Source organism: Phyllostomus discolor, chromosome 11 (assembly GCF_004126475.2).
Source record: "Phyllostomus discolor isolate MPI-MPIP mPhyDis1 chromosome 11, mPhyDis1.pri.v3, whole genome shotgun sequence".
Taxonomy (NCBI): Eukaryota; Metazoa; Chordata; class Mammalia; order Chiroptera; family Phyllostomidae; genus Phyllostomus; species Phyllostomus discolor.
Window position 1 is genome coordinate 40,794,992 of NC_040913.2, and position 72,089 is coordinate 40,867,080.

The window sequence follows — 72,089 nt, forward strand, 5'->3', positions numbered from 1 at the left end:
CAGGGAGGCTGCAGCCCCACACCTGGTGCTGACCAAGTCTGCCACAGGGTTCTTGGGAGAGAGCTGGGTCAGCCGCTTCCTCCCTGGCCAAACAAGGATGGAGCAGCATCAGGAGCAACCTAGTTGCTTGAAGTCACACAGAGGGGAATAAGGACTAACTGGCAAACACACAGGGGCTGGGAACACCCACACATAGCCCTGGAAAGAGTGTGCTCTTTGAGCCATGCGACCAAGGGCACCTGGCCATGCACCCACACCTGCAACCCGGGGAGAGTGTACTTTGTGGAAGACCCAGAGCCCATACCCATAAACCCGAAGAGAGTGCATGCTCCGCAGGAGGCTCGGAGCTCACACCCTTAAACCCTGGGAGGGCGTGTGCTTAGAAGGGCTCTGATAACACATCCAGGTCCCTGCGTCCCTGAGGAGAGGCACCAGGCTAGCTCTGGGGAAAATGCTCAGCTGGCCCCAGGGAGGGTACTCTGGAGGCTGAGTCAGTGCTAAATAGGAAGGGAGAAAAGCAATACCAATGGCCCCTTAGTCTGCTGCCAGCAAGCAAGACCAGAAAAACCAGTTTGGCCAGTTTGAAACCAGCAAGAGGATTTTTGTTTGTTTGTTTTTTGTATTGTTTGTTTGTTTGATTTTTTTGTTTTTTTAGGTAATTTTTTATTTTTTAATTCTTATTATTTTTATACCTCTCAATTCCTTTTGCTTCTCCTTCCTTTGCTCTAGTTTTATTCCTTCTTCCTTTCTTTCCAAATTTATTTCTTCTTCCTTACTTCTTCTGCTTGCTTTTTTTCCTTTTTCTTTTTTCTTTTTAAACACCCACAAGTGAGACAAAAAACCCTGGAACTGTGAAAAGACTAGAGTTGGACCCAAAGAGGGGGCATCCCAACAGCTGAGACAGTGAGACAAATTTCACTTTGCTGTTACAGAGAACCTGCAAGTTATTGCATATTTGCATCATGTTTTCATTATTCTTACATTTTTTGTTCTAATAGTATTTTTGTATTCCTCTTCTTTCTGCATAGTCTTCTTTGCCTGGCTGGTTATATTGTGTCATTTGACAGATTTCTCTTGTTATCTCTTTCATAGTGTATTGCTAATTTACTGTCCTTCACTTCACTTACGTTCCATTAGCACACTACTCAAGGTCAAATACTCCCTATTCTTGTTATTTAGATCTCATGGATTCTGTTGTATGATTGTTGCTCTAATATTATTGTTAATAATAGCTGTTCCATACAATTGTAAATACTATACAACACCCCTCCCAGATCTTAGCCCACTTCACAATTTCCTGAACTCTATTACTATAGTGGTCAACTCTATTCTCTCACACACTACACCTATTTATATCCTTTACACTCACGTTGCCTCAGACTCTGATGTCCCACAACCTCACTGCTTTCTAGATCCAACTCACAATCCTTCCCTCCCCAACAAGAGTCTTATCTTCTTTCCACCCTTTCTAAAATGTGGCTAGTTGGGTGGAACGTCATGGTTAACATTTTACATAGCCAAAGGATCTCCTATCTCTTTTCTATCAGCTGCTACTGTAAATATCATAGAATACTCTCTTGCTGTCTTAAACAATTTTGCCTTACCCCTCCAACTGATCACAAAAAAAAGAGTAGGTAGAAGCTGTGAACACCAGGATACCCGAAGGAGACTGCACTACTGAATCTCACAATCATTATACCACAGAAGTTCACACCATAAACCCAGGGAGCCAGAACAGATCAATTCAAGAAGCTGAGGCTAACAAGAAGAGCCTCATGAACAATGGGAAGACAAAGAAACAATCCCCAAATGAAAGGAAAGGAAGAGGCTTCAGAAAGAATGTTCAATGACATAGAGGCAACTCAACTATCAGATATTGAGTTCAAAGCAATGGTTATCAGGAAGCTCAATGAGCTCATAGTGAATTACCAGAAGCTACAGGGAAACTACAATGAACTCACTACAAACTATATCAATATGAAAAAAGAAATAGAAACTATCAACAAGTGCCAAGAGGAAATGAAGAACACAATATCTGAAATGAAGAACACAGTAGAAGGAATCAAAAGCAAGATCCATGAAGCAGAAGATTGGACCAGTGAGCTAGAGGACAAAGCAGAAAAAAAATACCCAGAAAGAGTAAGAAAAGGAAAAGGGGCTCAGAAAGAATGAAGAGGGATTAAGAGAAATGAAAGACAATATGAAATGTAATAATATCTGTATAATAGGGATACTAGAAGAAGAAGAAGAACAAGGGATAGAAAACCTATTTGAAAAAGTTATGATGAAAAACTTCCTTAGTTTGATGAGAGAAAATGTCACACAAATCCAGGAACCACAAAGAGTTCCAATCAAGGGGAACCCAAAGAGGCCCACCTCAAGACACATCATAATTAAAATGGCAAAATTTCAAGACAAACAGAGAATCTTAAAGTCAGCAAAGGAGAAACAAGAAGTAACATGCAAGGGAGCCCTGATAAAGTTGGCAGCTAACTTCTCAATGGAAATGCTCCAAGCCAGAAGACAATGGAAAGAAATATTACAACTAATGAGAACCAAAGGCATGCAACAAAGGCTACACTACCCAGCAATGCTTTCAATCAAGACAGAAGGCCAAATAAGGAGATTCCCAGACAAAAGAAGTCTAAAAAAATATACCTCCACTAAACCAGCTCCACAAGAGATGCTAAAAGGACTGCTTAAAAAAAAAGGAAGGAAAAGAGAGAGAGAGAGGAACACAGGCATGAAAATGGCAAGGAATAAGTACCTATCAATAATAAACTTAAATGTAAATGGAATAAATACTCCAATCAAAAGACTTAGAATAGCTGAATGAATAAGAAAGCATGACCCACACATATGCTGCCTACAAGAGACCCACCTCAGGACAAAAGATCTATGCAGACTGAAAGTGAAGGCATGGAAACAAATTTACCAGGCAAATGGACAAGAAAAAAAAGCCAGGGTAGCAATACTCATATCAGACAAAATAGACTTCAAAAAAAGGGGGGTCATAAAGAGAGACCCAGAAGGTCACTTCATAATACTCAAGGAAAGAATCCACCAAGAAGACACAAACATTGTAAACATATGTACACAATACAGGAGCACCCAAATACATAAAGAAAATCTTAGAGGACTTCAGGAAAGATATTGACAGCAACACACTTATAATAGGGGATTTTAACACCCCACTGTCAAAAATGGACAGATCTCCCAAACAAAATATCAACACAGATATTGTGGCATTGAACAATGCCCTAGATAAAATGGACTCAACAGATATATAGAAAGCCCTTCATCCCAAAGAAGATAAATATACATTCTTTACAAATGCACATGGAACATTTGCAAAGATAGATCACATGATAGGACACAAAACAAGCCTCAACAAATTCAAGAAAATTGAAATAAAATCAAGCATTTTCTCTGACCACAAGAAACTGAAACTAGAAACCAACCTCAAGGGAAAAAACCCAAAACACTCAAAACCATGGAGATTAAATAGCAGGCTATTAAACAATGAATGGGTCAAGAATGAAATTATGGAAGAAATCAAAAGGTTTCTGGAAACAAATGAAAATGAACTCACAACAACCCAAAACTATGGGACACAGCCAAGGCAGTCCTGAGAGGGAAGTTCATAGCGATACAGGCCCACATAAAAAAGTTAGAAACATTTCAAACAAACAACCTAACCCTATGTCTACAAGAACTCGAAGAACAACAACAAAGACAGCCAAGAGCAAGCAGAAGGAAGGAAATAACCAAGATCAGAGCAGAATTAAATAACATAAAGACTAAAAGCACAATTCTAGGGATCAATGAATCCAGGAGCTGCTTCTTTGAAAAGATAAACAAAATCAACAAGCCTTTAAGAGGCTCATCAAGAAAAAAAGAAAGAGGACCCAAATAAACACAATCAGAAATGAAAGAGGAGAGATTACAACTGATACCATGGAAATACAAAGATTTGTAAGAAATTACTATGAAGAACTGTATGCTGAGAAATTTGAAAACCTAGGCGAAATGGACAAATTTCCAGAAAAATATAATCTTCTAAAACTCAATGAAGAAGAAGCAGACAGCCTGGACAGACCAATAATAGCAGATAAAATTGAAGCAGTAATCAAAAAACTCCCAACTCACAAAAGCCCTGCATCAGATGGCTTCACAGGAGAATTCTATAAAGCATTTAAGGAAGAGCTAACTGCTATCCTTCATAGACTATTCAAAAAAATCCAAAATGATGGAAGATTCCCATACTCTTATTGTGAAGCCAGCATCGTCCTAATCCCAAAACCAGATAAAGACACAACAAAGAATGACAACTTCAGGCCTATATCACTGATCAACATAGACATTAAAATCCTCAACAAAATACTGGCAAACCGCATCCAACAATATATTAAACAGATCATACTCCATGACCAATTGGGATTCATCCCAAAGATGCAAGGATGGTGCAATATTCACAAATCAGTAAATGTAATACATCACATAAACAAAAGCAAAGACAAAAGTCACATGATCATATCAATAGATGCAGAAAAAGCATTTGATAAGGTACAGCACCCATTTATGATAAATACACTCAGCAAAGTGGGAAAAGAGGGAGCATTCCTCAACATGACACAGGCCATATATGACAGATCTACAGCCAATATCATACACAATGGGAAAAAACTAAAATCTTTTCACTAAGATCAAGAATAAGACAAGGATATTCACTTTCCCCACTTCTATTAAATATAGTATTGGAAGTTTTAGCCACAGTGATCAGGCAAGAAAAGGAAATAGAAGACATCCAAATCAGAAAGGAGGAAACAACACTGTCATTGTTTGCAGATGACATGATAGTGTACATAGAAAATCCTATAGACTCAGCCAAAAATCTGTTTGAACTAATAAATGAATTTAGAAAAAAACAGCAGGATACAAACTCAATATCCAGAAATCAAAGGTATTTTTGTATGCCAGCAATGAAACAACAGAAGCAGAAATCAAGAAAAAAATCCCATTCAATTTAGCAAAAAGAAAGATAAAATACCTAGGAAAAAACCTAACCAAAGACGTAAAATCCCTGTATTCAGAAAACCACATAACACTGAAGAAAGAAATCAAGGAAGACATAAACAAATGGAAACATATACCATGTTCATGGATCAGAAGAATTAACATCATCAAAATGTCCACACTACCCAAACAGATTCAATGCAATTCCTCTTAAAGTACCAATGACGTTTTTCACAGACATAGAACAAACACTTCATAAATTTATGTGGAACCATAAATGACCCCAAATACCTGCTGCAATTTTGAGAAAAAAAGAGCAAAATAGGAGGGATCACAATATCTGATACCAAAATGTATTACAAGGCCACTGTAATCAAAACTGCCTGGTACTGGCATAAAAACAGGCACATGGACCAATGGAACAGAACAGAGAGCCCAGAAATAAACCCGAGTCTCTATGGTCAATTAATATTTGACAAAGGGGGCAGCAACATAAAGTGGAGTAAAAATAGCCTCTTCAACAAATGGTGTTGGGAGAACTGGATAGCTACAAGCAAAAAAATGAAGCTTGAGCACCAACTTATACCATGCACATAAATAAATTCAAAGTGTGTAAAATATTTAAATATAAACTGTGACACCATTAAAGTCCTAGAGGAAAACATCGGCGGGAAAATCTCAGATATTTCATGCAGCAACATTTTTACTGATATGCTCTAGGTAGGGGACATAAAGGAAAGAATAAACAAAAGTAATCTCATCAGAATAAAAAGCTTCTGCATGGCTAAAGAAAACAGTATTAAAATTAAAAGAGAACCAACCATATGGGAAAAAATATTTGCCAATGACATCTCAGACAAGGGTTTAATCTCCAAAATATATAAAGAACTTACACAACTCCACTCTAGGAAGGCAAGCAACCCAATTAAAAAATGGGCAAAGGACTTGAACAGACACTTCTCCAAGGAGGATATACAGAGGATCCAGAGACACATGAAAACATGCTCAATAGCGCTAGCTATCAGGGACATGAAAATTAAAACCACAATGAGATACCCCTTCACACTGGTCAGAATGGCCATCATAAACAAAGCAACAAACAACAAGTGTTGGAAGAGGTTGTGGAGAAAAGGGAACCTCAGTGCACTGTTGGTGGGATTGCAGACTGTTACAACCATTACGGAAAACACTATGGAATTTTCTCAGAAAACGAAAAATGAACTGCCTTTTGACCCAGCAATTCCACTGCTAGAATGATATCCTAAGAACCCTAAAACACCAGTTCAAAAGAACCTATGCACCCCAATGTTCATAGCAGCACAATTTACAATAGCCGAGTGCTAAAAGCAACTTAGATGCCCACCAGTAAATGAAAGGATCAAAAGACTATGGTACATTTACACAATGGAATTCTATGCAGCAGAAAGAAAGAACAAGCTCCTACCCTTTGCAAAAGCATGGATGGAACTGGAAAGCATTATGCTAAGTGCAATAAGCCAGCCCATGAAAGACAAATACCATACGATCTCACCTTTAACAGGAACCTAAACAACAAAACAAACAAACAAGCAAAATGTAACAAAGACACTGAAATAGAGAACAGACTGACAGTGACCACAGGGGAGAGGAGAGGGAATTTCAGAGGAAAGGGGGAAGGGTTTACAGGAATAAATATAAAGGACACATGGACAAAAACTAGGGGAGTGGAAATGTAAGGGAGGTGGGGAGGGATAGGTGGGTGGATTGGGATGGGAATAAAAGACAGAAAACTGTACTTGAAGAACAATTAAGATAAAATAAAAAATGTTCACATGTATGTAAGCAAAATATAGAGTGCCATGATACTATAGCAATTGTGAGTCAAACATTAATAAGCACACATTCACTTAAACTCTTTATGTAATTTCAACTTTTATAGGTCAAAATGGTCAAAGAGCAATTTTACAGGATTTTACAGTTTCTATCAAGACAGTTTTAAGACAATATTGCATCCAGGGTCAATGAAGATCCCCACAAAATAAATACATTTTTCATTTTATAATCCTTCACTTGAGCACAGCTAAGAATTCTCAAAATAATTTACTAGACAATTGTTAATATCTACAGAAATGAATGGCTACTGCAAGACATACAAACTAAATTGACTGGAAGTCCAAAAATCATTCACATATGACTTTCAAATGTTTCCCCTAAAGTACAAGGATAATGCCTTAGTCAATGACATCAACAAAAGCCTCGGCCGCCTATTCCGTTAAACCATATCAGTAACTCAAAAGCAGGGTGTGCAGAATGCAGACTCCTCAACTCCTTGAGAACACTTCAACAATTTTGTCATGCCAATAATTTAAGCAGAGAAAACTTTAGCAAAGTCTCAGTCTGAGAGCAAGGGAAACCTTTCTTGGCCTGTAGAAAACCAATACCTTCACTGACAGAAACTATGAGTGGTAAGTAGCAACAACAACAGAAACAACAAAGTAAAACTCCCTGAAGAAGCAGGTGCTTAGATCAGCGATTTTCATTGTGTGTGCCACGAGAATTTTTAAAACAGGCAATACCTTAGTATTTCGTCAGAGGCACTGACCTCTTTTCCCTTACTTTGTCAAATTAAAAAAATGACAACAGCTAACACAACAATAGCATGATCCAGTGCTCATGAATCAAAATTATACTTATTTTTTAGTGTGCTGCAAAATTATAGTAATTGGTTTATGCATGCCATGAAATGAAAGAGGTTGAAAATCTTTGCCTTAGATGGTTAAATCTGAGTAACACTAGCAGGGGTATTCAAACTTTGGGCATCTCTGGACCAAACTGGAAGAAGAGTTGTCACCTTCACACATTAAATATACAAACACTCCTTCACTGATTGTGTAAATAAAACTGTAGAATGACACTTCAAATGAATATAAAATACACAAACACTAACAAAAACTGATGAGCAAAAAAAAGGTTTTAAGTAAATTTACGATTTTGGGTTGGGCCATATTCATAGCCATCCCGGGCCACATCAGCCACCAGCCCTTGGGTTGGACACCCCTGCACCCTCAAGTGTTTCCTGGCACTCTTAGAGAAACTAGAAATCAGTGCCAATGCTCAAGTGGGGAATTGCAGAGAGTGTGATGGGATTTCTGACTGGCACAGAAGTTGGCACATAACCGTCCTGTTTCTGACACACCTCTTTGAGCAAGGAACAAGGAATCTGAGGCTTGGCTTGGGCTTGCATCCTGGGAGCTGACAGTGGGTGAAAGTAAATTGAGATGATCTCGAGGAGGGCAACCTGGACTGCCTGTCATTCTCTGCCACCACAAGGCATCAAAACTACCATTTCTGTCAGTCCTCCATGTCAGGAGACAGAAGCCAGTCCCTTAGGCACAGCCCCCTCCCCCAAAACTGGAAGAATACACATATATTTTTCTCTTCCCTTTTTCTCCTGAGGAAGGAAATGCAAATTGTGCTCTCCCTCTTGATACTAGTGAATTGTGCTGGCTTTGGGGATGGACAGATGTAATTAAAATGAACCAGCTTTTCTTACCCATTTCAATGTGGTTATTCCTGGCCTTGAGATTTCCCGGGGTACTACGACTTCCTAACTAGTTTCTGAAGTTTACATAAAACCTTTTTGGATTATCTCTACCTGTTAAATTGTTACCTTTTAGGGGCAACAGGTTCAAGGCTACCAGTTTTGCCATCCTGTTGATGTTGCTTTCCTATTTTCAGTGGTTTTTAGCATATTCTTTTACATGTTCCTAAATTATTTATTATTTGACTTTTTGTGGACTATTACTGCTGTTTGTTATTTCAGCTGAATCTTATTTAGTGTATAGAATCATATGCCATATGATAACATTTTAGTCATCTGTAAACCACATGTATAATGGTGGTACCATAAAATTATATGCACTGAAAAATTCCTATTGTCTACTTATATTGTAGCTGTTGTAGTAGCATAGCACAAGGCATTATTCACATGTTTGTGGTCATACTGATATACACTGTTTATAAAGTCTACCACAATGCACAGAAATGTCCTAAGCCTTCACATTCACTCACCACTCACTCACTCACTCGGAGTAATTCCCAGTCTTGCAAGCTCCATTCATGGAAAATGCCTTCTACAGCTGTAGCATTTTTGAATCTTTTATACGGTATTTTTCCTGTACTTTTTCTATGTTTAGGCACATAAACACTTATCATTAAGTTACAATTGCCTACAGTACTCACTATAGTAACACATTAAGGGTTGTAGCCTAGGAACAATATACTATACCGTATAGCCTAGGTGTGCAGCGGACTATACCGTCTAGGTCTGTGTAAGTACACTTTATGTTGTTCACACATTGATGAAATCGCCTAATGATACATTTCTCATAATGCATTCTCATCATTAAGTGATGAGTGACTGTGTTTTTGTGATTTGGTATTGTGAGCTTGACATCTCTGATTTAGAATGCTGTGCAGCCTCAGTTGCGATACTCTGCATTCAGAGCTACTATGCATGCTTCAATTAGTCCCCAAAGTAATACTGCTAGCTAAAGGCCAATCTTATGATAATACCCTATATATTAGTTTCTTGGATCATGCAAGTAATGTAAATTTAAATCTCTATATGATATAAAATACATTCCCATAGTTGCAGATTTTTAGGGAAACATTCCAGCTTTGTATATTTACTCAGAACAAAGAAAGAACTGGCAAACCTTATGATCATCATCCTGAGTTGGTTGTTCACTTTTATTTTTTTAATTTTTTAATTTTTATTTTTTAACTACAGTGCACTCTCAATATTATTATGTGTTGGGTTTCTTTTTCATTTTAATCATTGTTCAAGTACAGTTTTCTCCCTTTTACTCCCAGTCCAGCCCACCCACCCAACCCTCCCCTCTTCCCTCCCATTACCACCCTCCCCCTAGTTTTTGTCCATAAGTCCTTTAAATTTGTTCCTGTAAACCCTTCCTACTGTCCCCTGAAATTCCCTCTTCTCTCCCCTGTGGTCACTGTCATGTGTATTTCAAGCTATAATCCTGAAGGGGAAATATTATTTTCATTTGTTCAAAGATTTCTTCTTAACCAAAGCAAATGTATATCTTATGTCATAATTTTCCCCCTACTACTTTGGAAGTTATATACTCCATTTCTAATTTACCAAAACATAAAATTAATCAGAATCATTATCTTTCTCCTAAACAATGTAAGGCACTTAGAACAATTTCACATTAATCATTTTTCTCTTAATTTATGATTATAATTTTCTTATTTTCATATATGCTTCTCAAATTTCACATTTTATTTTTCTATCTTATAATTAATTCTTGTCTAGTGATACATTTACTACTTTCTTTGCTTATAACTTTCACTCGCACTTGCAATCATTTCCTTTTCGTCAAAAATAGATACATGAGAATTTCCTGCAAGGTAGGTTTGTTGGTGACAAAGTGTCTCATGTTTATTTATCTAAAATTATCTTTTGTATCTTTCCATTTTGAAATATATTTTAACTATGTATGCAATTTTAGGTGAGTAGATATTTGACCTGAACTTACTGAAAATATCTTATCTTCTGGTTTTGTTATTATTGAGAATTCACTTTTCAGTAAAATTTCACTCCTTCAAACATTACCTGTTTTATTCTCCCTTTTGTATTTGGAATTTTTCTGGTTCGTTATAATTGGTCTAGATATGAGTTTCAGACCCTATTTAGAATATAAAGATAGAAATCCTTCATAATTTCTGAACAATACTTAACCATTTTTCTTAACTTATTTTTAACTTTTTAAAGTTATTTCTGCTATGTTGTGATTAACTTTTTCACTATCTCTTCATCAGTTTTAAAACTGCTTTAAAATTGTTTGATATATTTTGTTTTTATTTCTAGGATTTCTGTGTTGTTGCTGTTCAAATATTTTGGTCATTTAATAATCCCTTCATACTATTATGTGCAACCTATTTTTAAATATTTTTATCATTGCTATGGTCTGGGTGGTTGTATCCCCTCCCCCTAAATTCATATGTTGAAATCCTATACCCCAAAGTGATGGTAATAGGAGGTGAGGCTTTTGGAAGGTGATTATGTCATAAGGGTAGAAACTTCAAGAATGGAATTCATGTTCTTAAAAAGAGACTCCACAGGGCACCCTAACCCCTTCCACCTGTTACTGTATAGCAGGAAGGCACTATCTATGAACCAGAAAGTGGGCTATGAACTAGAGATCAGCATTATGGTGCCTTTATCTTGGACATGCCACATACTATGGATTTGGGTTGCAAATCCATTTGAAGTCCAGTTTTTAGATACGCACTTTAAAGGAGATTTCTTTCATTAGCACCTAGTTAGCACCAAGATTCAAGACAGGCATCTTTTCTTTAGTGAAGTCCCATAGGTAATTTTTGCTAATCACCCATACACTGGTAGAATAATCTTCAGACTGTTCTCTGACAATTTTCATAACACGAGGCAAATAACCTCAAGGCCTAAGCCAACTTCACTGCTCTCTTTACTCTGAGAAATCTGGTAGTATGTAGTTTTTGGCCAGGATGCATCATATTCTTGTTAGCTCATATGTGTTCTAACATATTTAATAAGAGGGGAGATCAGATTACAAAATCTACCAAACTAAGAAAAAAATGGCACTTTTTATCTTTCTAACACGTTTTTATAGAGCATGAAGTCCTTCAAAAGGTCCAGCTTTAAGCAGGGTGGCCTCAGTTCCAACTTCAAACCTCTGAGCTTCACACCTTTTCCCCTGGCATGATGTGGGCATTAAAGCCTCCACACACATATCATCAGTGCCCTCAACCATTCTCAACCTCCTCACTCAAACAGGACATGTGTGGGGTTTAGTTTCTTCTTTGTCTTTGTTCTCTGGACATTTTAATTCATTTATTTGAAGTGAAGTATGCATTTAAAGAAACACTGTGGTATTTTATAAATATTCTTATAGCATTCCCCAAAATTTTTAAAGATTTTATTTATTTACTTTTAGAGAGAGGGAAAAGGAGGGGAAAGGGAGGGAGAGAAACAACAATGCAAGAGAGAAACATCAGTTGGTTGTTCCTCTTATGTGCCCCAACTGGGGACCAAACCCACAACAGAGGCATGTGCCCTGACCAGGAATCGAACCAGTAATCTTTCATTTCGTGGGATGATGTCCAACCAACTGAGCTACATTGGTCAGGGTGCATCCCTAATCTTTTAAGCAGATGTATAATATGGTTATATATTCCCCCATAATGTTCCTTAAAATTTTGACCACCTGTTTACTGAGAGTAAATGGATTAAAAAACTAGAATTACTTTTGCTAATTTAAAAAGATTCAATTATATGGCTTATTTCAACTGACTTTTACCGGAGTATTTTATATCATATATAATTTATATTCCCTTGAAAATTGAATATGGTATCTTGCACATTTTAATAGTAACTTTATGGGATTTTTTTTTCAGTTTATAATCATCTTGTCATGGTTAGGGAAAATGTTGCTTGGTTTTAGAACCAAAAATGTTCTACTCCTACCCCACATACAGTACTGCCATAAACTCTGGCAGTGTCAGACTCCACAGGTTCAAGGGCTCAGACCGCACATCTCCCCTCATTTCAGATGCCAACCACAGCCTTGGGGGCTTCCCACAATTCTTCTTTTTTTAAAGATTTTATTTATTTATTTTTAGAGAGGGAAGGGAGGGAGATAGAGATAGAGATAGAGAGAGAGAGAGAAAGAGAGAGAGAGAGAGAAACATCAATGTGTGGTTGCTGGGGGTCATGGCCTGCAACCCAGACATGTACCCTGACTGGGAATTGAAGCTGCAACACTTTGATTCGCAGCCCGCGCTCAATCCACTGAGCTACGCCAGCCAGGGCTTCACAATTCTTCTTGATCAGTTATAACTTCAGGATTTCCCAGGACAATCTCAGCTTCAATAATTTATTAGGATGACTCACAGAATTCAGGAAAGTGCTATACTTATGATTATAGTGTTATTGTAGAACAGACAGCTCAAGAACAACCAAATAAAGAAGAACTACAAAGGCAAAGTTAGGCCTGGCAGAGTTCCAGCTCTTTCATGGCCTCGTCCACAGGAAGCAGGAGTGCCACCCTCTTTGTACATCAGTGAGTGAATCGGTTGAAACGCTCCACTGGGCCTCTAGATCCAGAATTTTTACTGGGGGTTGTCATCATAAGAAACATTCAAACCTGTAGAGAATTTTTTTGAGTTTATTTGAACCAAACTGATGACAATTGCCAGAAAGCAAAACCTCAATGGATTGAGAAAATGCTCCAGAAAAAAGGCCATTTTGTATCCTTATTTTATACATTAAAATCAAAAGAGAAGACTTCAGTGGGTTACACAAAGTCCCCTGGTGGTCCATTAGGAAGGTGGGAGAAAACAAAGGCGGGACCCCTGGGATTGGATAAAAAGTGGAATGACAGACACATACCTCTTTTACACAGGTAGGTACAGGACAGTTAACCGTCAACAACTAACGTGATGACAGTGAGGGGATTTGTGGTCTCCCTCTGGTGCGGTGCTTGCGCTTGGGAGGGTCTGGAAAAAGGGGATCATTTTGATATTGCAAAGGTGTTATTGCAATGCAAAAAGCCAGTAGACAGGCTTAATTAAGGTAAAGATGGACTTTAGGCAGGCAAGATTCCTGCCTGTCATGACCTGTTTTAGTTAGAAAGCTTTTAACTTCAGACTCTCTAATGTAGTTACTTTAGGTCTCTGAGTTTGTAAGGCCACCATGCAGGCCTCCTCTGAGCTTGTCAGTTTAGCCTGTGGCCACTTTTTGTCCACAAGCTTCACTATGTAGGCACGATAGATTAATCACTGGCCACATGATAAAACTCAAGTTACAGTTCCTGTCTTCACCATGGAGGTCCAGCTGGCCTAGAGTTCTAACCCTCTAATCCTGTGACTGGCCTTTCTAGTGACCAGTCCCCATCCTGAAGCTATGTAGGAGTTCATGAGTAGTCAATTCATTACAATAACAAAGGCATTAATCACTCAGGAAATTCCATAGGTTTTGAAGCTATATGCCAGTAGCCATGAACAAAGACCGGATATATATATGTGTGTATATATATACACACATATATATAATTATACTACAATCATATATAACCAAAATATGATAATACATTAGTTACCATATAAAGTATTTCAGAAAATCAATCAATAAATAAGTAATGAATAGGTCAATTCATTCCTAATATACACTCACATTGTGTGTAACTCTAAAGAGTCCAGGTGCAAATTCACAATCTAATGTCAACTTTTACATGTGTAATGGGGGAGGATCAAAAAAGCCCCAGAATTATCTTCTGGAGGGTGGACCCCTTGTAATACAGGCCCCCAATTAGGTAAGTGTTCTAAGAACCCATTTGTATCAAGGTACCAACTGACATTGTAGTGAGAGGCTATGCTTGGCTTCAGTGATTTTTCTTTTTTGAAGACTCTTTTAACGTGTTTGCCCATTTCATGGTGGGTGAATATTCAGTAGTTTTTTACCAAAACTGGCATGACCCCTGTGCCCTACCCTCCCTATTCACCCAATCTTGCCCTGAGCAACTTTCTTTTTGGTTCCCTGGATGAAAAAAAGCCCTCAAAGGGGAACATTTTGCGGATGTGGAAGAGGTGAAACAAAAAATGGCAGAAAAAGGAATCAAATTCGAGGAGTACAAAAACCGTTTTGAGCAGTGGAAAAAATGTCTCAAGAGGTATATTTCATCAAATGGAGGGTACTTTGAAAGTGATTGACGTTTAAATGTGTAAGAATGAATACATAATTTTTTTATAAATTCTGGTATTCGGGGTCCACTCTCAGAAATGTAAACATTAAAAAAGAGGTTCATATTATATGCTACATCATTTCATAATTATGTTGAACCTGAATATTATAATATAATTTTTATAGGTAAATTCAGATTTCCTGACTTACTTAAAGTCACAAAGCTACGTAGCAAATCTAGAGTTCAACTGACTTCAAATTAAGTGATCCCAGCTAACATCATAGTTTGCACTACAATGCCTATGATGTTGATCAGACAAAATAGAAATGCATCTTTTGTTTATTATTTTGTTTCTGTTCTCACTCACCACCATTAACAAGGAGGAAATCATCTTTGCCTTTAAATTCCTTCAGAGTGTTTTGGTCACAGACAATTAATATTGCTGTTCCTTTGAGCATAGAGAAGGATGTTAATTTGGTTAACAAGCATATGGTCATTTGCTTATTGTAAGTTAGAGGCAAGCAAAAGAAGCTAACTATAAAGCTCTGCTTGTCTCCCTATCTTTTGTGGAAGACCTCTGCTGAACTTGATTTAAAGCAAGTGCAGTGCTGTATAATGAGTATTGTATTTTCCATTTCTATAGTGAACTAAAACAACCTATTCTAAGTGTTAGAATGTAATAATCCATACATTGTTATGTTTTATTGATAGGGTTTTACATTCTAAAATCCGTTCAGGCATATCCAACCCCAAATACCTTTAACAAATTTAATCCTGTGCATGAAAGTTATTGTATATATCATCACGCTTTTTACCTAACTGCACAACATTTAATTTCATGAGTGTAATGGAACTGTAGACATTAGCTCTATTTCCATATACTGTGACTGAAAAAAATGAACTCTCCTTTTAATACAATCAAGGATGAATTGTTACACTGTAGCACTTAATTGAAACTGATAGTTAAAAGTTTCGTTTTTCTGGATACTTAAAAAAAAGATGTGATAGATCAATTAAAATCAGGATGATATAATTCATCAAACTGCATTTAGGCTAGCAGATACTCTATACAGAGCAAACAAAAAATGTCTTTATTTTATATTTATAGTTAGTAGTCAATTTTTATGTCTTGAGTTTAAATAAGCATCTGATTTTTCTTCCAATATATGTAAAGGATATTTTGACATAGAGAAGCATAGCAAAGTAAGAAATATTGTAATAATTAACTGAATTATTCCTGGCATGCCATGAACAATTACAGGATTAATAACCACCCAACCAAATGGTGTTATGTTGGAATAAATTGACCGACAAGGTTTCTCAGCTAGGAAATGAAGCTCAGATAGATCATCAATAAAAATGACTGTGACAAGCATACTTGTGAGAACTCCACTGTTTTACATTTACAAAATATGGCCATGGTAACTGTGCTTAATGATTGGAAGAAGGTATTTAAAAATTCATTTAGAATATTTTGCCCTTTTTAATTGCCTGCTGAAAGACATAATGTGTAATGGTCATTAATGTACCATACAATCTACATTTAATTAAATACCTGTGACTTCTGAAAGCCACTGAGAAACAGTCTTCCCTAACTAAAGAAAACAGCAAAATCTGGGGGAAGGAAAAAAGAACTGCAGCTTGGTCAGAATATGTGGCATGACATATGTACCCACATTAAGAATGATATTGGATTAAAAACAGAGATAACTTTGAAATGAATGATACCACCTGCCATACTATGAAATAATATGTATATCCCACTTCTTGAATACATTTATTAAAAGGTTTAACTTAAAAGAAATAACTGAAAGATTAGGTAAGGCTTCAATATTTACATTTTTATTGTATATAGAGTTTGTAGATAGCTGTTAACTTTAAATCAGAAGAAGAGGGCAGAAAAAAAATTAAAAACAAGAGTAAAAGAAGGGAAGTTTCAGGTATTGAAAATGTCATGCATGCAAATGTCTTAAATTATTTTCAGACTAATTGGGTTCATGAGGCTATAATAACTAAAATCATATTCAATTATAAGCAGGAGGAATTAACTTGTAAACTAATTTGAAATCTCCCCAGATTTTTACTTCCCAAGTCATCTTTCAAATAAATGATCTGGCTGAACCATCAACTTCCTGTATAATAACAGTAGCGTACCAGAATCTATCTTTTCTCCTTAATGACATAAAGGTAATTGCCCCATAGAAGACTACTATAAAAATAATTAAGTGGAAAAAATATAATGCACTTGAAAACTTAAAAATATATTCAACTTGTTATGAAGCAGATAGTAGCTATAACAACAGTACCAGTTCCAGAAGCTTTTCTCTATGGCCTCCTCCCTTCAGTCTTTAACACAGTGATTTCCCCAAAGTGATAATTTCTTCTTTCATTTCTTCTTACACTATCTTTTCTTCCCTTTCTTGCACTTGAGTCACAGTTTCAAGTGCAACCTATACACACTTCTCTCTTTCCTATTTTTCCCTTTCTCTCTTAAATGTATCTACTTCCCTGTCCCATAAACCCTTCCAACTCAACCTGTTCAAAACAAAAATTAGGATTTTGTCCCTCAGATCCCTTCTGTTATGTTCCCTCCCCAATTCACTAGGATGATAATGTCTCCTCAAGCTTATTCCTTATAATCAATTAACACCCCACATTCTCTCATTGCTCCTATCTTCTGCCTTATACTATCTACTTTTCTCTACCTGATTTTCTACATCTATTTAAAAGCCTCCATGTCTGCACCCTTACCTCCTTCCAACGAATGCTCACATAACTGCCAGTATACCCTTCTAAACATTTTGCTTAAAGCTTCACTAATCCAAATGTTCTCAGCATAAAATACAAATTCTTCAACATGAGGTGCAAGTTTCTCACGAACCAGGTCTTGCAAACCACTTCATCATCAGGTCTTCCCACTTTCTCTTGTCCCCAGAGATTTAAATCATACTAACCTATCAGAAGTTTCCTGAATGTGCCAAGTATACTAATTAGGTATTTGTCTTCGCAAATATTAGTTTATCTGTCCAGAAAGCCTTTCTTTTTCCCTCCTCCTTCTCCATGGGAAGGTAGGGTTATGATCAGTGGAGGTGAGATTCTTGCAGTGTCTAGAGGAAAAGAATTTCCTGAGATTCACAGGGGAGCATGTGGCTCTGTGGTGTGGTTCACTGATAATATACAACTAAGGGGGTTTCATTTTGATTTCCCAGTGTCCTATCTCTATCTGTCTTCAATTGGGCAGGACAAAGGCCACTGCCAAGAGTTTATACTCCATATCGAAATACAGCCTAGCCCAGCATCCAGCTAGCTTAGTGTGTGTTTTCAACTGTAGTTCATTGCTGTGCTTCAGTATTCAGGCTCCCTCTTGGGGGCCATGGAGAAAACAGGTGCATTCACACGGTGAATGCAGACCACAAGCAAGAGAGACAGTTTCTTTATTCCCCTGGGTTTATAACCAGGAGCTTGCATTTGGGACAGACTAGGTGCTTTCTCAAAATGACCAATTGACTTCCAAACTTTTGTGGGATTATAATAAGGTTGATTCCCCAGTTAGAATGACAGGCCTCTATGGTCTAGCTCCTCCTCCCTGCTCCCCCCAACAATCCAATACTGAATGAGGGAAGGGAGGAGTATGAATCCCCTTGGCAGAGCAATGCTATGATTCCCTGGAGTGTGAAAAGCTGTAGCTTCCTGATGAAGCAAACAGGCTACTGCTTCCCAATTCATTAGGCTCACTGTCTAGTTCCCTTGGCTCTCCTTTTCTAGACAAATGTTGATGAGAACAGGGTGACCCGACTTCCACCCAAATGTGAGCTAAATGTCTTGCCTAATGACATGGGGTAACATCCAATAGTAATTTTCAAAATATTATCACAATTACTAATGCTATGTGTGACTCATCCAACCAAACAGTGAATTCACATTGCAAGCAGGTTCCCTAGGAATCAGACTCTGAAATATAGATGTGTATTACAGGAAGTTACAAGAGAGTGTTTTTATATTTTCAGTATCAAAAATTGTGGGGTAGTAAAGGATGCAGGAGTGGACATAGAGAGTAGTTGAACTGGGAATTAATGCAATTACAACAAAAGCTTCAGCCAACCCTATGGGGAACTCTAAACTTGGGTTGACCCTTCAGAATTGTTACAAATTGGGGCAAGATAACGAATCCCCAGATAGAGCAGTCATTAGATATGGGTTTCCTCTGGGAAATAAGCATGATCTTGGGTGAGGTGCCTTTCTTTGGTTACAGGTAAGGCTGGAAGAGAGACTCTACTAAGAGCTGCCAGCCACCGACATTCTCAGCAGCTAGGGTGATAGTATATGAGCAGAGCACTGTGCAATCCACTACAGTTTACTAAAAACAAAAACTTTTTCTCATTCATTTTTATGTGCCCTGGGCTTACTGAGATCCTGAATTATAAGAAGCATTCAAAAATAAATGTTTATTGAATGAATGTATAGTATGGTTTTTAGTCAAATTCATCTTTCTGAAAGCAATCTGTGATGCAGATACATTATGTTCAATCTGAAAATAAGGACCAAAGAAAATACAAAGTGCAGAATAAATAGATTTTAATCTAACCACAGTCCCTTGGCTTCTTAGAAGACTCATAATCTGTCTTTAATCTCCCCAACAGAATGATAAGTTAAAAAAACAGCAGCCAGGAATGAAATACAGAAGAAAAGTCTTTATATTAAAAGGACATTCATACAGTTTTTTATTTGGAGAAAATAAAAGGCTGCAGCATTCCTAGTATTAGTTGAATCCCAACATTTGGCTCTTACTTACATTTGGTAAAGCAAGTCAGATGGCCAAGCGCAGACTTAGCTGGTTACATTAGACTTGCATATAGGCAAATGAGATACACCAAACACAGAATGCCATTGCTAAACACTGTACAGGTTTCATGCTTACATTTTACCTGGGAAATTAAAAAAAAAAAAAAAAAACAGAATAAAAAGGACACAAACTTGATTCAGGCTTACTAATATGCAGCAGAGACATATGATGAGAAAGACTAGGAATAACAAAGTGGCAGGAAGGGGCTGCTGGAAAGGGAAGAGGAAGATCAGTAGTTATTCAGTATGTTAGGATCTAAATGTCAACTCAGAAATCACAAAGGAAGTAAAAAAAAAATCACTGAAGATGGAGATAGGAGGTGAGGTAGAGAGGAAATATGTGTCAGGTACTGAAGTCAGTGAGTCTGGGAAGTCTCCTGGGCAGATCCTCTCTCATGGAGAGATGAGAAATCACCAACCCCATCTCATTAATGGCTTCAAATAGAAGGACACATAGAATGGTCAGGGAAGATCCAAACCCCCAAAGGTCTTAATGCTCTGATTTATGTAAAAATTTCATAGGAGTACAGTTAATTTTGTATAATAGTTGTTTTGAAGTGTGAATATGTTCCAATATTACTGGTATATTAGGTAACCATTTGAGCATAATGTAAATTTCTCTTTTGCTTATGTCAGATTTCATTTGAAGAAACACAAATTCCCAAAACTGCACCCTACTGAACTGAGCCACATGAAATACGCAAAATGCACACAAGCATACAATTGAAACTTCTTACCAGCTACCTCACTTCATCACATCCAAACTCATACCCACCTGGTATTTTAACTTTCTGCTCAATTTCAGATAACCTTCCTTCTATTACTTACCGATAACACAAGCTGCAACCCTCTGGATGGCCACTTTAAAAAACAAACTTCAAGTCTTTTTCAGGATAGAGAGCCATTTCTATTATGGTAGCTATGTATTTCTTAGTTAAGATTTTTTTAAAGATGTATTTATTTTATTTATTTTCTCCTACAAAGAGGGGAAGGAAGGGAGAAAGAGAGGGAGAGAAACATCAGTGTGTGGTTGCCTCTCACGTGCACCCCTCCCCACCAGGATCTGGCCCACAACCCAGGCATGTGCCCTGACTGGGAATCAAACCAGTGACCCTTTGGTCCCCAGGCCAGCACTCAGTCCACTGAGCCACACCAGCCGGGGCTCTTAGTTATTTAACATATGTCCAAATCCATTGCTGTGTTCATGAGGTTCCTCTCTTTTCTTGTATCACAAATGAAGGAGCTCTCCATTCCTTACTCCACTTTTCTCATAAGCCCTGTGGTTTTATTATGTGGTTGCATATCAGGTAGTTATTTATAGGAATACTTATGTCATATCATAGCAAAAGTAAACATATTTATTATTTGAAAATGCTGATTCACATAATTTCTTCCAAGATTATGATTCAAAGTTTGGGATGTAACCAGTGTACTGGACAGTTATTGCTTATCTTTTTTCTCCTACCAGTTTCCAAATGTTCTTCAAGGAAAATTCAAATTTAAAGGAAATTAAGACACAGATACTTTACCAAAAATGGATGTTCTTATTTGACACAAAGGTTTTGGAATGACCCAAAAATGAATCCAGAAAAGCACAAAGATGACTGAAAAATTATTCTTAGAGAAAAATAGAAGCCTTGGCATCAAAATAGAGCACAGGCAGTGACAGAAGCCCAGAAGCTATGGTGCCGGAGGTGGGACCCAGTCACCCCAGCGTGGCTCCGCTGCCCAACCATCTTTAGTTTTTGCTGGTTTCCAAGCTTTGGCTTCTGGTCTCAATGCAAAGGTGCTCTGTAGAATTTGGTTTGAGAATTATTGTTCTTAAGTTGATTCTAGAACTATTATTTTGAAGTAGCTAAACATTACACTGTTTAAATTTACCAGCCATTTATTTATTTCCTCTTTCTGATGTCTGTGTTACCAACTGTCAACACTTTAAAAAAAAGTTACCCTTTCCCTATCCAGGCAGAGGTAATTCCTCTAGAGACATTCATGTATTTTATACCAGGGGGGATGGGAGGCAGTCAGTACTTTCTTTCCCCACTTTCTTCAATTCTTAACATTTTCTCCAGACCAGAATACTAAAGTTATCAGTTTTCTAAACCATCATACTTTATACTAACAGAAAAGGCCCCGGATACCTTAAAAAATTACAAAACAAACAATCAAACAGGAAATAAAAAAACCAACAAAAAACTTTTGGTAATCTTTTGTTCATCAAAATTAATCATATCCTCAGGAAATCATAAATTTGGAGGGTTGATAAAATGTTATTTCAAAGTTAATCACAAGTTTCATGCTTTTTCTTTACTAAGTAACTACCTCAAAATAAGAAAGGTGGGTAAAAGTAGATTAACAGTTGTCTGTATTGAAAAAAATATAAGAATAAATAAAAATACAAGAATACATTTTGTTTCAGGTACTCAGAGCTATAAATGTACTTTTGCCCACCACTGTATTTCAACTTTTTAAAAAAAATCCAGCTGCCTTGGAAGGTGGAAATCACATAGAGTGAAGCTGGTTATGTTTTATGAGTTATTTCAGTTCAAGAAACTGATTTCATTGCCTGTAAAAAATTTAGTACTTATCCTGTATATCTCTAATAATTCAGCAAATAGCACAGTTAAACTTCGTGCATGTTATATTTCAGGTGTGTTATACTTCCTACATGTTATACTTCATACATGTAAGTGATATGTTCTTACAAAACTGCACAATACTTCATTATTTATATGAAGTTTTATAATACTAACGATAAGCTGTGTGACTAAGCTTCAATTTTCTTACCTGTAAAGTGAAGGAGTTGCAATCAATAATTTCCCTAGTCCATCTGAGTTCTAACATTCCACTGTTTATGTAAACACTAACAGAAGTTTAATGTATGTATTCTTATTTCTTATTAAAAATTATTAATAAATCTATTAATTGTCCCTATGGTAAATAATCTCCTAATTGTTTTTTTTTAAATATAAATCCGTATTTTCCACTTGCAAGTTGACTTGTTGGAATTCAAAGATTTTTATTACACTCTTCTGCATTATAAGCATTCATTTTATTGCCACTAGATATTCAAAGGCAATCCTTTCTCAAAGAGCAAGTTACACAGCATACTTAAAACAATGGTGAGAAATCAAATCACTGCACATTACAGTGAAACCTCAATTATCTGGCCATAATTGGAAAACAGGTCATTTTGTGTAAGTGAATTTTTAAGTAAATAGGATCAGCACGTACATGGTAATCTCCTCAGCAGTAATGTCCCTACACTTAACTAACAGATAGCATCAGAAAGAACATACTATGTCACTCTTCTAAGAAAAGATGGACAAAACTTGAAAATAAGGCAAAAAAGTGGGAAGTACTTTTTTAAAAGAAATAACATATTTTATTCAGGTTTTAGTAGACTGTATTTTTTAGATCACTTTTAGGTTCACAGCAAAATTGAGCAGGGAGTACAGAGTCCACGTACCCCTGACTCTGAACATGCATAGCCTCTCCCATTATTAACCTCCATAGCCAAAGTAGTGTATTTGTTAAAATTGTTGAATCTACACTGACATATCATAATTACCCAAAACCCATAGTTTGCATTAGGATCCAGCTGTGGTGTGTGCATTCTATGAGTCCAGTCAAATGTGTGATAACCGGTATCCACCATTACCAAACTATATTGCTCCTGCCCCTATTGTGTTTGCCCATTATGCCCTCTTCCTCCTAACCTCTGGCAACCACCAAAATGTTTACTGCATCCATAGTTTTGCATTTTCCAGAACATTATATAGTTGGAATTATAGAGCAAGTAGCTTTTTCAGATTATTAGAGAGCCTGGGCTCTACCTGGTCCTCCTCAGTCCAGATTTAGCACCTCATTCATTATACAGGATTTGGTAACACTGCCCATCTGCCGTAGCCAGGAAGCAATTGTCCTGTGCCTTAGGGGAAGCATATCTTTTCAATATTATTCAGGAGTGAAAGTCACTTAAACATTATCCAGGGTAATATACTAACATAGAATCACTATTTACTATTGATTAAAGCTCTTAGACGAACTGAAGTTGTATGCTGAGTTGTAGACTATTGTCCAGAAAACAAGCAAATAATTTCTGCCCTGTAGAATGGATATCTCAAACATTATGGTTTGTTACATTGTAAGTGGTTTGTTTTGTATCTAAGCCAGAAATATATCTGTTTTAATTAAATTGCACACACACACAGCTTGCTTCTTAAAAGCTCTTTGAAGTGGTTTTAATATTTTCTGATTCCCTCATTAATTAATGGGCTGAATAAAATTTCTGACACGTTTATATTTGAGAGCCAGCATATTGCCCTTTCAAAAATAAACCTTAATGATTTATTCACTGCAAATGTTTTTAACATATAATATGGACAACAACGGGGGGGGGTTGAAATCAGGGGGGAAGTGGGAAGGAGTGGGGGGATAAGGCAAAAAACTGTACTTGAAAAACAATAAAAAACATATAACATGCTTTAGTTATGGCTATGTAAGCTGAGCAGAATCAAGGAATAAATAAAATGTCAATCCCAGCCATAGAAACTCTCACAGTCTAATCAAACATCTAACTAAAGAGCAAAAAGATAAAAGCTCTGAGGGAAGGTTGATCAAATTGCCAAGAGACTCTGATGGAATCTTATCCTGAATGGATTTTTTTTTTTAAATTGAAGGAAGGAAGGAAGGAACGAAGGAATGAATGAACGAATGAACGAACGAACTCCAGCATATAGTTAGAGGGAGGGTTAATTTCTTTGCTCAGCACATAATATAGAATTATCCCTGAGGAAACTTTTATACTCACCCATAAAGTATAGCATACATTTTGTGTATATAACCCTTCATGGTACTAAGGATGTATGGATGTTTAATGTAAATGGTAATGTAGGGTACATCATCTCAAAGAGAAACTATTTTCATATATCTAATCGCTCAAATGTTTCTGATGCTAGGGAAATATGAGTAAAACTATGGATTTTCTGCTCTTGGTTGTCATTTTTATGTAGATTATTAACTCTTTTCTATAGACTTTTAACTTTTTTTTAATATTTTATTTATTTATTTTTAGAGAGAGAAGGGAGGGAGATAGAGAGAGAGAGAGAGAGAGAGAGAAACATCAATGTGTGGTTGCTGGGGGTTATGGCCTGCAACCCAGGAATGTACCCTGGCTGGGAATCGAACATGGGACACTTTGGTTCCCAGCCTGCGTTCAATCCACTGAGCTACGCCAGCCAGGGCTTGACTTTTAACTCTTTATTAGCATGGTTTATCTATGAAAAATGCTGCAGATCAAAGCCATCATAATTACATGGCCAACTCAACATTATATTTTACTTTTTCATTAATTTTCAGGGATATATTAGAATTACAGATTTTTTCCATTGGCTTTGGCCAGTAGACATTTACTACTTCAGACTTACCTTAATCATACACTCATCTTATCAAACAGAAGGGAAAGACTCACAAACTCTATAGGTTTCTTATGCTATTGTTTGTAATTTATGTTGTGCCTGTGTGGTGAACTATAGGAAGGAGGATACTTGCTTTTCTTTAAGTATGTTTATTTCAATTTAAATTAAATATGTTAATGTACCATGGAACTCCACTGTTAAACAGCGAGACTACTAAAAGTATATAAGCAAAAACAATAGTATAAGTATTAAGTGGCTTGAATGCATAAAGCACCTTTGTATAACTAGAAAAATTCTTCATTTGTTGTGACCAGTTTCTTTTTTCCCAGCTTTCTTGACATATAATTGATATTTAACATTGTGTAAATTAAAGGTGGATAACATTTTGATTTGATATACTTACATATGGCAAAATAATTAATTACTATATTATGGTTAATTAACACTTCCATCACCTTACATAATTACCATTTCATTTTTATGATTAGAATATTTAAGATTAAAAAAGTAATATGAAATGAAAAAGTGAGGCACAAAGAGATATGTAAATATTTATGTAAAAGTCTAAAAAATCACAAGAATAATATATATGTAGTTTGTTATACAAAAATAAAAATATTTTTAAAAAGATCCACTCTGATAGAACTTTTAAGTATTTAATGAAGCTTCATTAATTATAATCACCATGCTGGACATTATATCCCAGAACTTATCCATCTTCAGTTGGAAATATGCACCATTTAACCAACATCTCCCCGTTTCCTTCACCCCCAAGGCCCTAGCACTGCCATGCCATCTGACTCTCTTTCAGTGAGTTCAGCTTTTTTTAGATATCATACATTATCACACATTATTTAAATATCACACATTATTTGTCTTTTTCTGTGTGACAGATTTCACTCAGCATAATAATACTGCCCTCAAGATTCATCCATTATCCATGTTGGCATAAAAGGCAGAATTTCCTTCTTCTCAGCTGAATAACATATACATGCTCTGTGTGTGTGTGTGTGTGTGTATACACATGTATGACATCATGTATATCCATTCACACATAGATGGTCACTTAAGTTGTTTAAACATCTTGGCTGTTGTGAATAATGTTGTAATGAACTTGGGTGGGAGTCCAAGTATTTCTTGGAGATTCTGATTTCATTTCCTAGGGCTACATAGCCAGAACTGGGATTACTGGATCATATGGTAGTTTTAATTTTTTTAGAGGGAACTCCATGGTTTTTCCACATGGCTATACTAATTTATATTCCTGCTAACAGTGTTCAAGTGTTTATTTTTCGCCACAGCCCCACCACTTCTTGTTATTTCTTGTCTTTTTCATGACAACTATTCCAACAGTTGTGAGACAATTTCTTATTGTGACTTTGATTTTACTTCCCTCATTATTAGTGATGCTGGCATTTTTTCACATACGTATTGGCTATTTGTATGTCTCCTTTGGAAAAATGTTTTTTTCACTCCCCTGTGCATTTTTAAAATTTGGGTTATTTGAGTTTTGGGGGGGGTGGTTTGATTGTTTTGTTATTGAGTTATATGAGTCCTTTATATTTTTTGGACACTACTTAGCATATATATAATTTGGAGATTGTTATTTCTTTTCATATTTATTTCATTTTGTTATTTATTTTTGGTTTGATGTAGCATCACCTATTCATTTTTGTTTTAATTTGTGCTATCATTATAAATTGTTATATGTGGTTTAATAAAAATAATCTATTAATAGATTGAATATAGGCAGCAGAACACTATGGAATGTCAGACATGAAAACTATGATAAATATGACAAGAAATTTATTTCATAAGGACACTCACTAGATACATGATTTATACTTGCTTGCTCAAAATTAAGCATTTCACATCAAGATAACTCCATATTTTTAAAATTTTTTTTAAAGATTGTATTTATTTATTTTTTAGAGAGGGAAGGGAGGGAGAAAGAGAGAGAGAGAGGGAAACATCAATGTGTAGTTGCTGGGGGTCATGGCCTGCAACCCAGGCATGTACCCTGACTGGGAATCGAACCTGAGACACTGGTTTGCAGCTCGCGCTCAATGGATAACTCCATATTTTTAAAAAAACATTAAAAGTCTTAATACTGCCATTTGCAACAACATGGATGAACCTTGAGAATATTAAGCTAAGTATAATATGTCAGTCAGAAAAAAAAAGCTAAGAATCATATGATTCCATAATATGTGGAATATAAAACTGAAACTCAGAGACAGATAAACAACAGTATGGTGGTCACCAGAGGAAAGGGGGTGGGGAGATTAGTAAAGTGTAGAAAGGGACAACTACATGGTGACAGAAGATGATTTAACTTTGGGTGGGCACATAATGTAACTTACAGATCATGTATCATAGTAATATGCATTTGAACCCCATATGACCCTATTAACCAGCGTCACCTCAATAAATTTGATTAAAAAATAAAAGGTCTTAAAATGGCAAGTGCCTTTCATTCAGATTTTAATTAGTAAGATAAAACCTATCTAAACCCAACATATTGTGTGTGAAACAGTTCCTACAGCTTAAGACTATTCTTATTGCCCTGGTTGGTGGCTGAGTTCTGGCCTGAAAATCAAAGGGTCGCTAGTTAGGTTCCCAGTCAGGGCACATGCCTGGGTTGCAGTCCAGGTCTCCAGTAGGGGGCACTTGAGAGGCAGCCACACGTTGATGTTTCTCTCCCTCTCTTTCTCCCTGCCTTCCCCTCTCTAAAAATAAATAAATAAAATCTTTAAAAAAATTCTTATGTGGTTATTTAAAAACAAATAGAACATTAACAAAGATTATAAATGTAAGAGAGAGGTAAATGTAAGAACTTAAACTATAAACAGTCTAAAAGAAAGCAAAGGAAAAAAAATCTATGTGACCATGGGCCAGAAAGTGACATGGACACTGCCCTGCAGTGTCCTCAGTGTTATGGATGAGATATATTCACACAGACTACTGAGTCCTATGGAGGAAAAGGGATGGCATGGCTACTCTGTCAAGGGGAGAGTGCCTCAGAGCAGCCTGGCCACTTTCTCAGGAGAAGAGCACCCCAGCCCTTACCTTGACAGGCTTTAATTGGCCTTCTAATAGCATACATCAAAGAAGGTTTTCATTCATTATACTTAGGTTTGCTTTAAGTAATTACTTTTTACAGATAGCAATGGAAGGGATGTTACTGATGACTTCTTACAGGTTAACAACAAAGTGTTGCAAATGCAAGGGAACAATAAGAATAACAGGTCCAGTTACACTTCAGTCCTTGGAAGAATTAGCGCAGACTTCAGGAAATAACTTGAAAGATGTGCAGTAAGCATTTGCTGCCTGAACTCAGGGTGAGAGAGTTTTAGTAAGAGCAAGTCACAAAGCAGCCTAGGTATAATTCAGGCCTGACTTCCCACAGGAGAACTTCTTTGTGGGTGTGGTCCTGTGTGCCAACTCTCTCCCCACTGGTTTTCCACGTGGGTGCTGAGCTACATTTCCACATCATGCGAAACAGTTCCTTACAAGAAAGAGATTTCTTTGGTATGGTTCTAAAAGCATAGTCAATTAAAAGAAGAAGAAAAATATTGAGAAATCAGGTGATATCAAGATTAAAACATTTTGTTTTTTGAAAGACACTATTATGAAAATCAAAGACAAAACACGGACTTGAAGAAATAAATCATTTGCAAACATATATCTAATAAAAGAATTGTATGCAGAATATATAAAGAATTCTTATAACTCATTAATCAGACTAACAACTCATTTAAAAAAAGAAGGCAAAAGACAAATAAATACTTCACCTACATGGCAATAAGCACATGATATAATGCTTCAAATCATTAGTCCTTACAACAAGTATATTGTATTTGTATCTGTATATTATTATTATTATTATATTATATTGTATACTTTATTAAATGAGAAAATTTAATAATGCATAAATTGTAACTCAATAAAGCCATTTAAAAACATAAACCAGATTATCTTTTTTAGCATTCTTTCTTCTATTGAAATATTTTCTACTGACCTTTTTTTTATTTCACCAATAACTTCATTAGCTTTGTCTAATTCACTATTTAATCTACTGATTTCTTAATTTCAGCTATTGTATTTTTCAGATATAAAATTTTTATTAGATTTGTTTTCACAAATACTAGTTCACTATTGAAACTCTCCATCTCGTCATCAATTTTGGAAACATACTAGTCACAGTTACTTTACTGTCCTTTTTCGATAACTCTAGTAATATGATTACCAAGGGTCTTTTTATCAGGTCTGATTTGTTTGTTTGTCTGATTTGGTTTTTAATTTTCTTCTTGGAAACAAATGCAGGAATATCACTTTGATCCAATCATGAATTGCCCTAATTGAAGCATATGACCTATTTTTTGCTTGATTATATTTCTAGGATTTAACCCTTCAGGGATTTCATTAAGTGTCTGGGATATTTAGCAGGATTCTTCTTTATGAGTAGACTCTGAGTTCCATTTTTTTGGCTGTTGTTTCTCCAGCACCATAAGATTATCACATTTTCACTTACCTTCTCAACCTCTCAGGCAATGGCTTCTTTGTTTTTATTTTCTATAATGTGGCAGAATTTATAAACATACTTTAAGAACAAAATTGTCAAAAGCTAATTCTCTGTTGCTTCCTTTTCTCAGTAATCTGGGTCACTGGAATCATGACTGCCTTGCTTACCATATATTCTATTTTTATCTCCGTGTCCACATGAGATTGTCAAAAACTCTAAGCCATGACTTTCTTCCTGGTATTTTAGCTAGTGATGTTTTTAAGAATAGACAATAGGCTAAGTGGCAGAGTATCTGGCTCCTTTCAAGATGTTTCTGCTTTTTCCCAATAACTTGTCCTTCTTGAAGTTCCAACTGCCATATGTATTTTCTTCCTGCTCTTGGAGCTGACTTTAAAAAATTTATCCAGTGTTGTTTTTTTTTTTTAATTTTATTCCAGTTTCAAAATTTTTAGCTAGAAAGATGGTCTGATACAAGACGGTTTGACACAATCTAGTATTTTATAACAAAAAGCAAAATGAGAACATCACTCAATAATTTATTGCTGATCATAGTGGTCCTCAAAAAAGTGTGTTTGCCTAGCATCCAAAAACATGGCCTTACTTGGAAGAAAGGTCTTTGTAGGTGTACTTAAGGCAAGGATATTGAAATGAGACCATCCTTGATGCAGACACTGGCCCACAGTGTCTGAGTCATTATGGATGAAATAAGACATTCACACAGACTACTGAGTTTGCTGGAAGAAAAGGGACAGCATGGCTTTTCTCTCAAGGGGAGCAAAAGCCTCAGCCTCTGCCATGACAGGCCTTTATTGGGTTTCCCAGAACTTTAGATTAGGGTCCTCATTTACTATGCCCAGGTTCACTTTAGGTGGTTACCTTTTACAGAAAACAAAGGAGCCAACCCACTAATCACATCACAGAAGAGGGATATTTGCAAATGAAAAGGCAAAAGTGGTTGAACTGGTTACACTCATCCTTGGAAGGTTTAGCATGGATTTTAGGAAGTTACTTTGCAGTAAATGTCCTCAATTCAGGGTGAGGAAGTTTTTAGCAGGAGCAAGACTCAAAGCAGCCTAGGCACATTGCAGGCCTGATTCCCCACAGGAGAACCTATTCATGGGCATGGGTCCTGTGCATCTCCAAGTGGGAGCTGGGCCTAAGCCACACAGAATGGTCTCCTACACATCCTGGTTTAGGTAGGTCTCTAAATAGAATGACTAGTGCCCTCATAAGAGGAGAAGTCTCTATAAAGAGGAGGCAGAAATTGGAGTAATGCTCCCAAAGTTGAGGCAGCCAAGGAACTACCAAATGCTAGAAAAGAAAAAGTAGAATCCTTCCTTAGAGGAGCGCACTACTGTCAACACCTTAGTTTCAGACTTCTGATCTCCACAACTGGGAGAGAATACATTTCTGTTGTTCTAAGTCATTTAAGTTTCTGATAATTTGTTATGGCAGCCTTAAGAAATGAATATGGTGACAATGCATGCTTTTCAATTTCTAATTACTGGTGATTAAATGTCAACAGTACAATGTATGTCATTTCTGTGCTCCAAAATGACAAGGGTACTACATATATTTTAGTTTATATATTATTAACAATACCATATTGTGTCAAAAACATTGGAAATACAGATTTAATTTAGTTTTCTTATTTTACAAATGAGGAATCCATGGTCCTCAGAAATGAAAGATTTTTATATATTATCTTAATCTTTCACCTCCCACACAACATTTTTTTCTTTTTTTAAATTAAATTCATTGGAGTGACATTGATTAATCAGATCATATAGGTTTCAAGTGTACATTTCTATGATACAGCATCATCCACACATTTTGATACTAGACCTTACCTGGTCTATTTTGTGATTACTGACATACCAATGCAGCTCCTCACATTTGAAGTCTTTGTTTTCTCTCCAAATGCCAAACCCAGGCACTTTCCTAGTGCAGATTCCCAGCTTTCACAGTAATGACAAGGAATTGGGGCACAGGTTATCTGAGCAATACTGTTCTGTGCTATATTTGAAAAGTGAAGATTTCATTTTGATAACCCTTTTGCATTGAAGGAAGTTAAGTCCCTGCCATTTAACTTCTTCTAGGCCTATTTTGTCTTGTTAGCATATCTACTGTCATCAATATAGTCTATTTATATTTATGATCCATTTTCTAGAAATATCCAACTTCTAGCTCCCTTATGACTCTGAATTTCTCCCTTGTACCACCAACACTCTTCCACCAGATTGGCCTATGTGCATTCACTCTTTAATGCTCGTTACTCATCTGCCCATCAGTCTTGTCTCAGCCTCTCTAATATCCTTCCTCCCAAAACTATAATTTTGAAGTTCCTCTTTCATGCTCCAGTAGTTTCTTTAAAGTTCTACTGAAAATGCAGACCTTCTTTACACTGACTTTCTTTTGTATGAATGCCTAATAGCAACAGATCACGTACTATACACCTTTGAAACATTTAATGTTGGGCAATAAATATATGTGGAGCTAAACTGAACAGAAAAGGAGAAGCAATCAAAGTGCTACTGTTTGAAGAGCAATTTTCAAGACTGCAATGATTAGTTGTGACAGTAGCTAACCACACAACACCAGGTACGTCATTCACATATGTTAGTTGAATGAGGGACTGCCATAGATTTATTTGGTACATAAACCATGTATTTATACAGGGAAGTCTTGGCAATTTTTTTCTCTCAAACCTGCCAACTACAATAATACATTGAGAAGGTTATACTTTCTGCTTTCCCTAGTTTGAAATCCATCTTCAAGTTGCCTAAAAAAATACTTTTTAATAGCAATCATCTACTGAGAAATGACATTGTACTGGGTCTTTCACACATATTATTTACTCTTTGGGATTATCCAGTTACTTATCCTACAAATAAGGTAACTGAATCTGAAAATGATTAAATAGATACAGAATTTATGGCCATGAATTCCTGACATAAAATCAATCTAATTTCCTGCTACGTCATGCTGTGATTGCCCATTATTTTCATGGGATGTATTTGACATATTTGGTTTTACTGAAGTTAAACCATCTAGTTTATATGTTACTGTATAAAATGTGATAAGAATGTATTATTCAGGAATACACATTTTCCTAAGCATCCCTTAGTAATGGATATTACTTAGTAATATATTAAATATTATCCATAGTACAATTGATTTGGCTAATAATCTTTTGTTAGTGGGCAATATCAGTGTAATTAATGGAACAAAAAACAATACTTTTTTTCCAACTTCTTCCTAAAATATTTAGATCCAAAGCTCAAACCAGAGTACAAAAAAGTTTCTTTGCTTTTCTGTAGAGTAAATCTAAATCAAAGAAATAGATCACATTTTATTTGTCTTTCATCTTTTTTTGCACCAGACACATCCCATTTAGAATGCATTTTCATTATATGTCCTGTCAATATCCTTACTTTTGAAGCAATGTTTTTATTTTTATTCTTACTCTAGCCTTGCAATGTGATTTTTTCTTTCTCTACCATTGTTTATTTTCCAATAGACTGATCAGTTGTCAAGTATTTGCTCCCTGACTTCTGTTTGGTTTGTGGATAAAGGAGATGTGTGTTGGCAATTCTTTGGAACATTCTTGGTTTTCTGTTGCAAAGCAAATTTTAATCCCTAGACATTTCTTTAGTTACTGAAGTATAACTTTCTGATTTGAGGGAGAAAGGCCTAAGAAGGCTTATCCAAAAGACACAAGATTTCTCAAACATCAAAGAACTCTTAGAAAACAATGTGTTGATGAATGAAATTCAATGAATCAAAAAGTTTGCTTGATACTTACTTGAATGCATACAGATTTAAAATGGTCAAAGTGAAAAATGTATTTTTATAGCTTCATATGAAAATTCACTAGAAATACGTAGCACATTTAATTAATTCAAATTCTCAATAAAATTCTTATTACCCAAATTGCCCATATTCATTTATTGCTTCAAGTAGTTTCCAATCTACTCATGAACTAGAAGAATTTAACTGTTGTGTTTGTAAGCACAATTTTTGAAGTCATGGACTTTTTTAATTATTTTGAAAAAATTATTAAAGAAATTGATTTGAAGAAATCAAACCAGTCATTTAGCAACACCATTGTATAATTTCTAAAGAATTTTTCAGTCTTTCTTTGTATAGTACCCAATCTAAATAATTTTGCTTTTAAGAACTTTTTGCACTGCAAGTAGATCATTTGTTCATTTGGGCCAGGTTATCTCTACTGGATTTGTGAAGAGGTTGTTCTCCTTCAGGCTCTTTCCTGGAATAACCAAGCCTAGTTTCTAGCTCTGTTGCTCACATCCATGTATTTTTATAATGATAACAATGGCTTCAGGTTTTCAGTGGGGCAGAAATTGTCCATGCTGTCAGCTCTTCTTCCCAAGCAGAATAGTGGTGCCATTAAGAACTCTTTGGCAGGGTAGAGAAGTAGAGATGCTTGTACTCTTTTAACTTATCTTTCTAATGTTCCATGATCTTATTCTTTTGTACTGATAATGATAAAAAAATCAACTAATTCTACAGTAAAGTCTTGCATATTATGCTAAGGGAAATAAGCCCATCGATGAAAGACAAATACCAATGATCTTACCTAAACAGGAATCTAATGAACAAAATAACCTAATGAGCAAAATAGAACCAGAGACATGGAAACATGGAACAGACTGACAGTGATAAGAGGGGAGGGGAAAGGGTATAACTGGGGAAAGAAAGGGAAGGGACTAGTCGAAGAACACATATGAATGACTCATGGCCAAGGACAACTGTGGAGGGATTGACTGTGGGAGTCGGGGTAGGCTGGGCAAAGGAGAACAAAGGGGGGAAATTAGGACAATTGTAATAGAATAACAATGAAAATTTTTAAAAATTCTACAGTATAAGTTTACTATATAATGACTTTCTCTACTCCAAAAAAATTGTATTTCTTGGTATCATTTACAATTTTTATTTTCCTTGTCAATGTCTCATCACTTTAAAGGTCTTATGGATTGCACATATATAGATTTGCTCTTGAAATACTGTTCTTAATTTCTTTATTTTTAAATTAGTAAATGGATATAAGTACTGCCTGTGTAATTTCTCATTCTTGTGACTCTTCAATTCCACCTGTTATCTACAAGTGAATAACATTCTGCTAGTTTCTTCATTTATCAGCTGAATTCTTCAAAAACCAAAAATGTTCAAAAGGTTTAAATTGTCTCTTATTCTGTTATTTCTTTTGTATCATCTTATTTTTATTATTTATCTTATGTTATATGCTTAACTATTTTATAAAAGTATCTAACAAACCTATTTCTTTTATTTAAGTTTAATCTTAAGCAAAATGAAATAAATGTGCTGACAAAACAACATGTTTTAGTGCAGCTTCAGACTCTTCTGAACAAAATTTCTGGAGAGTTGATTTAAGAAAAAATGGTTGTAAAATTGAACAAAAATGTTAGTCAGATATAATTTTAAAGTATGGCATGTGATAAAGTTTTTATGAATTCAATGTTACTACTATTTGAATTCTTGTTCAGCTTCAATTTATCCTTAACATTAGCCAGAGCCTGAATTTACATTTTTATAAATATTCTTATTAGAGTAATTTTGAGATTACCTATAAATGTCTTCTCAGTATTCAATTTTGTCAAGCATAAGGAATGATTTTGTTAATTAACTGGGCTTATAAAGTATTACTCATACCCTTTTATTTCTGGTAATTACTGATCATTAGAGGTACCTAAATTAGTTGCGAAAATTACTAATTTTCTATTTATATTTCCCATACTTAATGTTAAATTTATAAGCTTGATTTGAGATGAATTTCAGGTTTCAGTAAAGACAAATTTTGGTCCAGATAAAGTAAAAGAAATAATAAGAAAAGATACATATAGAATTTTATAAAAGCAAGCATAAAATACATTTAAGTTGTGTAAAATCTAGTGCTATCATGAGAACTACATGATCATGAACTTTAGAAAGAAAATTAATGATCAGCAAATTTAATCCTTTTATTTAACCAGTAATAAAAATTATGCTCTCAGTTTTAACAACTGCCCATTATAATAAAACTAGCTATTGGTTAAATTTGGCTTAAACTCAGGTCTCTAGCTCCCGGCTGCTATTGTTATGATTTTGCTGTTTCTGTATGTGTTCTAGAAATTATACCCAAATGATGAAAAATTTAATTGAACAGAGAGTATACCTCTACTTCTTCTTACATTAAAATTTCTTGTATTAATGACCCTCAGTTAATTGTCCAGGTCATAGTGCTTAGAAAGCTTTCCAAGCTTAAAAACCTTGCATATCATACTATATTGACATGATAGTGGTTTTATATGTTAGATAAGTTAAGTCTGATTGTCAGTACATCATAAATCCTTGGAGATGCCTTTAGTACTTTAAGAAGTTAACTCCTCAATGACACTGGACCACATTTAGCACTGGGACTAAATTTAAATGTGGTTTCTACACCGAACCAAACAGAATCAGACAGTTCCATAATTCTAGTGTGAAGTGGGGTCACTAGATGTCTCCAGTAGGTTAACACTCTACACTCATCATCTATGTGAGCTGTGGGACACATCTGAGCTCTAACTGTTGAGCAGGTATTATTTAATAACAAAAATAAATAGTTGCCTCAAAATCATGAGCCCAAAATAGAGGGTTTTGTGGTATCTTTTAATTCTAGGATTCTCTTACAATTTTCCATGTCATAGCATCATTCAGGCCACCAAATGCAGTAGTATATAGCACAGAGTATGACAAATATACAGGTGCATTTGAAAGCATTTCGCATTATTTTCTTACCTGTGAAAAATTGAAACTTTTAACTCTCAGTAAACTTCCACATTAAAGGTTAGTTGTTAGAGGTTTTCATTGAAGTATAACATAGATACAGAAAAGTGCACATATTATAAATGGACTCTTTGGTGGATTTTCTAAAACTGTGCAAAACTGTGTAACAAGGGCTCAAATCAAGAACAACTAACCAGAAGTTCACCTTGTGCACCATCCAGTCACTAACATCCCAAACCCTAAATGGGAGTTACTTTCTCAACCCCTAATACCATAGATTAGTTTATACCCTTTGTGCTTGACATAAATTATGTTATGGATTCATCAATTATTATATTTCTAGGTTATTTTGTTTCATGTTATGTTTGTAAGATTCATCCATGTCTTTGTACATTAAAAGTACCTCAATAATTCTCACTGCTGTATAGTATTCTACTAAGTGACTCTCTCACCATCTATTTATCCTAGGTATTGCAAATGGACTTTTGGTAATTTCTAGTTTTAGGCTATTATTGACAGTGATATTGTGAACATGCTTTCTCTGTATAAATATTCAGTTAACTCAGTGCATTTTATTGAAAAGATCATACCATTTCTTTTGTGGTTCCATATAAGTTTTCGAAATATCTGTTTTAGTTCTATGAAATAAGTAATTGGTATCTTGACAGGAATTGCATTGAATCTACAGATTGCTTTGGGTGGTATGGACATTTTAATGATGTTAATTCTTCCTATGCTTCAATAAGATATATGCTTTTGCTTATTTGTATCTTCTTCAATTTTTTTCTTCCATATCTTCTCATTTTCTGAGTACAGGTCTTTTACATTCTTGGTTATATTTACTCCTAAATATTTTATTTTTGAAGCAATTTGTGAATACGATTGTTTTCTTAATTTCTTGTATGATAGTTCATTATTGTCATACAAAAATGCAACTGATTTCTCAGAGCCCTGGCTGGTGTGTTTCAATGGACTGAGTTTTCAATGCAAAGCAAAGGGTCAGAGGTTCAAATCCAGTCAGGGCACATGCCTGGGTTGCAGCCTAGGTCCCCAGCAGCAGGCACTCAAGGGGCAATCACACATTGATGTTTCTCTCCCTTTCTCCCTTCCTTCCTTCTAAAAATGAATAAACAAAATCTCTTAAAATGCAACTAATTTCTGGATATCAGTTTGGTATCCTGCTACTTTACTGCACTCATTTATTATTCTAGTAGTTTCTTGGTGGAACCTTCAGAGTTCTCTATGCACACTATCAGTCATCTGCAAATAATGACGGTTTTACTTCTTCCTTCCCAATTTGGATGCCTTTTATTTCTTCTTCTCTGACTGCTGTCACAGGACTTCCAGTACTACATTGAATAAGAGAGGTGAAAGTGAACAGCCCTCTATTGTTCTGATGTTAAGGGGAATGATTGTAGTTATTGTCTATTGAATATGATGCTGGCAGCGAGTTTGTCAAATATGGCTTTCATTGTGTTTAGGTATATTCCCTCTATTCCCACTCTGGTGAGAATTTTTGTCATAAATGGGTCCTGGATTTTATCATGCTTTTTCTGCATCTATTGATAGGATCATATTGTTTCTGTCCATTTTACTTCTATAGTGTATCACATTTATTGATTTGTGCATTTTGTACCAACTTTGTCCCCAGAATAAATCCCACTTGATCATGGTTTATAATCTTTTTAATGTAATGCTGTATTTGGTTTGCTAATATTTGATTGAGGATTATAGCAACTATGTTCATCAGGGATATTGGCCTATACTTTTCTTTCTTTGTAGTGTCCTTAACTGATTTTGGAATTAGGACAATGCTCGCCTCATAAAATGAGCTTTGGAGTCTTCCCTCCTCTTGAATTTTTTAGAACAGTTTCAAGAATAGTGTTACTTATTTTCAGTATGCTTGGTAAAATTAAACTTTAAAGCCATCTAGTCCAGGGCTTTAGTTTGTTGGAAGTTTTTTGATTACTGCTTCAATTTCACTAGGTGTGATCATTCTTTTCATATTGTCTGATTCTTTCTGATTTAGTTTTGGAAGATTATATGTTTCTAGAAATTCATCCATGCCATCCAGATTGTCTAATTTGTGGCCATATAGTTGTTCATAATATTTTCTTACAACTCTTTGTATTTCTTTGGTGTCAGTTGTTACTTCTACTCTTTCACTTCTGCTTTTATTCATTTGGGTACTCTCTCATTTTTTTCTTGATGAGTCCAGTTAAAGATTTGTCAGTCTTGTTTATCTTTTCAAACAATCAGCTCTTGGAATAACTAATCTTTTTAATTGTTTATTTAGAATCTATTTCACTTATTTTTGCTCTGATCTTTACTATTTTCTTCCTTTTACTCACTTTGGGCTTTTTTGTTATTTTTCAAGTTACTTTATGCATAAAGTTAGATTAATTATTTTAGTTTTCTATTGTTTCTTGAGATAGGGCTGCAATGGTATGAATTTCCCTTTTAGGACTGTTTTCTCAGTGTTCCACAGATTTTGGGTAATTGTGTTCTCTTTTTCATTTGTTTCCAGGTGTCTTTTGATTTCTTCCTTGATCTTGTTATTGACCCATTCATTGTTTAAGAACATGTTATTTAGCTTCAACGTTTCTGTGTACATTTCAGTTTTTTTCTTGTGATTGATTTCTAGTTTATAGTCAGAGAAGATCCTTGATATGATTTAAATATTCTTAAACTTACTGAGAATTGTGTTTGTGTCCTGATATGTGGTGTATCCTAGAAAATGTTCCATGTGCACTTGATAAAAATGTATGTTCTGCTGCTATGGGCCAGAATGATCTGAAGATAATTAACACCATTTGTTCCAGTGTGTCTTTTAAATCTGACATCTTATTGATTTTTGTCTGGAAGATCTATCTACTGAAGTCAATGAAGTGTTAAAATCCTCCACTATGAATGTATTTCTGTCAAAAGACCCCAAATAGCAACAGTAATCTTGAGAAATAACAAATTTGGATAAATCATTCTACCTAATACAAAACTATACTATGATGCCATAGTAATCAAAATAGCATGGCACTAGCATTAAAAAGGACACATAGATCAATAGAACAGATAGAGAATCCAGAAATAAACCCACAACTGTATAGTCAATTATATTTGACAAAGTAAGCAAAACCATATAATGGGCTAAAGATAGTTTATGCAATAATTAATGTTGGAAAAATTAGACAGATACGTGAATAAAAATGGAATCAGACCAACTTTTTACACTACTCACAAGAATAAATTCAAACTGTATCAAAGACTTAAATGTTAGATCTGAAACCATAAAAATCCTAGAAGAAAACACAGGCAGTAAAATATCTGACATTTCCTATAGCAATATTTTTCTAATGTATCTCCTCTAGCAAGGGAAACAAAATAAAAAATAAACAAATGGGACTACATCAAACTAAAAAGATTTTGCACAACAGAGGAAATCATTAGGAAGTGAAAAGGCAAGCCATTGGATGGGAGAGCATGTTCACCAATATATCTGATAAGGGTTTAATATTCAAAATTTATAAAGAACTTTTAGAAGTCAACACTAAAAAATCAAAAAATCCAATGAAAAAAAAATGATCAAAAGACCCAAATAGACACTTCTCCAAAGAGGACATACAAATAGTCATTAGACACATGAAAAGATGCTCAACATCACTAATCATCAGAAACATGAAAATTAAAACCACAATGAGATGTCACTTCAATTCTGTCAGGATCGCTATCATCAATAAATCAAAAAACAACAATGCTACAGAGGTTGTGGAGAAAGGGGAGCTCTTCTGAGCTGTTGGTAGGAGTGCAGATTGATGCAGCCACTGTGGAAAGCAGTACAAGATAGATCAAAAAATTAAAAATAAACCTGGCTGATGTGGGTCGGTGGATTGAGTGTCAGCTTGCAAAACAGAGTTGCTTGTTTGATTCCCAGTCAGGGCACACGCCTGGGTTGTGGGCCAGGTCCCCAGTGGGTGGCATGCAAGAGCAAACCACACATTGATGTTTCTCTCTCTCTCTCTTTCTCCCTCTCTTCCCATCTAAAAATCCTAAGTGAAATATTTAAAACAATTAAAAATAGAACTGCTTTATGATCCAGTGATTCCAATACTGAGAATTTATCCAAGGAAACTCAAAACAGTAGTTCAAAAGAATATATGCATCCCTATGTTCATTGAAGCATTATTTAAAATAGCCAAGATTTGGAAGCAGCTTAAGTATCATAAGTATGAGTGGATAAAAAAATGTGATACATACACATAATGGAATAATACCATTTGGCCATAAAAAGGAAGGCAATTTTACCCTTTGTGACAGCATGAATGAACCTGGAGAATATTATGCCAAGTGAAATAAGCCATTCAGAGAAAGACAAATACCATATGATTTTACTCATATGTGGAATCTAATGAACAAACAGAACTAAAAAGCAAAATAGAGACAGACTCATAGATAGAGAGCAGGCTGACAGCTCTGGTTGGGGGAGTGGAGGGATCAAACAGAAGAGAAAGTACTCATGAACATAGACAACAGTTTGGTGAATGTGAGGGGAAGAGAGGTGAGTGGAGGCAGGAGAGGGTAAAAGAGGGATGAATGGTAATAAAAATACAATAAAAATAAGCTATAGAAAAGACCATCTCATTTTATTACATTTCCATGAAGCATTTTAAGCAACTTCATTTTAGGTTTGAGTAGTTCAAGGCAGATTTTTACTAAAGATTTTTCTAGGGAGGGGATTCAATAATTGATTAAATGTTATAGTGATACTTTACTCAGGAAGAAATATTGAAAGAATTGGGAGAATCTAGGTGTCTAAAAAATTATAACTTCTGCTGTGTATTCAATTTGTATATAATGAGATTTGGAAGTTTTATAATATTTCTATGTCTAAATATTTAAATTTCTTTAGGAAAATTCAATATATCAAACAACTAGCAATATTTTCATATAATTGGTCCTTTCTGAATAAGTGTATTACAAATAATAGATAAGAATTTTTTCTCAAAATTATATCCTTTTATAATGTTTCCACATTTGTTAACTATGTACATTATGAAAATGAATATATACCAACTAAAATTTTCTTCTTTATCACTATAAAGGAAGTAGGATGGACTTCAGATTTAAAATTTGGAAGAGATAAAATATTTTCAGGTGCTCGGTTTTCTACACTGTAAAAAGGAAGACAATAATAATGCCTGCCCTACATTATTATGATAGTCATATGAGTTAAAGTTTGTAATACATCTCACCAAATAAGAGATACTTACTAAGAAAATAATCATTTTGAAAGATAGAATGTGGAGAAATGCAAATTTCTTTATTTTCATTGTTCCTCAAGTACAGTTGTCTCCATTTCCCCCCACCATTCCCCCTCATTCTACCCAGCCCCACTTCCCACCCTGGATTGTACCCCACTTTGGCTTTGGCCATGTGTGCTTTAAACACGTTACCTGACAACCCTTCCCCTGTCTTCCACCATAATCTCCCTCCTTTTACCCTATGGTCACTGTCAGTTTGTTCTTTCTTTCAATGTCTTTGGTTATACTTTGCTTGTTTTTTTGTTTTGTTGGGGAAATGCAAATTTTTTGAGCTTGATAGTCAAATTGGTCAAATCCAAAAGTAGTTATGCATTTTAAATTTATTGTAGCTTTGGCCACTTGTTCATAAAGCACATTGTTCTTCCCCTTCCAAAATATTTTTTAAAATGCTGAAAATGACACAACTTTAAATACTAACTAATATGTTCAAATTACCAGTCATTGGAATTTAACTAAGAAAATCAATAAAATTTTTTTTTAAAGATTTTTATTTATTTATTTTTAGAGAGGGAAGGGAGAGAGAGAGAGAAAGAGAGAGAGAGAGACATCAATGTGCGGTTGCTGGGGGTCATGGCCTGCAACCCAGGCATGTGCCCTGACTGGGAATCGAACCTGCGACACTTTGGTTCGCAGCCCGCGCTCAATCCACTGAGCTATGCCAGCCAGGGCGAAAATCAATAAAAATTTTACTCATGTTTATAGTATGAATGAAAATTAGAAAAGTATTTCTCTACCCCCCACTCCTCCTCTTCTTAAGTCTCAGATCAAGAGTTCATAACAATCAAAAAACTAGATACCTATCCCTCAACTGCTTGGTTATATAATTGTATTGTGTGTGTTGAGATGCAACACGGTGTGTCACATCACATTCTACTATATCTCATCACTTTGGATCCCGCATAGTATCATATGATAGTATAGCACTTTGTATGAGGCAGCCAAAATAAAAATCTTGCCTCCACATGTCTTCATACACCATTTATTTTTGGTCCCACAAAACTCAATAGAACAAGCAGCAGGAAAACAGGGTGGTGATAGATAGGATTATTTAACAGATTGCATTTTGGGAAGTATGGTAAATTAAGCAAAATTCTGGAGTAAGACACTTGTCAGTAGCATTAGATAATTTGTTGGGGTTTTTTTCCCATTAAATTATATCAGTGTCACTGAACTAGGCAATAAGTTTCCAAATCAGTCTATCAGAAACATGCTAGAAATTTTTTTCTAGAAACCAAATATTGGAATAACAGTTGTGAATTGCAGTTCCTCTTCCAAATGCAAATAAAAAAGTCGTGATTAAATAAATGGATATTGAGCAAGATATGACAATCCAAAACCTCATTGTAGGATACAAGTAGATTTATCCTTTTTAAAGTAAGGATAGCTGAAAAAAAATGTATGCAGTGGTACTTTAGTATTCATTGTTAATTTGTTCCAGTGAGTTGTGAGCAAGTGATGATTGATGAAGCACTTTCTCTTGAGGGTTGGTGTGACTCATACAAGTTCTAGCAAGTGCAACGAATGGCAAGAGAGTGCCTAAGTGCTGAAATATTTTTTCTTGTCTAAATGCAATGAGTGTCAGGTTTGACAAGTTCTGAAGCCAACAAGAACTCAGGTACCAAAGTAATTCATCCTTTACCATAAGCAAAAAAAAATACCATCTTTCATTTTTAAAAGGGATAAAATGCATCTCAAAATCATAATGAAATGTAGGGGCTATAGTCTATGATAATATTTGAATATAATCAACATGATGCAATTAAATATGGCCATCAGAAAAAAAGAACAGGAAATCCTAAGAACAGATCAGGATGATATTAAATACTACTAAGATGAGATGGAAAAACAGAATAATATGTAAGATGAAATGCTGCTAAAATGAAATAGGAAACAGGATAACATACAAAGACAATTTTTCAAAGGCAGAATTAAATTATCCACTGGAGGCAATTGAAGAATAGCAATATTACTAAATAAAATTGAAACAAGATACACTGAATATATTTTCAAAGTATTCTTAGAATGAAGAAGAAAAGCGCAAAAAAGTTTCAAATAATCAGAAAGACATTGATAGATATAGAAGACAGAGAAAGCAAATACAGTGTCTTAGATATAAGTAAATTAACACTAACTTTGTTAGGTATAGTAATGATATAGTTATATCAGAAAATGTCATTATTCTCATAAAATATCCCAAAATATTTATGGGCAAAATAGTATAATGTTTACAATTTCCAGCTGATTGAGTTTATGTATGCACACACATGCACATATATCTAGTCATCTATCTATTGATTAATATATCTATTGATTGATATATGTAATCCATCTCTCTCTACATATATAGATAAATGTGTATATATACACACATATATATACACATATGAATCTGTGTGTATACATATATATACACAAACATAAAGAGAGAGGGTTGTATTACTGTAGGGCCATTATTTTAAATGTTTCTTACTTGGTAAATATTGTTAAAATTTTAAAATGTCTGTTTTCCAAATCAATAAAAGATTAAAATCAAAGAAAACACAGCCAAAAATAGAGGAGAGAATAGATAGAAAATGAATGCATTACAAAAATAAAGGTACAAGTCAAGATTAAAGAATTAGGACAAAGCATAGTGATGCATGTCTAGTGGAGGGGAGGAAGAAATGTAAGATGACGGTCCGTGTAGTAGTATCTTCAGATTCAGAGAAGAGCAATATGTAGCTCAGAGCAGAGGAGGTAAAATGAAAGAACATCACTGTCTGAACAGGACTTGGAAACTGACTTTCTGAGACGCACTATGCAAACTCTACTTCTTTGGTTCTTCTTATCTATATATTTCTCTATCCCTTTGAAATGCAATTTCATCAGAGCCTAGAAACTCTATCTTCTTTTATATATACCAACTCTCTAAAAGTTATTTCTCTTAGCTAGTCATTTATTTTCCAGTTCTCATACCAGATTTTGTTCTTCTCATGCCCTGAATATCTGCAAAGAGCAAGCATCAACTTCAAAGGGAGGAGTCTCTAAGAAAAGAAGCAGTTCTCTGAAACTAAGCACGTTGATTGCTAGTGATCATTTTAAGCAAACATGCTTCCCAGTTTTCTCTATTTATATATCTTTTTAAAGTTATATCTCAAATCTCAATAAAAGCAACACAACACAACCTCTAAATAAAGACAAAACATTCATATATGAATTTTTAGATTGCTTAAAGGATAACGGTCAACCTCCTAAAAATGTCTGATATGTTCCCTGCTCAAAATTACTTTATATGCATACCAAATTTTAATCTCTGAATCAAATTTGATCTGTAATTTTTGTTTGGAACCCCATATTTAGGATTACTCACATCTTGCTATTACTTTATCAATAACATAGAATTTACCAAGAACACATCATTAAGATAAAAGATTGTTTTATTTTAGTTTTATGTTAAAGTATTATTGAAAGTATTACACACACACTTAAAATATTTTACAATCAAAAGTTGGAACTTGTAATAACCTAAACCATAAGTCTGGTTCAAAATTTAAAAAAATATATTTTTTTAACAAAAAAATTTAAAGCTTATGCTTTATATAATTTTTAAATTGCTATTGAAAATTGAAATTTATATCACATTCTAAAGTCCTAAAGCCAAAAGTACTGTATTTTCAAAAACTAAAATGAAATTTCAATAAAAGATAAAAGCAAATATCTCTCCCAAAATGATATATAAATAGTGGAAACACTGAAATTGTGAATGTTTATAATTCTAAAGTGATATATCATAAATCAGTTCTATTACGTGTACATGAAAACTCCTTAATATTTAATAATTGTTATTTTTCCAAAATGCATCAGCATAGTTTGGCCATATTAGAAAACCAACTCAGTGAATACTTTTATATGAGTAATTTATATAAAATATGGTAAAAATCTCTCCAAAATATAGTCTGCTTGTATATTTGTATATCTGTTAATCCAAGTTAAATTTTTCTTATAATACAGAATATGTTTTCATTCAAAATTAAATGTTAAATCTGTTGTCATAATTGTAACAACATCATGGTTTTAATTTATTTTTTTATTTTTTTTGTTTAAAGATTTTATTTATTTTATTATTTTTTTTTTTAGAGAGGGAAGGGAGGGAGATAGAGAGAGAGAGAAACATCAATGTGTGGTTGCTGGGGGTTATGGCCTGCAACCCAGGCATGTGCCCTGGCTGGGAATCAAAACTGCGACACTTTGGTTCATAGCCCGCGCTCAATCCACTGAACTATACCAGCCAGGGTGGTTTTAATTTATTATCTTGAGAAGTAGTATTGGCTTTTTATATTAATTCTGCTTCAAGATTCTTGTTTCATAACACTTTCCTAGCATATTTTTTTGTATGGCATTCATTTTTGATGCATTTATTTACCCTGCCTATTTTAATTAAATCATCATTGCACTCTGATTTTTTGCTAATTTTGGATGATGGATCTATCATTGTTTGTTTATAAAGGCTGATTGGAAACAAGGCATTCATTATGTCGTGCCTGGTAATCCGTTCACTTAATTATCACAGGACAGTTGCTGCAGTTGCATCTTTGTTATCAAGTATTTATAAATCCTGTGTTCTCTCATGATTGATTTTCAGCAGCAGCACAACCTTTATATGTGTAGTCACCAAATTCTTGTCCTTTATGCTATTTTACAAAACCTTCTCCTAATATACAGAAAATTATGTTTTCAAGAAAACTCATATCTGAATCATTCTATAATAAATTTTTGTTCCACAGATATGCGATTTGGGTAAATTAACAAATAAGCATCTATTCCCAAAGTATATGAATTGTCCACATTTGTTGACTTTTTGAAACCTAGTTATTTTGGAAGCCTTCCCAATTCTTTATGTCATTGCAAATTCCATGGTAGAAAAAATTCTATACACTGTTCATGAGCATTTAAAAGAGGAAAAATGTTAACTTTCAAATAGATCTTTGAGTTGACTGCCATTCCAGAGTACAGGCTGGGTGGGTAAAAGGAATAATCGAGCTGTGATTTTCTTAGTTCTCCCTTGCAATTAAAACATTAAAATTGATATTGATTCTTTGAAGGAAAATAGTCAAAATGTGGAGAGTTTATACAAGATATGGTGAAGTAATAACTTGTCTTTGACTTTTAACCATGTGTATAAATCAAATTTGGGCCTGGGAAACACGTCTAAAGATTTCCTAAATAAACATCATCACCAGAACTCAGAGTCCTTTGTAGCATTAAATGGTCTGTATTCTGAGCTACCAGCATGGCACCTGAGTTTCCACATTCACATAGCCAGTTCATTCCACTCACATTCATTAGAAATTGGAAAGTATCTGACTCAGCCCAAATATATTATTTTATTTGGGAATGGGTTATCTACAAATTCTACATTGTCAAAGAAATAGTAAATAACAATTTCAAGTTATCAATCTGTGATTATTATAATAAGAATCACAAAAATTATTATCCAAAATATTTATAGAATATTAATTTGTGTAAGAACTTGTGCTAAACATTGTTTATTATTATATATATTATACAATAATATATATCACTAATGAGTTAATTTACCAATGATTGTAAATTACCTAATAACTTACTCCAACTTATTAAAATAACCAGGACCCTATGCATAGAAAGGAGCTTCAGAAAAAAAAAGTTCTTTTCTATGTTTTAGAAACTGCTAAAATTATAACTCCTGTTTTTGGCCTAGGGTCTATATAAATCTATAATTTTTAAAAACAATGTGAAAGATTCCACAAGATTCTCATTACCTGATTATAAATGTTAATACTTTGTAACATTTTCTTGAAGTCATTTTTTGAAGAAATAAATAAAACTTTGTAGTTTAAGACCCACTCTTCTATCCTTTGGTTCTCCTCACACAGAATCATTTATCTGCAGTATGTAAGATTTTAATGTGTATTTTGATAATTTTTACCGAATGTACATTTCTCTACAAACAACATAAATAATTGTATTTTAAATTTTTAGTTTAATATTAGTACTTTCTGTATATGATACTTTTCCACCATGGTGACATGGATCTAGTTCATTCTTTTGCATGCCATATATATTATTCCACTTTATAGTTAAACAAAAAACTTTAGTAGCCATCTCCTTTTTAAGAGAAAGAGAGGGTTTTACTTTTTTAAATCCTCACCAAAGGATATGTTTATTGATATTTAGGGAGAGAAGAAGGGAGGGAGAGAGAGAGAGAGAGACATTGATCAGTTGCCTCCCATACACGTCCCAAGAGGGTATGGAACCCACAACCTAAGAATGTGTACTGTCTGGAGATCAAACCTGCAACTTTGTTTTCACAATTTTGCTTTTAGAAAATTATTATGTCAATTCCATTCTTTCACATATTTGGAAGAGATCCTCTTTGGAGAGAGTGGGAAGTGGAATTTTTAAGTTTTAAGTTCTAAACATATTAAAATTGCTGTCACCACATTTATTTACTGATGCTCTCTCAATACCCATTTCCTCACATCATTGTCCAATGTGGTATTACTAAACATTTTCCAATTTTGTGGGTATGAAATAATGTGTAATATTTATTTTATGTTGTATTATTATGACAATTAGCATAGCTAGACATTTTGGTATTTATTGACCTTTGTGCTTCCTTTCCTGTGAATTGTACTTTCCTATCCATTGTACATTTTTCCATTGGGTCATCATTTCTGTAGTAACTTGTAGGGGTGCTTTATGTATTCTCTGCAGCAATCTTATCATTTTATATAAAGTGAAAATATTTTCTCCCCATTTGTAACACCTTCACATTGTGATATCTTTTGTATTATAAATTTTCTCTCACAAATTATTTTGGGATCTAGTAAAAGAAATGGAACTACATATTTATTGTTTTCCTCCTAATGGCTTAAGGACTGTTAAGATTCTTTTTCAAAGTTTGTATTGCCACCTTTGTCACACAGTAAGTTCCTACAGATATGCCAATCTTCCTCTAGGCTTTTTATTCTGTTGTGTTGGCTTATTTATATCTGCCTAGACCAATATATCACTGTTTTCATTTGTCTTTATAACTGTAGGTCACCAGTCCCATCTTACTCATATTCTTCAATATTATTCACATGTTCAGTTAAGTCAAGCTTCATGGTAAAGCATACTTCACAATTTAAGACAGTCTAATTTTATGCCATTTAGTGTTTTAAATCTTTCTCCATATAGTTTTGTTAAATTTTTTCTCTGTAATTAAGAGTTTTAATTGCTATCATTTGAGTCGTCTTTAACTACATATATGTTTTAGCTACTTTTTGTTACCAGGAACACTGTTGCTTTAGAATGGTAGTTTTGTATTCAGAAAACTTGCTATATTTTTTATTAGTCTGGATATTTTGTATATTCCCTGAAATGTTTCCATGTAGGCAATCATATTATTAATGACATGATACTGGATATAGAAAACCCTTTAAGACTCCACCAAAAAAATAAAAGAAAGAACTACTAGAAATTTGTGTGGGGAGGGCAGGTAGTGACAATATATTGGACAATCACCTGCCCTGGTGATTACCTAAAACTTTGCCCCATCTAACCTATAGGTTGACTTTCTACAATAGGCTATGTTACTAAGAAAGGGAGTCAAAGTAGCTCTACCTAATACATAGAAACAAATACTGGGATGCTGCCAAATTCGGGAGATAAAGAAATATGGCCCAAATGAAAGAACAGAACAAAACTTCAGAAAAAACACTAAACAAAATGGAGATAAGTAATTTATCAGATGAAGAGTTCAAAACACTGGTCATTAGCATAATGAAGGAACTCATTGGGTACTTCAATGGCATAAAAAAACACAGGCAGGAATGTAGGTTACAATAAATAAAAAAGAAAATATACAGGGAAACAACAGTGGAGTGGATGAAGTTGAGAATCAAATGAATGATTTGGAACATAAGGAAGGAAATAATTAAATCCAAGAAGAAAAAGAATAAAAAAAAAAAACAAGGATAAGCAAAGGAGTCTCTGGGACAACTTCAAATGTACCAATATTCAAATCAAAGGGGTGCCAGAATGAAAAGAGGAACAGCAAGAAATTGAAAATTTTTTGAAAAAATATAATAACAGAAAACTTCCCTGATTTGGTGAAGGAAATAGACCTACAAGTCCAGTAAGCACAGAGAGTCCCAAACAAGATGGTCACAAAGAAGACCACACTAAGATACATCATAATCAAAATGCCAAAAGTTAAAGAATCTTAAAAACAGCAAGAGAAAAGCAAGTGGTCACATACAAAGGAGTTCCCATAAGACTTTCACAGATTTCTCAAAAGAAACTTTTCAGGCAAGAAGGGACTGACAAGAAGTATTCAAAATGATGAAAAGCATGGAACTACGACTAGATTACTCTATCCAGCAAAGGTATCATTTAGAAATGAAGGTCAGATAAACTGCTTCCTAAACAAGGTAAAGCTAGAGGAGTTCATCATCACCAAGCCATTATTACATGAAATGTTAAAGGGATTTATTTAAGAAAAAGAAGATCAAAACTATGAACATTAAAATAGCAATAAATTCACAACTATCAAAAATTGAATCTAAAAAAAACAATATGCAAACAAGCAGAACAGGAACAGAATCATAGATATGGAGATCATTTGGAGGGTTATTAGTGGGAGTGGGAAGAAGGACAATGGGGGAAAGTGCAGGGATTAAGAAGTACAAGTTGGTAGTTATAAAATAGGCAGCAGGATGTTAAGAACGGTATAGAAAACTGGGTAGTCAAGAAATTTATATGCATAACTCATGGATGTGAACTAAGGAGGAAGATTGCCTGAGGGAATAGGGGGTACCAGGTGGAAGGAGGCAAAGGGGGAAATATTGGGACAACTGTAATAACATGATCAATACACAATATTTAAAAAACTATTAAAGCCCTGGCTGGTGTAGCTCAGTGGATTGAGCGCAGTCTGTGAACCAAAGTGTCACAAGTTCGATTCCTAGTCAGGGTACATGCCTGGGTTGCAGGCCATGACTACCAGCAAACACACATTGATGTTTCTCTCTCTCTCTCTCTCTGTCTCCTTCCCTTCCCTCTCTAAAAATAAAAATAAATAAAATCTTTGGCCCTGGCTGGCATAGCTCAGTGTGGATTGAGTGAGGGCTGTGAACCAAAGTGTTGCAGGTTTGATTCCCAGTCAGGGTATGTGTCTGGGTTGCAGGTCATGACCCCCAGCAACCACACAATGATGTTTCTCTCTCTCTCTATCTCCCTCCGTTCCCTCTCTAAAAATAAATAAATAAAATATGTTTTAAAAACTATTAGAACTAGTGAATAGATTCAGTAAAGCAGCAGAATGCAAAATTAATGCAGAAATTGATGGCATTTTTATACACTAATAATGAACTATCAGAAAGAGAAACTAAGAAAACATGCACATTTACAATCACAAAAAATAATAATAAAGTACTAGAAATAAATTTAACCAAGAGCATAAAAGGCCTACATTTGGAAAATTATAAGACACTGAAGGAAGAAACTGAAGAAAATACAAATAAGTGGAAGCACATATGTGTTCATGGATAGGAAGAATTAACATCATTAAAATGTCCATACTACCAAAGCAATCTATAGATTCAGTATAATCTATAATAAAATGCCATTGGAATATCTCACAGATTTATAACAAATATTCCAAAAATTAATATGGAACCACAAAAGACCCCAAATAACCTCAGTAATATCAAGAAAGAAGAATAAAGTTGGAAGAATAACACTACCTGATATTTAAATATTATGAGGACATAGTAATCAAAATAGCATGGTACTGGGATAAAAACAGGCATATAGAATAATGGACAGACTAGAGAACCCATAAATAAACCCATTACTCTTTGGTCAATTAATATTTGACAAAGGAAGCAAGAAGATGCAGTAGGGTAAAGACAGTATATTCAATAAAAGGTGTTGCAAAAATTGGACAGGTCATGCAAATAAATAAATCTAGACCACCTCCTTACACCATAAAGAATAATAAACTCAAAATGGCTTAATAACTTGAATGTTAGAATCAAAACCATAAAAATCTGAGAAGAAAACATAGGCAGTAAAATCTCAGACGTATCTCATAGCATTAATTAGAAAATTTAAAAACTTATTATATTTTTAAACAGATAGCTTCTTTGTCATTAAAAAATTTGTAATTAGAAAATTTAAAAACTTATTATATTTTTAAACAGATAGCTTCTTTGTCATTAAAAACTTCCCCAAGAAGTTAACTCCAGGCCAATTCCACTCATGGACATAGATACAAAAAGAGCTTAACAAAAATATTAGCAAATTGGCTTTTAACATATAAAGGTATTTATACCATAAGGAAGTAGAATTTATTCCAAAACACAAAATTATTTGAACATTCAAAAAGTACTATTCATTTTAAAAAACAATGAAACAGTAATTGAATGAAGAAAGGATAATATTTTCAACAAATAGTATTGGAAATATTGATTATAAAAATTTAAAAATTTTATTTGATCATATAAAATTTTATTTGATCCAAACCTTGTACCATATCCAAAAATTAATTAAAATGAATCATAGACCACAGTACAAAACCTAAAATTATAAAATCTAAATCACAAAAAGCATAAGATAATAACTTTGTAATCCTAGGCTAGGCAAATACTTCCTAGTTTAAAACCAAAAGCATAATACATAAAAGAAATATGCTGATAAATTAGATTTCATCAAAAGTTAAGGAACTCTGTACTTTGAAAGACAGTATTTGGATAATTAAAAGACATTCTGGTAAATCAAAAATCACCTGTCTGATAAAGGACTTGTACCCAGAATATATAAAGAGTTCTCAAAACTCAATAATAAGAAATTGACTCAATTTTAAAGATGGAAAAATATTTATACAATGACTTCACTAATTTTTGGTATATAAGAACAATGAAAACATGCTCAACATCATTAGTCATTAGGGAAATGCAAATTAAAATATTAATGTGATACTTATACAGAGCTATTAGAATGTCTAAGATTTAAAATCTCACCATGGCAAGAGTCAGCTAAAATGCAGAAGAATCAGAACTCTCATACACTGCTCATATTTATGTTAAATGGTAAATGGTACAACCACTGGGGAGAGTTTGGTAATTTCTTAAAACATTAAATTCACAACTACTATATGATCCAACCATTCCATTTCCTAGGCATTGAATAAAGAAAAGTGAAAGTATATGTTCACACAAAGAGTTACAAATATTCAAATCTACTTTCTTTGTAATAGCAAATAACAAATAAATAAACAAATAAAAAAAGGGACATAACCCAAATGTCCATCAATAGAAGAATGAAAAGGAAAAAAGACTCAGGGACATTGAAAATAATGGGTGACTATTGGGAAGGGGCGTATAAAGGGACTAAATGGTAATGAAAAACCACAATAGAGATTAAATTAAAAATCAAATAAGAAGAATGAATAGGTGGAGCACAGAGGGTTTTGTTTGTTTTTTTTTAAAAGATTTTATTTATTTATTTTTAGGGAGGGAAGGGAGGGGGGGAGAGAGAGAGAGAGAGAAAGAGAGGGAGAAGAGAGAAATCAATGTGCGGTTGCTGGGGGTTATGGCCTGCAACCCAGGAGTGTACCCTAGCTGGGAATCGAACCTGGGACACTGGTTCCCAGCCCGTGCTCAATCCACTGAGCTACGCCAGCCAGGGCTACAGAGGGTTTTTAGGGAAGTGAAAATGTTCTGTGTGATACTGTAATGGTAGATACATATCATTATACATTTGTCCAAACCTGTGAAATGTACAAAACCAAGAATGAACCTAATGTAGGCTCTGGATTTAGGTGATAATGATGTGTCAGTGTAGGTTCATCTATTGTAACAATGTACTCTGGTGGGTGCTGATGATGGAGGAGTTGTGCCTGGGTAGAAGGTGGATCCCACAAGGGGTATGAATATTGGAAATCTCTGTACCTTCCCCTCAATTTTGCTGTGAACATAAAACTGCTCTAAAACAATAAAGCCTATTTAAGAAAAAAAAATAAAAATTAGAATGCCCCCCCCAAAAAAATAGAAGAATGGATAAATAAATTGTGGGTGGATGGAAAACTCAGCAATAAAAAGGAAGTAACTAATGATCCTAATTATGCACATAACAAATATGAATGAATCCTAAAATATTTATGCTCAATGGGAGGATAAAAAGACAAAAAATAATACATTCTTTATGATTTAATTTATTTACGTATAATTCTAAAAGATACGATTCAATCTAGAGTGACAATAATCATATTAGTGGTTGCCTGATGGTGGAAGGGGTTTAGAAGTAGAATGAATGGATTACAAAGGGCTACAAGAAAAGTTTTGAGGGTCATGGCCACAACATTCAGTACTTTGATTGTGATGATTGTTGCATGGGTATATACCTATGTTAACATTTTTCAAATGTTATGCTTTTTATGCTAATTACTATATGCTAAATATACTCTAATAAAGCTATTAAAATGTCACTGGACACTAACTTATCTTAAAATAATTGTATTAATCTAGCTAGTCTAAAAGCAGCAGCTATTTAATAAAAGATTCCTAAAATCTAATAAATTTATTGAACACATATTACTGAATATTTAGTAAGTGCCAGATATTAATTAGTGAACATAAATAGGTGGAAATCCTCACCCTCAGGTCACTTACAATCTACTAGCAGAAGCTAAATGTAGCTACAATGTATTGTAGAACTCATGTGTTCAGTTCTACAGAAGAGGAATGTAGGCACAAAGGGATGAGGGTGTGGAGGGAACACTGAACCAGCCAGACAAGATTTCCATGAAGATGAGGTTCTTGGGCATTCTGATCTTGGAGGATCAGGATGAATTTGCCAGAAGGATGAAAAACCAGTATAAACAAGGCACAGAATCATAACCAAGTCTGATGCAGTGAGAGAGAGGAAGAGGCCAAGAAGAGAGAGAAATTAGAGGCTCGATCAGAAAAGCATCTGTATTCTGGGCTAAGAAACTCAATTTTTTATCCATCTGGCTATAAGGAAAGACTTAAAGATTTTAAGAGGAAGAGAATGACATCAAATTTTTATTTTTAGAAAAATGACTTTGAAAGCAGTGTGAAAAGCAGCTAGGTAAAAAATAAGACTAGATACAATAGGATCAGCTAAAGAATATTTCTATAGTCTGAGTCAGAAATGGTGAATGCTTCAGCCAAGATGAGAGCATGGAGGAGACAGTTGGGATTCCATCAACATTTTGGACATAGAGTCTATTCATAATCCACACTGTTAGTGAGAGAAATAAATGAAGGATGATTTGCTACAACCAGGTACCTGATTTGATCAAATAGCTGAAGTATTGCTACCCCTGCTTTTTTTCCCCTGTCTGTTTGCTTGGAAAATTTGTTTCCAGCCCTTCACTTTCAGTCTTTGTAGGTCTTTTGTCCTGAGGTGGGTCTCTTGTAGGCAGCATATGTGTGAGTCATGCTTTCTTATCCATTCAGCTATTCTATGTCTTTTGATTGGAGCATTTAATCCATGTACACTTAAGGGTATTATTGATAGGTACTTATTCATTGCCATTTTTATACCTGTGTTTCCCTCTCTCTCTCTCTCTCTCCCTACCTTTCCTTAAAGCAGTCTCTTTAGCATCACTTGCAGAGATGTTTTGGTGGAGGTGTATTCTTTTAGACTTCTTTTGTCTGGGAAGCTTCTTATTTGGCCTTTTATCTTGATTCAGAACCTTGCTGAGTAAAGTAGCCTTGGTTGCAGGCCTCTGGTTCTCATTAGTTGGAATATTTCTTGCCATTACCTTCTGGCTTGGAGTATTTACATTGAGAAGTCAGCTGCCAGCCTTATCAGGGCTCCCTCGCATGCTACTTCTTGTTTCTCTCTGGTTGCCTTTAAGATTCTCTCTTTGTCTTGAAATTTTGCCATTTTAATTATGATGTGTCTTGAGGTGGGTCTCTTTGGGTTCCTCTTGATTGGGACTCTCTGTGTTTCCTGGATTTGTGTGACTTTTTATCTCATCAAATTAGGGAAGTTTTCCCTCATTACATATTCAAATAGGTTTTCTATCCCTTGCTCTTCTTCTTCTTCTAGTATCCCTATTATACAGATATTATTACATTTCATATTGTCTTGCATTTCTCTTAAGCTCTCTTCATTTTTTCTGAGCCCCTTTTCCTTTTCTTACTCTTTCTGGGTGTTTTTTTTCTACTTTGTTCTCCAGCTCACTAATCCAACCTTCTGCTTCATGGATCCTGCTTTGTTTGGATTCCTTCTACTGTGTTCTTCAGTTCAGATATTGTGTTCTTCATTTCCTCTTGGCCATTATTGATAGTTTCTATTTCTTTTTTCATATTGATATAGTTTGCAGTGAGTTCACTGTAGTTTCCCTGTAGCTTCTGGTAATTCACTGTGAGCTCACGGAGCTTCCTGATAACCATTGCTTTGAATTCAATATCTGATAGTTGAGTTGCCTCTATTTCATTTAGCATTCTTTCTGAGGCTTCCTCCTTTCCTTTCATTTGGGAAGTGTTTCTTTGTCTTCCTGTGAGATTTAGTGGTGCAGTCTCCTTGATCTCCCCAGCTCACTGGTCTTGGGCTGTCATTTAAGTTGGCTCTGTGTTTGTCTTTGGGTTTAGATTGTTGTTGGGTCTTTCTTTGGTGGGTACTTCACACCAGCTGGTGAACTGAAGGTCACTCTGTCCACCACCTCTTATATTTTGTTTTGCTGGTGAGGGCAGCTTGTGTTGAAGCTGGTTCTTCCATGTGCACAAGGTTTTGAGGATTCTCTCTTGCTCTTGTTCAGTTGTTTATTCTGGGTAATTTCTCCACTATTTAGTTGTCTTTCCAGATAGTTTGTAGACTTAGGTTAGTGTGGCTTCCAATCACTCCTTCAACTTCTGTTGTTATCTGTTGGTGGTTCCTTTGTTGTTGGATTTTCTCTTCCAGCATTCACAGCGATCCTGGTGTTCACAGCTTCCACCTACTCTCTTTTGTGATCACTTGGAGGAGGAAGGCAAAATGATTTAAGACAGCAACAGAGTATTCTATGATATTTAGTGTCAGCCAGTAGAGAAGAGATAGGAGATCCTTTGGATATGTATAGTGTTTACCATGATCTTCCACCCAAGTAGCCACTTTTTTTAAAAACTGAAAATCTAATCTTTCTTTTTAAGATTTTATTTATTTATTTATTTTCAGAGAGGGAAGGGAGGGAGATACAGAGAGAGAGAGAAACATCAATGTGCGGTTGCTGGGGGTCATGGCCTGCAACCCAGGCATGTACCCTGACTGGGAATCGAACCTGCGACACTTTGGTTCGCAGCCCGCGCTCAATCCACTGAGCTACGCCAGCCAGGGCTTGCCACTTTTTAGAAAGGATGGAAAGAAGATAAGATTGTTGTTGGGGAGGGAAGGGCTGTGAGTTGGATCTAGAAGGTGTTGAGGTTGTAGGAGGTCAGAGTCTGAGGTAAGGTGAGAGTAAAGGATAGTAAATAGATATAGTGTGTGAGAGAATAGAGTTAACTGCTACAGTAATAAAGTTCAGGAAACTGTGAAGTGGTCTAAGATTTAGGAGGGGTGTTATGTAGTATTTACAATTGTATGGAACAGCTATTATTTACAATAATATTACAGCAACAATCATATGACAGAATCTATGTGACCTGGGTAACAAGAATAGGGAGTATTGGACCTTGAGTAGTGTGCTAATGGAATGTAAGTGAAGTGAAGGACAGTAAATTAGCAATACACTATGAAAGAGATATCAGGGGTCACCTCTCAAGTGATACAATATAACCAGCCAAGCAAAGATGACTGAACAGAAAGAAGAGGAATACAAAAATACTCTTAAAATAAAAGATGTAAGAATAATGAAAAAAATAATGCATATATGCAATAACTTGCAGGTTCTCTGTAATAGCAAAGTGAGATTTGTCTCACTATCTCAGCTGTTGGAATGCCCCCTCTTTGAGTCCAACTCTGGTCTTTTCACGGTTCCAGGGTTTTTTGTCTCACTTGTGGGTATTTAAAAAAAAAGCAGAAGAAGGAAAGATGAAGAGGTAATATCAGAAAGAAAGGAAGAAAGGATAAAACAGGAAAGAAGGAGAGAGAGGAAAAAAGGAAGTGAGAGATAAAAAATAATAAATCTTAAAAAATAAAAAATTGCTTTAAAAAAAAAGCCTCTTTCTTGTTTCAAACTGACCACACCATTTTTTCTTGTTTTTCTGGCTGCAGCAGGATGAGAGATTTTTCTCCCTTCTTGATCCATACTCAGACAGTCCCAAGCGCACTCTTCCCAGGGATAACCTGGCACCTCTCCCGGGTCCTTGGGTGTGGAATCCAGGCCTTCTGCTGAGCGCACTCTCCTTGGGTTGCAGGTGTGAGCACTCAGCCAGGCCACCTGCCTCAGGCTCCAGGGGTCCGTGTGCTCACCCTTCCCAGTGCTATGGGGACATTCAGGGCTTCCTGTGCTACCTTGTGATTGCTGCCTGGCTGGGTGAGGATGAGGCCTGAGCCATTGTTTCAGAAGAATTCTCCAAAGGGTGTCTCTTTTCACTTTTTGTTTTTGAGAAATTTCTTCTACTGCCACTCTAAACAGTGGCCTGGCCTGTCGCACAGCCCAATTCTCCAGTCAGACTGGGGACTACTGGGGTCAGGGCCCACCACAGCTCGACTCTCAACTCTCCCTTGCTGGCATCCACAAACTCTGTGGGTGCTCACAGACCCTGTGTGTTTGCCACTTAGTCCTTATTCCCCTCTCAGCAACTTCAAGAAACCAGGTCTTTCCTGGTGCTGCTTGAACCTTGTTTGGCTGGGTAGGGAGCAGTTGACCCAACTCTCTCCCAAGAACCCTGTGGTAGACCCAGCGGGCACCAGGCCTGGGGGTGCAGCCTCCCTGGTCCCTGTGCTGGTCCCTGGGACCTTATTGTTCTGAAGCACTCTCCTTACTTACTGTCTGGTTTTTCAATGTCTGCAATAATTTTTGGTCTCCTATTTTCACATATGCTGGGGTACTGTTAGTTGTTTGCTCTGTTCCTCAATAGATCAGCTAGGTTTTTCTCCCGTGTGTAGGAGGAAGTGGAATCTGCTCCCTCCTACTTCACCACCATCTTTCTCTGTCTTCTTTATGCTAGTTCTTGAGCTAAGCACTTCACATACCTCATGGCATGTAATCCTCATAGCAAATGCATGTTAATGTATTAAACTTGTGCTACTTATGAGGAAAGTGAGCCTTAGAGAGGTTATATAAGTTGCCCAGGAACACTTTGTGATGCAGTTGGGTTTCAATAAGCCATGCTCTTAATGACTACGCAATTCTAGAGCACTATATTTTAACAGTGTTCCTAGAACAGTAGAATACAGTTATGTCCATAACTCACTCCATAGGTAGCCTCCAGTGGGCTGTGAGCAAAATGATACTGAGCAAAATCTCCTTGTATTAAGAAAATATAGGGAGATAAAGTGAGTAGCAATCATAAAATGAATCCATTATCTGAGTCTAAGTCACTAGGAAGAAAGTGCATTTCTGCAAGTCCTCTCAACTATTCCTATTATCTACTTTATATTCTCAGATATAATTATTTTGCTGACTGATTTCACATCTAAGTCCAACCTTCTTTTCCTGTGCTGAATTGTGGACTCATGGAAGTAATGACTCAGCAGTTCAGTACTTTTACAAGAGAATTGTTACTTGAGCACTAGCCCTGAGTCTGTCTCTTACCAGCTGTATCATCTAAGGTAAGTCCTTTAATCTCTCCAAGCATCAGTGTCCTCATAATTTAATGGAAATAATATATCCAAGCTACCTACTTCAACATAAACTACTTATAAACTCTATCTTAAAATACATTCAAAACTATGATGCAGTATAGAATTGTAAGAAAGCACCATAAACTTTTGTTTGTTTTTTTCTTCTATACTGTCTTGATGGCTTTCTATGAATAATTTTCAAGGACAGACACAGGACTCAAAATTATCTAGTACAACTTATTCCCTAAATTTTGCTTTTCCTTGAAAAGACTTGACAAATTGCATGTGCTCTACAAAACAAAGAAAATACTGTGTCTTTTATCTACTAAATTGAATAGCTTCCATCTTTCAAAGTGTTGCTCAAAATCCAGTCTGTCTGTCTTCTAAGTAAAGACTCTTGCATAAAAATGAATTTGATACATTGCCCCTTAAAACACAAACACTGATATATTTTTCTATATACCTTATTACTCTTTTGGGTAGTAAAATTTAATGTTAAGATCTTCAATTAGAGACTTGGTTCAAATAACAGCTCCATTTATTAGTGATGTATTTTTGGTCAAATGACATCACTTTTTTAACATTTTTTAAATTGTTGTTCAAATACAGTTTTCTGCCTTTTCCCCCCACCCCTCCTCACTACCCCAGCCTTCTCACCTCCCTCTCCTGTTTCCATGCCCCATGTTATTGTCCATGAAATGACATCACTTCTAAATCTCCACTCCCTTGTTTGTAAAGTGGAATTAATATTAACACTTGACTCAAAGATTAAATAAGATATATAACATAAAACAACCACTACAGAGCCTGTCATAAATAAAAGATCAATAAATATCAGTCAGATATTTTATTCATTATTATTAGTATGCACTTTACATGTATACAGCAGTGTCAGCACAACCATATGCTTCTATTTGTATTCTTTAATCTCCCTTTATTTTTCTTCCTTCTCAAACATTCCTTACATTATATAACTCCATGTCATCTCTTAATGATAATGTCTTCTTGTTATGTGTAGATTCCTGTTAATAAATTAGTTTTCAACTTCAAGAATGGGAGCATTTTATAATCGATTTAGACCATTTTTAAATGTATCTCACTAGCAAGTACCATTGTGCATGTCTATATCATGACTATTTAGCTTTCCCAACAGTTCTGAGACACCTGGAAATGATTTCTTAACCTTCTAAATTTTAGCGATATCCTTATGTTCCTCTAGTTTGCATTACCAGCTCACGTTTCCTTATGTTCCTTTAATTTATGGTAGCACAAACATTTGGTGAATGTTTTAGAAGTTTTAGTAAATTTTATAGAATTGTTCCCATGTAATTATACAGCTATATTCCTATAATCATTGTATAATTTGATCTTTTACACCTTTTTTCTATATTCTAACCTTTGTTTATGTGATCTTTGCAACAACTTTCTCCCTCAGCCTTACACGCACAGAAATTTTATTTGGTGAGCATACTAATAACGGATCTACTTCTCAGGAAAAGGCTTCACCTCCACCAGGCTCACAAAAACTCATCTATAGACTGGGAGTGATGATTTACTAATTTCCAAGGAAAATGTAAGTATCCAAGGAAAACATAAGTAGCACATAATTATCACATCTTCTGATTGACAGAAGAGAACATCAGATGCCATGAAGAAATTTTCAGGGGTACTGAACAAACTTAAAGTTTTAAGAACAGCATATTATCTCCCTCATAAGACTTACATGGGCAGCAACCCCACAGTCAAAGCTGGCTCAACAAGGAAGGGATCAGAGCAATGGAAGCCAGATCATTCAAATGGTTAATAGGATCAGAGGGAGGGCCTTATCAATGGGACCAGAGCTTCTGAGTTGGCCGACTAAGGTTTCCTTTTAGATGGACAGTGCTGATGAGCCCAGCTAAAAAAAGTCCTTCTACCCCCACATTCAATATTGCTGTCTCTTAATCTCTCTCTCTTTCTCTTTCACTCTCCTTCTTAGCTGATCCTCCTATGCATAGTCATATTCTTTTTTAATTTTATTGAAATATTCATTTCAGTTATAATTGTCTCTTTATGTCAAGTTTGCATTTTTCTACTCTGATATGACAATTATTGATTTCATTGTTTAGGTCCATAAATATAATCTTCCTTCTTATAAATTCTTGGGGAAAATCTCATTTGAATATTGGTAAAGATTTCACATATTTATTGTAGTATCAAACAAGTTTAGGCTAAGAATATTAGCCACATTACAGGAATGCTTTCTTTCATAAGAAACAATTTACTCTCTTGCTTACACACATAAATATTTGGCATATAAACAATAATTCAAAAACTGAATTTTAAAATGAATCCACTTTGGTTTGAGGACATTTCTCTAAGCACATTCCCAGACTCATTATATTCCTACAGAAGTAGCCTATTTTGAGCAGTAATTTTTCAAAAAGGATAGCTACTTAGTCATACTCAGATCAGTGATATCTTTCATCCTTTTGGAAGCCACATTGTCTAAGCCTTGGTAGCCACTATCCAGGGGTGTAGGGTTTGGTATGCCTAATTCTGGGGCTTGGTATTAGAGAGCCCATTTTCCTAATAGACTCGGAAACCTGCCCTGAAGACTAGCAGCAGTAAATGTGTTGTTTAACCTTATTTACTTCTCATTTCTCAATTTGCTCATAAACTGGATGGGAGATGGGTATACAGTTTGCTAGCCCATCCTCTGGAAATCCCTAATCCAATGTATGCTAAATTACTTGTAATCGTAACCCCACAACCTGGACTTCACATGATTTAGTTACAACCTTTGGAACAACCATTTACTCTTCAGCCTAGAAAAGATGGCAAATTATTTGTTTATTTTTTCTTTCTAAAATAAAGCAGTATGAAGCCCTTCACATGCCATTTTAAGCACTAATATGTTCCTGAGACCACACAGATCTTAAAAGACATGTGCTCTTTCCAAAGACATCCTTAATCCAGACACTATAATTAATTTGGGGAGGGGGCATATAGTGAGGAAAGACTCCTGGGACCATTTTCTCTTACACCCCCTTTTGTGTGAAAGGTAAGATGTGTTTAGCTTCATTGCAATCACTCCTGCCTTTTTTCTAGTTGCCCACATCAGGCCATGCTACTGGTAACAAAATCTTTTTAGGACTCTTCATGCAACGTTGAAAATCAAGTACAACAGAAGTCTCTTCTTTTTAATGAGAAAGCTTTCCTAAACTTGGCAAAACAGTACTGTATGTCCACTTGATTGTACTCTTTATGAAGTAGGTGTATTCCCAATCAATTCCCTCTGTTCACAGGTAGATTTAGCTTTTCATTAAGATTTGTTAGGATAGTGATATTCGGTATTTGCTGAGTCTCTCAGTAAGACACTGAATTTATTGGCTCCCTTTTCATCTTCTTTCAAGGCTGTTCAGCTTCGACAAACACATTTTAAAAAGTCATTTTTTCACTGAGAGAATGATATTGACTCCTTGTTAGAATTCTGATTACACAGTACACCCTTTAAAGGCAAATTTCAGAAGTAGATACAGTTGCCAAACTCTCTTTCTGATTTAACTTGATAAAAGTATTCTTTTTAAAAAAGGTACAAATGCCTCTTCCTCACATCTCTTTGACATTCTGAGAACTGCAGTGGTCAAGTAGTTGAATAAATGCTTCAAGTGGCAACCTCATCAAAAGAACATAATCACAAAAATAACCCTGACTACTTCCCTTTAGAACATTTAGTTATAAAGTGTGAGGGATTCAGAAAGTGAGCCATACACACAACTTTCCTATGGCCTTGAAGACTCTTGTTTATTGTTAGCCTCATTCAGGTATGCAACAACCAATTCAACTTCCTAAAATTAAATAAACTATTACTCATTCTTAAGTGCTCCAACATCCTTCAGAACACATTTTTTTCCGCCTAGTACCAAACTACAGAGGATGTAGTATAACAATTTTTTCCACATTGTTCCCCAGCTATGAATGCAGTTTGCATGAGGAAAACACAGTTTTAACAGGCTCTGCATTTATCTAGCATTTCTCCTGTATCACAGTTCCTAATCATGGCATTTTTTGAGCCAAGTTCATTTAGGGGTTGGTCTGTAAGGATAGAAACTGAAGCTCAGGAAGTTGCAGATCACTGGCCTTCCACTTCAAGGTTACATACAGACTTCTAATTATCATCAGTTAAAAATTCTATCCATATCCTTTGTTAGAATAACTGGGGAAATAGCCAGCCTACACAGCACCAAGAAATTAAGCCATCATCTTCAATATTGTAACTTTAGACTGACATTTATAATATAACAAGTAGATCATGTGTGGTGATAAGGCTTAAGAGTAAAAAGAAAAAGTGAAGAAAATCTGTAAGGAAGGAGAACAGTATAAACATCAACTGGAGGTGAAGTCAGCAGCAGATAAGCTCTCAAAATGTTTTCCCCTGCAGGACAGTGCTACCTCTATATTACCTAGATTGATCCTAAGACAGTTGTGTTTTTGTTTTTTGTTTTTTTAACTCAGAAGTCTACTTTTTTCAGGGTCTTCAAATTCTTGGAGGTAGCTCTGTCAGGAGCAGATGAGATGGACATTTGTAGATGGTGTTAGTAGCATGTTAATGCCTTTGTGGTCTGTCATGTCTTATGAGTTTCCACAGTAGTGCCACATAAGTTTTGACTTAAGATATAAAAGATGAAGTAGTCTTTTGGGACACTGGAAATAAGGCCCTTAAGTTAGATGGAGAAGGGAGGGAAAGAAGCAAAGGACAGGGTCACATAGTAGACATTATACCCTCTTACAGGTTGGGATCCCATAGCTGCTTAATCTGAGAATGCATGTTACCCAGCGTCATCTAAAGCAGGGTTTCTCAACAGCAGCACGTTCATATTTGGGACTGGGCAATTTGTTGTGTAGGGTTGGCCTGTGCACTGTAATATTTTTAGGATCATCCATGGTCTCCACCACTAGATGTCAGCAGAATTTACCCTTCCATTTGTGGCAATCAAAGATGTCTCCAAGGTTACTAAATGTTCCCTGGGTGGTGATATCACCTCCAGCTGAAAACCACAGGACTACAATGAATAAGTACATCCTACTGAATTTCCCACCATTTAACCCAGTAAAAATATATACACTCTTTTCTGTGTAGTTTACACAGCTTTTAGGTATTTTTATCGTTTTTTTTTTCATTATCATTTAGCTCCCTTACACCTGCCCTGAAGTCCCCACACTGATGCCCATGTCCATGAGTTCTTCTGACTTTTTGTCTCAAAACAAGTCAGACTCAATCCCTTCACCACCTAACCTGTTACCCTATCCCCTTAGCTATCATCCTGCTCTCCATCTATGAGTCTGTCTCTATTTTGTTTGTTAGTTCAGTTTGTTCATTAGATTCCACATATGAGTGAATCATATGGTATTTGTCTTTCTCTGACTGGCTTATGTCATATAGCATAATGTTCTCCAGGTCCATCCATACTGTCACAAAGGGTAAATGATTCTTCTTTTTCATGGCCCAGTAGTATTCCATCGTGTAAATGTCCCATAGTTGTTTTATCCACTCAACTACTGATAAACACTTGGGATATTTTCAGCACCTGGTAATTGCAAATATTGCTGTAATTGTTGGGAACCACCCTGCCTGGTTTCAGAAGCTGTATCCCTGGCCATGGCTAAGGCTGAGTAAGTGACCTTCAGACCAGAAGCCACTAAGGAAACAAAGCTTATCTCCCTGACAGGGGTGCCGTTTCTGCCCCTTTCTCTTCGCCCTGCCTGGGCCCCAATGCTTGATCAGTTAGCCAATGATGGGTAAGATTCCCCAGGGGGGGAATGATCTGAGACAGGCACAATCACATGGGAGGCCCCAGGGAAGAACTTGTGGGGCTATGGCAAAAGAGGGTGATGGACCCTCACCCCTCGGCTTTGACATAGCATGAGTCCTCATTCTGTCTGTGAGAAGTCTCCTAATCTCTTGGCTGCCTGACTTAAGCCTGAAACAGTGACAGAGGGTGGTGCAGCCCTGTGCTGGAAAGGGCAGGTTCCCCAGGTGATCAGGCCTGAGAAAGAATACATAAAATCCTGTGAAACCTGCTTTGCTAAGAATTCTCTCAATTAAATGGTAAGGCTCTGAGCAGGAAATGAGTTTGTTTCCCAAAGTTTTGTAGCCCTTTAGCTAACAGACCCTGACTCAGAATAAGCCCTCATAGTTCTTTGTATGCTATCCATTGTTTGATCCTTACTACCTGACAATGATTAATGAACTTTACCTGTATTCCTACACAAATTGAAACCCAATAAAAACCTGTCAAGGCAAGGATTGGGGCACTCTCCCCTTGAGTAGCTGTGCCATCTCTTTTCCCCCATAGGACTCACTAGTCTGTGTGAATTTGTCTTGTATCTCATCCATAATGCCACGGACAATGTGGGCCAGTGCACGTATCATGCAATGATAATAAATTTTTTTAAAAAACATGTCTACAGGGTCAAAATGTAAAAAAGAACACTTCTTTTAATTTCATTTTTAGATTCAAATAGTACAATCAGCCAGAACAGCAAAATCCTTACTTATGTTTTCTGATTCCAAAAATTTTGGGGAGGAAATTTTAGGCACATAAGGTGGTTTTAAATTGTTTTTACACATTTTAGGAAGTACTATTCACCTATAATATAGCACAACTTTAAAAGGACTCCATTTTTTTTTTACTTCATTGAAACCTCATAATGATCATACATGCTAGGTATTTTTTCTGTTTAGTAGAATAGAGTCTTAGTTACTTGTCTAAAGGGAATAGAATAACTCTTGAGGAGCCAGAAGTCAAACTTACATCTTTTGACTTTAAATCAAGCATTTCCCACTTGCCTTTGCTAATGAAGCTTTAGGCTCTGAACAAAATGTTCTCATCACTAGGGTGAGGAAGCTCAGAGAAAGAGAAAGATTGATGCATCTGAATTAATATACCAGGTATATTTGATGGTTTCTTTTTAATTGTGGTAAAAACATATAAAATTTGCCATCTCAGTTATTTTATTGTAAAGTAAAGGAGATTTAATATATGCACATTGTTGTGCAGCAGATTTCTAGAACTTTATCATCTGGCAAAACAAACTCTATATCTATTGAACAAGTCTCCACTCCTTCTCAGACCTCGGCAAACATAATTCTACTTTCTGTTTCTAAGAGGTGGACTATTTTAAATACCTCATGTAAGTGGAATTATAAAGTATATGTCTATTTGTGATTGGCTTATTTCACTTAGCATAATATTCTTAAATTTCCTCCATAATGTAGCAAATGACAGGATTACAAAGGTGTACAAAGATTACAACTTTTCACATCCTTGCAGACCCTTGATAGTTTTTCGGAATTTTTGATAGTTGTCATCCTAATGGGTGTGATGTGATAACTTATTAAGATTTTGATTACCATTACCTTGATGGTTAGTGATGTTGAGTATCTTTTCAAGTGCTTGTTGGTCATTTCTATATCTTCTTTGGAGACATATTTATTCAGCCTTTATTCATTTTAAATTGGAATATTTGGAGTTTTGTTGAGTTGTACGCATTCTTGTCATATTCTGGAGATTAATCCCTTATCAGATACACACTTTACAAATACTTTGTGCCATTCAGTACGTTGCCTTTGTATGTTTTGTATGTTGTGCAAAAGTTGTTTAGTTTGATGTAGTCCCATTTGTCTATTTGTTTCTGTACTTTAGTTGTCATATCTAAAAAATCAATGCCAAATCCAGTATCACAAAGATGTTCCCTTATTTTTTTCTATAAGTTTTAAATTATCAGGTCTTACATTTAGACATTTACTCCATTTTGAGTTAACTTTTACATATGGTTTAATGTAAAGATCCAACTTCAGTCATTTGCATGTTGATGTTTATTTTTCTTAATACCATTTGTTGAAGAGCCAGTTATTTTTTTCATAGTGTAGCCTTAGCACCTTGTAAATAATCATTTGTCCACTTATATGAGTTTATTTCTGAGCTATTATTTTTAATTAGTATATGTGTGTTTTCACACCATGCTGTTTCCATTACTGTAGCTTTGTAATATGTCTTGAAATCAGCATATGTAAAACCTCCAGGTTGGTTTTCTTTCACAAGGTTGTTTTAGCTATTGAGATTTTTTTTCTATTTAAAACAATAGGATTTTTGATAAAGATTTCATTGAACCTGTAGATTACTTTGGGTAGTATGTACATTTTAATATATTGTTTTCCATTCCATAAACATGAGATATATTCCATTTATTTGTGTTTTTAATACACTGCAGAAATATTTTGTAGTTTACATTGTACAAATCTTTTGTCTCCTTGGTTAACTCTATTCTTTAAGTATTTTATTCTTTTTGATGCTATTACAAATAGAATTGCTTTCTTAATTTCATTTTAGATGGTTCATTATTAGTGTATAAAAACATAACTAATATTCTATGTTGATATTTATCCTGCAAATTTGTTGAATTTGTTTTATATATATAATATCATGACATCTCCAATTTGGGTGTTTTTTCATTTCTTTTCTTTGCCTAAGTTGTCTGGCTAGGATGACTTCCAGCACCATGTTGAACAGAAGTAGCAAGAGTGTATATACATCCTTGACTGTTCCTGACTTGGAGGGAAATCTCTCAATTTTTCATGATTAAGTATGATGTTAGCTGTGGGTTTTTCATGTATAGCTTTTATGTTGTTAATTTTTTATTGCCAGTTTCTTGAGTGTTGTTATTATAAAAGAGTGTTGAATTTTGTCTAATGCTCTTTCTATATTAGTTGAGATACAGATCATGTGCTTTTTATCCTTCACTCTATTAACATAGTGTATCAACTTGATGGAGTTGAATGAGTAGAACCTCCCTTTCATTCCAGGAATAAGTCCCAAATGGACATGGGCATGACCCTCCAAATGTGTTGCTTAGCTTTATTTGCTATTATTAGCTGAAGATTTTTGCACCAGGAATCATCAGGGACATTGATCTGCAGTTTTCTTTTAGTAACTTTGTCTGATTTTGGTATCTTGGTAGTACTGGTATCACAGAATACATTTGAAGTGTTCTCCCTCTTCAACTTTTTTGAAAAGCTTGAGAAGAATCAGTGTTAAATCATCCTTAAATGTTTAATAAAATTCTCCAGTAAAGCCGCCTGGTCCTGGATTTTCTTTGTCAGGAGTTTCTTTTATTATTAATTTAATCCTCTTACTAATTATACCTCTTTTCAAGTTATATATTTGTTCTTGTTTCAGTCTTGGTATACTGCATATTTCTAAAATTTATCAATTTCTTCAAGCTATCCAATTTGTTGGTGTAAAAATTGTTCATAGTATTCTTGTGTGGTATGGTCCTTTTTATTTCTATGGCATAAATTGTAATGTATTCTTTTTTATTTCTGGTTTTATTTACTTAAATATTTTCTTTTTCCTTAGCCAAGCTAAGGGTTTATCTTTTTAAGCCTTTATTAGTTTAAAAAGAAACATTTTAGTTTCATGGATTTTTTTCTATTCTCAATTTTGTTTATTTCTGCTTTAGTAGTCATTATTCCCCATCTTCTTCTAACTTTAGTACATCCCTTTTCTAGTTCCTTAACATAAAGAGTTTGGGTATTTTATATTTTCCAAGCCCTTTTTAATGCGGGTATTTACTTGTGTAAATTTCCCTTAATACTGCTTTTGCTGCAACAGGTAAGGTTTGGTGTGTGGTATTTTTGTTTTCATTCATCTCAAGTGTTTAATTTCTTTATTTCTCTTGTGATTTCTTCTTTGATCTGTTCAAATGTGTTGTTTAATTTCCACATATTTGAGAATTTTCCACTTTTCCTTTTCCATTGATTTCTAGTTTCATTGCACTACATTCAGAAAAAATGCTTAATGATTTCAATCTTCTTAAAATATTTAAGACTTCTCTTGTGGCCTAATGTAATCTTATCTGGAAACTGTTCCATGTACAGTTGAAAGGAATGTATATTTTGCTCTTGGGTGGAGAATTTTATATAAATCTATAAGGTCAAATTTGTTGTGGTTTGTTCTAATAATCTCTTATTTTATTGACCTTCTGCCTGGTTGATGTATCATTGAAAGGGTGGCATTAGTATCTCTTATTATTGTGATACAGTTTATTTGTTCCTTTGATTCTATCAATATTTGCATGTGCTGCTGCCAGGTGCATATATAATTGTTATTTTACTGGAGAATTGAATACTTTATATAAATATTTTTTTGTGTCTTGTAGCAGTTTTGACTTAAAATCTATTTTTGTCAGATATAAGTATGGCCACCCCTGTTCTCTTTTGATTAATAATTGCCTGGATATCTTTTTATTGTATTTTTCCATTACCATTTAGCCCCCTTATACTCCACTCCCCTCCCCTGCAGTCACTACACTGTTGTTCATGTCCATGAGTGTGTTTTCCTTTTTGCCCAATACCTCCACCCCTTAACTTCCCCCCACCAGGGAGCTGTCATCCCGCTCTTTATCTATTTTACTTAATCTACACATATCTATATATTGTCCTCTCATTATTGATTTCTGATTTCATATTATTCATATCAGGAAAAAAATCTAATTCCAATCCTCTTAAACTTGTTGAGATTTATTTTGTGGACTGACGTTTATTTTGGTTTCTCATAGTTGAACTCATTTTTGTTCATGTATTAGTTTTCCTGATTTTGTTTAGTGTCTATCTATGTTCTCTTGTAGCTCACTGAGTTTCTTTTAGACAATTATTTTGAATTCTTTGTTAGCCAGTTCATAGATCTCAATTCCTTTAAGACTGATTATTCATGGTTCATTCTATCTCTTTGATGATGTCATATTTGTTGATTATTTATAATCTTTGTGACCTTGAATTGATGTCCTCCTGTTTAAAGAAGTAGCATTCCTTTCAGATTGGTTTTGACAGGGAAGACTTTCAGCCGTCCCAGAGAGATTCTAGGCCAGCCACCTGGTGGTGTCCACTGGGTAGGCTTGTTTCTGGAGTCTTCTGATGGGCCAATCTGTTGCCTGGATCAGCAAGTGGGTAGTCCTGTCACCTGGGCACACAGTAGCCAGCCTTGTGCCTGTGTTTGAAGGGGTGGGAGCTGATACTGGAGTGGGACTTGAACCTGAGGCTGCAGAAGCTGGCCTCACACTAGATGGGCCCAGTACCTAAGTCCGTGAAGAAGGACTTAATACACTAGAGCAGTCCTGACCTTGGTTCTGCTGAAGTTTGGGGTTTAGGGGCCAGTCTAGCACTGGGGTGAGCCTAGAGCCTGGGGTACCAGGGGCCAGTCTGAAGCTGGGATAGGTCTGAAGCTTGAGAATGGAGAACCAGATTAGAGCCTCGGTCCTTGGGGGCTAGCTTAGAGTCTGGGACCACAGTGGCCAGACTGACACTGCAGAATGCTGGGAGCCTTGGTTTAAAAGAGCTGTCTTGGGATAAGGTGGGCCAGACTGGTACTCTGGCAGACTGTCACTTTGAGTTCTAATAACAAGCCTGGAATGTAAGTCAGGGGAGGCCTGGATTATACAAGCCTGAAGCATGGGCCCTCAGGGGGTAGTCCCTTGCTGGGGTGAACCTGTGTCCATGGATGCCTGGTGCCAATATTTAATGGAGAGGACCTGGTGCTGGGTGTGTGGTACAGCATGTAGTGAGCACACTGTACTTTCCTTCCCCCATAGTGAGGAAGACTTTCCACATTGGGCTGCTCAGGCTTGTGGGAGAGGTAACAGGGATAAAGTGGAACTGTCTTTCTTATCCTCTTCAGTACATCTTTTCTTATTTTTATGTTCTACCCAGGTGCTGTAGTCTCCTAACTGGAATCTTTGTCTATTATGAAGGTATTTTTAAGTGTGGATAGATAGTTGTCCAAATTTATGTTTCTGTGAGGGGATGAGTGCTGACACTTCTATACTGCCATCTTGCACTTGTCACTTCTTTGAACTTATGGGATGATAAGTCACTTGGGCTTTCTTCATTTTTCCTCATTCTTTTTTCTTCATTTTGCTCTTAATAGCTCCAGATAACCTGTTTTTGAGTCCACTGATTCTATATTCTACTTTATTAAGTCTAATTTGAACCTCTCTGGTAAATTTTTCAGTTCAGTTCGTGTATTCTTCCCCTCCACAATACATTTGTTCTCTTTTATACTTTATACCTATTTGTTAACATTCTCATTTTTTATTTATATTCTTCTTGATTTCATTTAGTTGTCTGTGTTCTTTTGTAGTGCATTAAGATTTTTAAAGTGATTATTTTGAATTCTTTATTAGTTAATTTGTAGATCTTTATTTCTTTAGAATAATTTTCTGGAGATTTATTTTATTCCTTCAATTGGGCCATGTTTCCTTATCTCTAGGTGTACTTTGTTATTGTATTATTGTAATTTGTGCATTTGAAAAATCAGTCACTTCTCCCAGTCTTGGTGGTATAGCATCATACAGGGGAAGACTTTCATCAATCATCCTGGCAGGAGATTCCTGGAGCCTTTCAAACCTTTTTTGGGAATGTATCCTTCTGGGCTTGTGGGTATAATTTTCCTATTTGAGAAGTTTGCTGGTTTCTTTTTCAGGAGCTTATAATCTCTTGCTGTCTCTGGTGACCGTTATTCTGAATGTTCTCCGGTACAGCATGGAGCCACTGAGCTCTCTTTTATTCTGGGTGACTCCCAGGCATCCAAAGCTTGCCAGTTCTATCAACACACTGAATCAGGTAAAACAGAAAGCAGTCCTTCAAAAAGGGCCCTAGAAATCTTGAATGTTGGAC